Below are 60,948 nucleotides of genomic sequence, written 5' to 3' on the forward strand. Positions count from 1 at the left end.
TCACAAATGAATTCAATATTAAACTTAAATGTATTTTATGAACATATAATTATAGTAGCATATTATAATATACATAATAAATTATGGTAATTATGAGTACCCTATAATAGTGAGTATTGATGTGTTCATGGTGCATATTTTAGATGCACAGTACAATTTATGTTTTCATCGTGTTATAATTTTAGATGCATATTATAAAATAATATATTTGTGGAGTTTATGAACATTTTATTTATTGTGATTAAACGTCAGAATTAAAAATATTTTTAGATACCATCAACTCAATTAACAAAAATTATATGTTAGATAATCATACTTTAGTCTTAATAATCATGGATTTTATTCCGTGCTAAAATTATTTAGTGTAACACCAGTTACAAGTTGTACTTGCGAACGAGTATTTTCAAAGATTAATTATAGTAAAAAAAAAAATAGATAGAAGACATAAGAAGAGTACAATACGCCAACATCGATTGAATGATCTATTATTCATTTTTACTTAACCAGAACTAACATCTAGTGTTGATATTATTTTCAATGTAAATAACGAATTTAAAGCTACGGAAAATAGGAAAATTCATTATTTATAATATTTCTTTTATTATAATATAATAAAACAATAATAAATTTATGTAGGTATATTATGAAAATTAGATAATATACGCATTTCAATGTGTATATTTAATTTTTAAATAGTAAACCAAAATCTTTTTTTAATTCATATATAGTATATATATTATTTATTTATTTGTATTGTCTATAAATTATTTGAATTTATTTCATTTGATTTTAAAAAAATTTGAAATTTATTTTTAAAATTCAAAAACATATTGACACATACAGGTACAACATATTAACGTTGTATTTATATTAAGCATGATTCTGTGACCTGTGTATTATACTTATAGATATTGACAGTTTTAATTTATAAACAGAAAAATTATTTATGAGAAATTCAGGGACACTCTCTAAGTAATTATTACCAGGTTTGACCAAATATTTAAGTTTGCGTACGCCCATGGAAATGAAATAATAAAGCGAGTTAATTTAATATTTTAGTAGGCTTAGTCACCACGCTAAAGTTTCCTTTAACAGTTTTAGAAATAGTTTTTTTTTTTTTTAAACATATTATTTTCAATTTCAGTCAAAATGACTTTAAAAAGTCTTACTGTATCATTTATTTATATATTGTCGCTGTTCAATCACTACTGTACGCCTGAAACTACATTTACAAAGAGTCTTTCAATAATGAAAAAGTATGGATAATAGTAATAAATAAATAAATAAAAAAACCCGAAAAAAATCAATAAGAAAGAACCCAAAATAGGTTTATCTATGCTTAAACTTCAACACGAGCCTTCTTTAACTGTACGTACATATTTTCACTAAATAAAAATAATATATTTAATTACAATAACCTTTGAAGAATCTAAAATTTTCCATAACTACTTACATTATAGTTTCAATGAATGACTAAACACATATTAAAATGACACGAGTTAAGCAGATACAATAGTTTAATCGTAACGCTCTTTGAGTTCCGACGAATAATTGTAGTCAATATCATGTCATATTGATTTTTCGCAGCCATTATGAATCAGCACATGAATCCAACTACTCGTGATTATCTAAAAAATATCTTCAAGACTTTCAAAGGTCTTATTTTTAGCACTAAGTCAAAATTATTTATGCCGTTTTTTTTTTATTATTATTATTATGGTAACTTAAATACATAATAATGAACAAAAATGTATTGATTACGACAATGTGTCCTCGGTATCAATAGATTAGGCCAAAGTGTTTGTCTTTGAAATTTGAACGAGTCAGCTGGTAAAATTAGCAAAATTAATTATCATACAAATCAATCATAAATTGTTGGCAAGTGTAAAAATAGAACCATACAAATTAAAAAAATTAACAGAACTATATATATATATATATATAATTATATTTATATCCAGTTATAATTTATAATGAATGTTAATATGATATAATAAAATAAATAGAAAAGTTTTTTTGAAAATATAGTTTTTTTTTTAAATTTTTAAATAATTGTTTTTGGTTTATTAGTATGTGAAAAAAGTATAAAACGTATGCCCAAATAATAAACTAACAAAAAAAAAAAAAAACAACGTATATCTATTTTACAAAAATTGGTTTATTAATTATCATCATAATATTAACAGTTAAATAATCATTTACTAAATGAAATAAAATTAATAACAAATAATAAATATATTTAATATAGTATTTATGTAGTCTTAACACATTTAAAGATAATAAATGAACCAGATTGAATTTGGTAGTAGGTAATAAAATTTTTAAGACTATTAACAAAATGAGCATTTATTTACTTGACTGTAAAGTATTAATGAGAGACCGTCCTTAAAATTTCAGAAACGTTTTCAAGAAAGAGTACAAAATAAAACGAAAAAAACTTAAAGTACAACATTCAATAATTTTTTAAGTAAAAGTTCAAAACCTATGTTTAAAAAAATTTTATTTACAGACAAAATTAGGTAATAAAATAATCGAATTAATAATATTTTATTTTAATCATTTGTATAGTGTATATTGGTTCTCTCAGGCTTTATACTCTACATAGTACACTTGGTCGTATTGTAATAATTTTTTTAATGAGTTAACAATATGGTTGATGTGAAATTAAAAAAAAAAAAATCAATTAAATCAATTAATCTTATCTATTTTCATTTGAAACAATAGAATAATTTTGTGAAGACATTATAATGATTGCCGAGTAATATTAATTTTTTTTTATTATTTTTTTAAAATTGCAAAAGATTCTGTACTATTTCATACATATGGTATTTTGATCTGTGTTTTCTCCGTGGTTTTAATGGTCACCGGTTAAAATATTTCCAGTTAAAGTATCTCTGAAATATATATGTATATATATATTTACACGTACTATTATTGTTATTATTTAGTTAATTATATAATAATTAATTCGGTGTAAATTCTTGTATATATTTGTGTGTAAATATTAAAATGTTTAAAACAAGAAAAAAACAATATTACAATATCGTAGTAAACCCAATATCTACTTTTTACTCGCACGCTTAATATAAAAGGGCAAAAGGCAGAAAAACATGTTATTTCCGTTGAATAGCACATTTTACAATACACAGTAGAAACACCGTGCAAGATTTCCATAATGGGCATATTATTATTAATGAGATCACGTCATTTTTCTACACAGGTGCGTTGCATTTTTATTAATAACACTACAATACGTCATTTCGAGGACTCGTATCAATACGAGTAGAAGACTTGGTATTAATCAGAGAGTAGTCACAGTTCTAGACTGACTATTTACCTCAGTTGTAAGAATATTGTTCGTCGTGAACATCATAACAGCCACTTCGCCGCGAGTGCTTAGTCATTTCAACTTTTATAAAATTAGTGAGCTGTATCAATGTGTTCTATTGTTTTACGAATAAATAAATTCATTGTTAGTATTTGTGTTTAAAAATACAAGTGTTCGATTTATTAATTACCTAACTTTCTCATGACCATCTGAGGTTAAACAAAAACGCGCGACGTCGTTAAATAATTAACGTGATAACAATCGCAGCGTCCGTCACGGCATAATATACACATTTGGTGCAGGTGTGGTGTGATTTAATCGATTGAAAAAAAAAAAAGTTGTTTTACAATTTTAAGTAATACGAGACCCGCCGACGAATCATGTCCCAGTCAAGCAAGAGTTACCTATTCACGGATTACAGTTCAACAAGGAGCCAGGCAGCAGTAAAGGTACTTGAGTAAATATTTCTGAGAGACATAAATTATATAACATAAATTTTATACGTTCATGCGTTTACAAATTTGTACAGATCATAAAAAAAATTTTTGGTACCGGTTTTGAGTATTTATTTTAGCCTGCGGATGCTAGCGTAACTCATCTCAAGAAATATCCTTTTATTTGAAAATTAATTATACTTAATCCTTCATTTAATATTTTTTCTGATCTTCTTAAAAATTCTTTTTATCGGCGACAGTCCATTAACACTCCATTTCTTTTCCCCTCCAAATATTACGCAAGTAAAACAATTTATTTTATTTTTTATATCATAACCAGTGAGCCACGAAAATGTATTGTACCAACTATATTGAAATCGTATAATAGATTTGCCGTCTTGACATGTTAATAATAAATGATGAGTTAGGCAATTAAATTTCATTTGATTTTTTTTTTTTGTTCCTACGTTAAAGTAATTTTTTTTTAAATAAAATAATTTACAATCTACGCGGTAATTACTATGATGAACAAATTCAATAGTGAAGTATTAAAACTATCGGTTAGTGCAAAGTCTGTTATTTGGTTTTCTAGAATTTTGAAAAAAAATTACAAATACTAAAATGTCAATAATAATAATTATCAGATAATATAGAAACGTATAATAATTATTAAAATAATGAATGTAATCAATTAAGACGACGTATAGCAACTAAATACACAGAAATTATTATTGTGATCTTATGAACCTAGTTTCAATCCACGGCTTATTCTCCCCGACTTCCTCCGTCCAACCAAACCATGTTACGTTCGAAACTGTTGGATAGCAACCATTGTAAAAATAACTAATTTCCATCAAAATAAGTATTTATTGGTTTTATATTTTGTGGACTTCAATTTATAATAATAAACTAAACAAAGAAGACAATATAATATGTTTTCAATTATAATCAAAATATTTCTATACATTTTTATTAATAATTAATTATTATTTACAAGTAGTTGGTTTTTTTTTAAGGGATGACGCAGTCTCAGAGACTCCCCTGGCGAGCTGCCTTTTCCATGCAGCTCACGGACTCAACCTTTCCAGCCAGTAAACCAGCTCAAGGAACAACATTCACGGAGCAGATTTAGCATAAGTACCAAAACTTTATTAGAACGGTTTAAAAATATTAAAATAATTTTACTTGGTAGAACCACTCAAAGTTGAGTATAAATAGTATAATAACGTATACGACTTAGTAAAAATATCAGATTTGACAGTATATTATAGTAATAATAACATTGTTTTCATTTTAAAAATTCCTTTAGTATTCCAATACGAGAATTAAGTCCGTATGAATGAATACTTTTACCGGTATTCGTTGCTGATATAGTACTCTCGAACTACACTTGTACACTTAATTATTTAATGACGTGCTTCGATGTCTCGTTGTTGGTGCTTGTCATTGAAAGTAGAGTCACACAGATAGGTAAAAATAAAGCTTAAGTCAATGTATTGGTTATGAGTAGAAAACATTAAATTTAATAAAAACAAAGTAAATTTAAATATTACAAAAAGTAATTTAACTTGCACTTGAAACTTGAGGGCAGAGGTTACGCTCAGTACCCAAGAAAATACGTGCAGTAAGCTAGTTAAAGTATATTCTAATTTCTTTATTTACGTCTTACAAGTATCTCTATACTATACCCATTACCCAATCATATCCGTGTCGTGTTCCCAACAGAGACACCGGATTAGTTTACATATTTACGCAGTTTATCACAATGATTTCGTTGTCTGTAGCGTACAACCATTTGTTTCTGTAACTTAGTTTATGAAAAATGGTCACTTGTAGTCTTACATGCATGTTGTTATACTCGCATTTTACTTGAGTGTGGCTTATAATTTTATGGTAATTTCTGTATTAGTTTTGTAAAGGTCAGTTTACGTAACAATTTTTCGAAAAGACCCTTAATTAAAGTTACATATACGCAGGGGTCGTGAGCATGAGTTATTTTGTGATCTATACTGCAAGCCAGATCATAACTTTCTAATAGATTTAATATTCAGTCGTTTTTCTCAAACCTACCTAATGTTATCTTTGCAATAGTGTATTTGTTAACCTGCAGTTATAGAGAAAAATGTTTGTCATTGTTACAGTCGTAGGCCCTCATGTTCAGAAACGGATAGTGTAAGTCCAAACGGTTGAAGAAAAACATATCCATATCCCAGTTAATGTAATTAAAAATAGTGCTACTATGAAGGTTTTTAATGGTTGAACAATTACTGTCGTATATTTGCGCTAGGCAGATCATAGCTTTGGTGGATGGCCGCCCAAAAAATTTCATTATATTCTTAACCGCCCAGTTCTGTTCACGTTGAGTGATAGGGTGGACTTTACCTCTTTGTCAGTAATTAAAAAAGGCCACCCTTCCAACTTGATTACTTTAAAACGGTCAAGACTGCTCGATACTGCCCTGCAGATTAGAACATGTTTGTTTTTTTCCTAATAGTGTGAACTCAAAATCCATAATAACAAATTTGTATGAGTTGTTTCTAAAATAAAAATAAAACTTTAAGTTAGAAAGCAAAAAAAAACTATACTAAATTATTTAAAAAGATTTATTTTTTATTTTATAAAAAATAAATATTCATTAAAAATGTTATTATTGTTAATATATATTCTATATTCACGTCAGCCTTTTTTTATGGTAACGTTTTTGGACCATGATCACCTCATATGACCCTGACCAATTTAAGCCAATTTAAGTGTTGTTCTTTTATTAAAACTTTATCACCTACATGTAATGTTAACGAGTTAATGTTTTTGCCATAATGACATATTATATTGTCTTCTTTTTTATGAATTAAATTATTCCGCGCTATCCAATGTGTCTGTTGCATATTACGTTTAAAAACAAAAATGTATTTGTCGTAAATATATTGTGGTTCAATTTTTCTCGTAAGTACCACCGGAATATTCGGTTTATGACCGAAAACAAGTTCGTATGGTGTATAATTGTTTGAAGTGTATAGTGCTATTATAACAAAAAGTTGCGTAACACAGTTAATTTGTCCTATTTTTCATTATCTACGAAACTCCTAAGATCATTTTTTAACGTTCTGTGTGAACGTTATAAAAATCCGTTCGTTTGGGGATGCTAAGGAGTGGACTTAGATTTCTTTATGTTTAATATCTTATACATTTGCTTGAACACGTTAGATAAAAAATTCGTCCCATAGGTTATATCGGAACCTTTAAAAATAAACCTGATCATGGTTCTTGTTCTCTAAAAACTGGTTAAAGTCATGACTCCTTCTAATCTTATAGTTGCACATGCGTTAATATTATTTTGTAGACATATTTGTCTCATTTGATAAACGCGTTAAAAATTTGCTGTGCTATTAACGCAGCTGTATGAGTTTCTTTTAATTTATAAAAAATTATAGCGGGTGTTGAATTTTTAATCATAATGATGTTTTCTTTTTCATTAAAAGTCGGGAGGTCAAGATTGGTAAGAATAAATTACTACTTTCGTCGGCGTTATTTAAGCTCTCGTCTAAGTCAATTACTTTTGAACTAAAAATAGGTGTTTTTTCTGTGATAAGACTATTCTCAAATGTGGAATTAATTGACACATTCATACGTAGCACGTATACTCGCAATAAACAGTCGGAGTTCGCATTTTCGGACCTGCCCTATAGATTGTTGTATAATCGTATTCGGACAGTTGAAATCGTCATCGCATACGTTGCGACGAAACGTCTTTAATACCGAATAAAAAGGTCAGAGGTCGATGATCGATTTTTATGTTCAATTGTCATCCATATAGATATGGCCTAAAATACTCTATAGCCTAAATCATTGCTAATAACTCTTTTTGTATCACGATTTAATTTGTCTCAGCTTTGTTTAATGTGTGGCTTGCGTACGCGATAGGTACAACAGTAATAGGATTAATAGGAAACACGGTTTACTACACTGACAACAAAAAGAAATACATGTATATTAGACCTAAGCATGATTTTTCAGCCGTTACAAAATCTAAGGAACTCTACTCTACTTACGGTAGTATTTTAACTATTTGTAAATCTGTTCCCGAATTTCTGGTATGTCCCTTCAGGACCCTCATCCTTTACATTCTAGGAGTATGAGATTTGTGAGTTGTGTCTGAAATACTCTTGATGCAGGAACCCAGGTCCCAGTAAGTTACGAAATACGTCACGTTGAGATGGCCATCACTACAGTGTTCCACAAATTAAAACATAAAAACGAATGGTTATACGTCACCAATAACAGCTCAGTATTCGTCACATGTGAAGAAGACAAGAAATCAAAAAATCATATCCTGAAATGGGCAAGTATTAAATCGAAACTAATTAGTTTATCGGCTTTGGACTGTTATATAACACACAATTACTGTATGCTGGTATTATTATCGGGTCGACTCTAATAATATATCGGTTCAGGTATTATTAATTTTTCTGTTTTCATATCGATAGTATCTTTATTGGTTTTTAAAAATGCTATTCCTAATATGCTCGTTTCGAGTGTAGGATAATCGTCGAATTTTTCGTTAAATGTTTGATTTTTAATAACAATTTCTGAAGTGCTTATACCTTTAATATTTCGTTTTTCTTTTTCATTTACTATAATAATATGGTCTTTTTGTACCGATATTTTTATTATATTCATATTTGCACCGCTATCTATTAAAAATTTATTTTCACCTTGTACAAAATCGTCCGATCTACAATGAACATTAATTAATCGGCATTAATTAGTGTTAACATCGCGTACATTATTTTTAATAACCCCGATCGCTCGGTTCTCCGAACTTGAACTAACTGAAGGCTCCTCTTCGGTTAATCTTTTAAGTTGTCTGCATTCGCTTATGTAATGATTTTTTAGTGCATTATTTTTTTTTATATCAGTTTTCTTTGTAATATATTGTTTGTAACATATTGTTAACCTAACCTTCATTCATTAGCGTAATGACCAATTTTATCGCAACGAAAACATTTAATTATACTTTTATCTTTATTCGGCTTATCTACCATTTTATTAAATTTTCCTTTATAATTATTTTTACTTTTTTTTATCATTGTTTTTAGAGGGTTCCCCTCATAGACAAAAACTTTTCTCTTGTTCCATGTCAATTAACATCACTACGGCTTCCTCAAAACTATTTATATTGCGTACTAATAAAATTATTTGTATCGCCTGTGAAACGCTCGACATAAACACACTGAGCGCGAGCAACTGTACTGTCTGCGCGATTATTTTTGCTTCTGATGTTGTCTTACCTACTATTAAGGCGTGTGATAAGTATTTTCTATGCACTACTCGAAATCTTTTATTTATTCTTTCTGACCTTGTTTTATAGAACTCGATTGCACTTGTAAGTGCAATAGTGACCGCCGTACAGAACACTGCGATCGTTACTAGGTGTCCAGGTACTTAATTATTTAAACGACGTAGCACGTTCCTAGTTAAGCTTGAGTCAGCATTGAGAAGGATAGGTAGTATGAATTAAAACACTTGATGGTTTAAACAGGTGAGTGTAAGTTCCAACACAAGATCTAACAGGTAAAAATACATATGTTAATTTCGTATGGTACGTATGTTGTACGTAAGTTCCACACAGTAAAAAAAAAGTGCGTATGTGGCAGAAAACATTAGGTATATTATATATTTATATTATATTTTTCGTATGTTATATAATTTCTTACAAAAAAAAGTTCAAGTTTCAAAGTGAACAAAAATAATAAAATTGGTGTAATACCAAAACATTTCATAAATATATAGATATAAATAATATAAAAAAAAAATTAAATTAAATTATATAATACACTTCCAAACGTTTATATTTTTATTATTTTGTACCATCATTACCTATCTATTTATAAAATTTATATTTAATATATATTTGAACTTTTTTTACTAATTTTTTCCGCCATCTAGAAACTTACATAATACACCTGTTTCTATTGAATAGGAACTTACACGTCTCATTTTTATATTCGTGTTTGTAACGTATGTAATTGATTACCTGCTACTCTCGTGTAGGAACTTACTATTCCCTGTTTAAACACAATTAAACGGTTAATTTATTATTAATAAAATAATTAACACGATTGAAATAGCTTACTGCTATCGTATAAATTACTAAACTGGGAAGTTTACTATGCACTTGCGGCGACGTGGCTGTGACAGTCCATGACGAGCAATAGTCTTACAATATTCGGATACTATAGTCAGTCTAGAACAAGGTTGTTATATTTAAAACATGAATTTAAAACAAATGTTTTAAACGTTTTGTTAATTGTTTAAAACAAATAAAACATATGTTTAATAAAGTGTGAATTCCAAGTGAATATTGTAGTTTTTTTAAAAAAAATAAATATATATTTTTGGTTCATTGTTAGTAATAATAGATATCCTTCTGAAAAAAAGTTGAACTATTAAATAATTATATCTATTACCAATCACCATTCTTCATTTAAGTAATAAATAAAATATAATGTCATTAACTCATAACATAATACACATAGACTGTAGAAATAAGTGAAGTTTAATTTTTAATACTCAGTTTTTAATTATTTTATTTATACCTTATAAAATAACAAATAAAAAATAAAATGTATTCCACTTGTATACACTATAAATCAAAAACAAAGTTAAACTATAAAATAGTAGTCAGCCTTCAACATTTAAATTTAATTCTAAATATAATATCATAAATTCATAAATCATAATTTTTAAAAACCAGAATATATAACATTTTAACACTTTAAATTAAAAAAGAACAACTACAATTAAAATATTTAACATTAATAGTTAAGATAAAACAACTTGTTTAAACTGAATACAAAATTTAAATTAAAATCGATATATAATATATATATATAATAGACTTTAATTTATCAAAGCATATACCAATATATTATATAAATTATTTTTTTGGAGTTTGAATGTTCAAGCTTTTAAAAACTGACACCAATTTTGAGACTTTTTCTAAGTTGGTTCCGAAGTTTTGAATACACCAATCTAAAAGAAGAAAACAATCATTCTATTCCTGCTGATGATGCTACTGCAGTAAACATTTTTTGAGTTAGCATAAATAAATTAGAACTGATTCGTTTTTCTACTGATAACCACCATATAATAAGTGTCACATTTTGTTTGGTTAAATCAGTGAACATGTTATTAGATAAAGGAGCTGTCTGAGCTTAATGCTGTATTAACTCTGGTAATATATTTGGGTGATATAAATTTATATAGGTAGTCAAATACATTATCCATTTCAACCTCAGTTATCTTTTGGCCTTGGTAATGATGATCTAGTATATAACTTAGCACATGATATGGAGTAATAGCAACTTTGTACATCTTTAAAAAATTGTTTAATAGAGTTGGATCATTAACTTCAGATTCAAAATATTCTTTAAGATTAATCCAAATACTTGTGACTTCACTTATGGTACATGAATCTGATTGTATCTGATCTAATGCGATTGATATTTTCTTTAACTTAACCAAATATTCTCGAGCATCATTTTTCTTATTAATATTTTCAACTGATGCTAGAACATCATTGGAAACTGCCATTCTGTTTTCATGACATATTTGATATAGTATTGGCCAATTTTCAATGTATGATTGTATGGAATTAGCCAAGGTATTCCAACGCACATCTTGTGGGAGAACCAAAGCTTTTCCACCAGTTAATTTATGTTTAGCAGCGAAAAAATGATTGTATTTAAAGTATTTTATAATTTTTTTGATAAAAGTCTAGGTATTATTATTATTATTACAGGTATTTCAATATCTTTTGCTAATAGTATAACAAATAAGCAGAACAATCATATGTAATGATATCTAGAGCTAAATCATTTGTCACCAACATCTGCCTCATTTTTGCCATATTCTAAGCGTTATCCGTGACTAAACTTCCAACTGTACATCCAAATTTCTCACAATATTGTAAAGAACTTACAGCTAAATTAGTTAAATATTGCCAAGTGTGGCTATTGTCTTTAGTGTTAATAGTGTCAATTAAATAGACATTACCACTTAAAACATCACTAACACAAACACACACTATGGAATCATTATGGATATTTGACCAGCTATCAAGAGCTATACAGACTATTTTGCCATTTCTGGCAATCTGTTTTATTTCCGCCAGTTATTTTAAGTATACATTATTTAATAAATCATTTGCAATACTTTGCCTTCTTGGAGGATTATAGCCGGTTCTTAATAAACTGATCAATTTCTTAAATTCATGATGTTGTACAAGTAGAAAAGAAGAGTTAGTAGCATAAACAAAACGAGCAACTTGACGATTCAAATCGATCTTATCAGCTGATGAAGTCTTTACAACAAAATTACATAGTGATTCATTGCCTTTAATCGATTTGCGTTTTATTTGCACGTTACTGTTAGTTCCAGTTGAACCTACAAAATAACAAAACTATTTAAGTATCTACACATTTTTAACTGAATTTGAAATATAATAATTTATAAGACTAAGTAATATGTATTATTTTGTATTAACAACTTATAAACCTAATAGTTAAAATTATGATGTGCAACTAACATCTTCTTCAAAATTTTCAAAACAGTTTTACTGGTAACATAACAAAAAAAAATATTAAGTTATTAATATAAAAATACTTATTTGTTGCTACTGCTACGCCTTCATTAGCAGAACCACTAGGTCTTACATCAGGTACATCTAGGATATCATCAAGTGGTTCATTTACATTTTCTTGAATATTTTCTCGTTTGCACGTTTCATTTAAATGGTTTTTTATTCAAGCAACAATTGAGGCCATTTCCATGCCACAATGCTTGCATATAGTTCTTTTTGGCTTACCCAAAACAACAACTTCACCAAACTCGTGCCAAATGTTATCTTTTCTACGCTCAATTAAATAAGCCATCTCAATTATTATTTACTTAAAATTGAAAAATTAATAATTTAACACTTAACAGTTAAAATAAACAAAAGTGTAAATCAAGTTAGTTAGAGTTATATAATCGAAGTGTAAATGAGTGAAATGCTTAACATCAGTTATCATTTATCAGCTCATCACTAGAATACTACGTGTATACCATAGAACTCTATATTATTTACTCCACGATTCTATGGTTACCAAAATCAGTGTTACTATTACACCGTTACATAAAAATGATTACAGCAGTGAGGATGTGGTTGCTATTGGGATGGGAAAAAAATCAAATACCTATAAATAAAAATATACTAATTATAATTAGTAATTAAAAATTATTGGACAAAGTAATCCTTTTTTAGGTTAAAATAAAAATTAATTACCCACTACTGTTTTACTGTTATAGAGTAAAGTACTAGTGTATAATAGTATTATTTTTTACGGGACTTAAACTGTTCGCTATTATTACGTCTTCATTTAATCCACATATTTTTACCGCTACTAATTCGGCGCTAATTACTTCGTCTGCTTCTATTCGTAAAACACAATTGCTACGCGCAGTTATAATTATCGGTTCGACTTTGTTATGCGCGATCAACTCAGGTATAATTATCCTGTTTATTGAGGTCCCTATCCTCAATGATTGCTTTGTTAGTTTTTAGAAAAGCTATTCCTAATATTCCTGCTTCAGGTATTGGAAACTCATCGAAAACAATGTCAAATTTTACATTGAACGTCTTATCTTTAATAAATATTCTATCAGGATAGTTTCTACTGTTAATATAGTAGTCGCGCTTATTTCTTTAATATTACGTCTTTCGGTTTCATTAACCATTAAGTGGTTTTTAAGTGCCGACATTTTTATTATATTCATGTCCGCACCGTTATCGATTAAGAATTTGTTCTTTGGTTGAACTTTAATTGTTGGTGAGAAAGGTAGGTAGTTGTAAATTAAAACACTTGATGTTTTATTTTAAAATAAAATAGTTACTTTATTACATTTAAACAATTAAATAATAAATCAATGAAATAAACAAAGTTAAAATAGCTTACTGCTATGTATAATTATTAGTACAAGGGATTGACCTTAACCTCGCGGCGATGTGGCTGTGATGAAGTTCACGACGAGCAATAGTCTTACAATGGAGAACTACCTTCTAGAACTGTGATTACCTTCTGAATAATACTAGGTCCTCTACTCGTATTTATATGAGTTCTCAATGTCATACAAGGACTAGTATCATTAACAATATAATCAGGCTTGATTTAGAGTGGCGTGATCTTATTATATTAATCTTCCTTATTTATGGAATTATAATATGTTGTTTACGCCGAGCGCGTAAATTAAATAACATGTTTTTCTGACCTTTGGCCTGTTGCTTAAAATTCAGAAGAAGTAGATTAAAATGTGAAATTAACATGTTTTCTACACTAAATAATAATATAATACAATACAGGTGTATTGGGTTTAATACTGTTATAATTTAAAACTTTGTTGTTGTCAAACCAACACGGTCTTGGACCATGAATGCTTTTGACATTAGGTGTTTAATAGCAGTTAGGCACCATCTGACGACTGACCATCATTTATTAATTATTTAACATTTTTATTAATATTTGTTCGATGCGACGATGCAAGAGTAAAAACACCAAATCAGTAATAACTAACAACAGTAATAACTAAACAGTAAAATGTACAACACTACATGATTTATAAGTAGGTATTTTATATATTTTTAAATTAAATTGTTTTAAACTGTTTAAGACACTGTTTTAAACTGTTTAAAAATAAAACAGTTTGTTTTGTTTAAAACATAGTTTTGAACAAAAAAAACAGTTTTAAACAAAAAACACAGTATTTTTTTTCAAAAATGAAAAAATACACCAACTTTGGTCTAGAACGAGTTTTAATTCTTCGAATTCGTGCTCACACAATATATCAATCCACACAAACGGCTCGTTTTTCTATAATAAGTTTGTTAAAGGCTTAGCTACTTTCGCGAAATTATCTACAAAATGCCGATAGTAATTAAGCAGACTTAGCAATGATTTTATATCTTTCGTTTTTTTTTTAATTTTGATTACTCTTGTAATTTAGTCCGATGTGACCTCTGTTTCACTTATGATGTGTCCCGAATATAATACTTCTTTACGTAAAAACGCACATTTCCCGGGCTGTAATTTCAAGTAGACGTAATCTGTTGAAAACTTTAGTCAACTTATCACCATGATCGGTTAAACTCGATCCGTTTTAGTGATTGCTATGCAGGACACCGTGTATATTAATAATATATCTATTTATGGAAATAGTGCATGTTGTTTCCGCTGAGTACCACAAAATGTTTACTTTTGCGGAAATAACATGTTTTCTGGATTTTGCCTTTTTATTTTAAACATGATCGTTAAAGTATATTTAAATAAATGTATTCTATGTATTAAATAACAATATATGCTATATTGGGATTGCTTTAACCGTGTACAACTATTTTATAAAGATATGCACTGCTCATACCTTCTAAATCCATAAAAATAGATTTCATAACAGGTGTAAATGTCCAAAAAGCATTCGTGAAAACTCGTAATGGCCGAATTTCGTAGAAAAGGCGGTTTATGAATGTCCGCCTCATCAATTTTAATTTGATGATAACCACTGGCTAAGTCCAATGTCGAAAAATATTTCAACACTCCCAACTATTCCAAAATGTCTAATATATTAGGTTAGCAATTGCTTCGTTTTCGTTGACCTCGTTTAACTTCCGAAAATTTACAGGCACGTGTAATTTTTGTCGTTATGTTCCCCTACTTTCTTTTTACTATTACCAAATGAAAATTAAACAGTGACATGGAATTACGAATAATTATATTATCTTTCTACATATTTTTTATTTGTTCTTCGATTTCTATCTGATATGCTCACGGGAGACGATACTGTCGCATATTTATCGGTTGATACGCTGTGGGTGTATAATTGTATGCGTAACAATATCCGTTGCTGTTAAACGGTCCACCTCTAATCAAAATATGTCAGATTATAAGTTACCATATTATGCTAATTAAGTTTTGTTTTTCTTTCGCATTTTAATGCTCGGTTTTTATTCAATCGTTTAATAATTTGATTCGAACCGATTAACTTTTATTGTTTAACCACTTATTATTATGATTATTAATCATGAATACTTTATCCGTATGTTATTATATGATTCCCACTTAAAATGGCTCATGGTCAGTTTGAAGTACTCTTGTACTACACTTGTACACTTAATTATTTAATTACGTGCTTTGATGTCTTGTTGTTAGTATTTGATGTTGAGTGTAGAGTCACACAGGTATGTTAGATTAAGGTAAAATGAAATATAAGCCGATATTTGGTTATATGTTAAACAGTAAGTTTAATAAAATAAAATTAATTTAACTGTAACAATGTAATGTAATTCCACTTAAACTCCTGGGCAGAGGCGGTACGCTCGGTACCCAAGAAAATAAGTACAGTAAGTTAGTGTAAGTAATCTCTAAATTATGTGTTAAGTAGTATCCCTATATATATATATATATATATATATTTAACCATATCCGTGGCGTGATCCTAACTGAATTTGTTTACTGAATTACGTGCATAGAAGTTGTTTATGATAAAATATCCATGAATATGCATAAAAATATGACTTCCGTAATCAATCATTCTAATATTAAAATATTCATGAATACGGATTTATAATCGGTATAAGAAATCAAAAAGGACAAGGAGCACTTAAGTCATCCACCGGATGTAAATATACTACATTAAAATATACAGTATACTGGGAAACACGGTTTACTATACATGTTCCTCAATAATAAACGGTTGTTCGGATATGTCAATTATATTGTTTATAATAATCATATTGTTTTTTACTGGCCTTAAACTGTTTGTGATTAATGCATCTTTATTTAATTCGAGTTTTTTAATTGTTACTGATTTAGCGTTAATCAGTTTGTCAGCTTTAACTTGTTATACGTAATTGTTACGCGTTGGTACTATTGAGCTTATTCTGCGCAATAGTGTAGTGATCACTGTGCAGGACACTGCGACGTCAAAACTTAATTATTTAAACTATGTTGCACGACCCTTGTTGAGCTAGAGTTGGTGTTTGAGAAAGGTAGATAGTTGTAAATTAAAACGTTTAATGTTTTAATTTCAATATAGTCAATTACTTTATTAGGTTTAAACGATAAACACAAAGTAAAAATAGCTTACTACTATATTATAACTACTTAACTGGGAAGGACCGTAAACTTGCGGTAACATGGCGTAACGAAGTTCATGATGAGCAATATTATAATCTTACAGTAGGGATAACTACCTTCTACTGCTATGTCCTCTACTCGTATTTATTCGAGTCCTAATAATGACGTAGGTATAGGGACCAGTGTTATTAATAAATATGCACAACTGTCGAAAGGTGGCGTGATCCCATTAATAATATACCTATTTACGGAAATAGTGTATGTTGAGTGCGGAAAAATGTCCCATTTCTTGCCTTTATCCTTTTATTTTAAACATGAGCGTAAAAGTATATTTAATAACCGTACCTATTCTATGTATTAATTATAATGTAACACAATATATGTTATATTGGGATTACTACAACCTTAAGGCTGTGATACAATCTAATTGACTGAACATATTTGTTACATCTCCTATTATCGCTTGATAAAGGTCTATTGAATTAGTCGTCGACTCGGTTTATATTCTCTGTATCAAACGTGACGGTTAAAACGAAATCCACTGATTCCGTTGTCGCTAAGTCTGGGTTCGTTTTACTTGTACCTGTACTCCTCAAATGCATTTACTGAATATAACCCTCAATTACTTCCTACAGATTTGACAGTATAATTATATTTATTATCATGGTTTGTCCATTACTGTTTAGAAAGGTGAAAATCGCAACCCTGAATACGCTCTGCAGCTGGGAGGTTGCGCTGCTCTGTAAACTTGGTTCCTTGAGCTGCCTTACTAGCTGGAAATACTAAATCCTCTACTCGTGTTTATATAAGTTCTTGCAATGACGTATGCCTTCGTGTAATTTATAAAAATGCGCACCTATGAAAGGTGGCGTGATCTCATTAAAAATATGCCCATTATGGGAATCTTGCATGTTGTTTCCGCTGTGTACAGCAAAATGTCCTATTCATCACCAATAACATATTTTTCTGCCCTTCTCCCTATTATTTTAAGCGTACAAGTAAAAAGTATATTGTATTAATGTATTAAATGTACCAAAATCTAATATAATATAATAGATTATTGAGTTTACCACAAATTGACCAATTTATATATTATGTGAAATGTTTCTAACAACTGCAAGGCGTGCCTACGGGTAGGCTATATGATAAATCATAATAAATATTTTAGAGATGTTTTTTTAAAAGGTATTCTTTAAGAAATATTTTGACTTACAACCGTTTAAACACATATTTAACGTTTAAATATTGAGCGGAGCGATGAGTAAGAAACGCGTATTTGAACTTTTCTCTTTTTTATTTACTTTTTTGTCATTTTGGAATATGTGACTTCTGTTTAGAATAAAAGAGCGAATAAAAGTCAAATGTAGAAACTTTTTATATCAGAAATGTAATTTATTTGTTATAGTTGTAAGAATATGTTCGGTATTTGTTGTTGTTTACGTTAAATTAGGAAAAGTTATTGAAAAATGTATGAGAAAGAATGATATTCAATACATCCATATAGGATTATATATGTAATTATTATATAAACTTAAAGTTATTTTTCTGTATTTTAGAGAATAATTATAATTCTTTTATTAATGTTCAGTGATTACAATAAAATACTTAACATTATTTTTATACTTAGATATTATAATATAAAAATCTGAATATTGATAGAAAAAAAAATGAAATATTTTATAAAAATGTATACAGGTATAATATATAATTGTAAATAAAATTATGAATAATTTTATCTTTATAAAATGTTGAATAATATATTCTGTTTAATAAAAATTGTATCTTGAATAAGTGTGTTGACTATTACCTTAAACTTCTGAAAATTCACACAATTGGTGTAAAAATGTGGTATCTATACGATTGATTAATTGTACTTATTTGGTGTATGCTCTTGCAACAATGTTAGTTTATAAAGTAAAAATTCTTTATGTAGAATTCACACAAAAAATGTAGTATATCCTGTCGCAATAAATTTTATCGATGAATTGTTCATATCACAAAATAATTAAAACAAGATAAACGTTATTATAATAGCAATATTTTTTTTCGACCAAAATCAATCAACTTAACTTAAAATAAACATCGTAGTATGTGTATGGGGCTTAAGAAAAAGTAATGATAGTATTATTTATTTCTCTTATTATTTATTATACGAATTATATGATAAATATTATAAACTTAGGTATATCCATACTTTTATCAACTTTATTTATCAATATTCAAATTCCAAATACCATGATTATTTTTGTCATAACTAAAAAAAAGTTACACTTCGACCGCGTATATGTACTCGCAACACGCATACTTATTACTATTTTTTTCCTATTTATATTTCAACAATCACTAATTCACGCAGGGTTAGCGAAGCAAACGGAGTATTATTTAACACCTTGGGATTTTATCTTTTTTTTTTTTTAATTTAATGCAACTCATTTTTGTTAAATTTTTTTTTTTAAAGTATTTCCTTTATTTCATTTAACGACAAAATTGTCTATGAATAAAATTTATTATTATTATTATATATAAATTATAATTATACTGATTTTATTTTATGTCTATAAAAAGTTTTAATACAAGTCACTATACAAATTTTAAAACTTTTATAAACATTATAATATTATATAGACGTATACGTAAAATAAATACGTATAAATTGGTATATTTTAATTTTTAAATGTTAAATATAGTTAATGAAATGAATTTATAATTGTATACTTTATTACAGAGAATTAAAATAAATAAAATGTTCGTACTGTGTTGCTCTGTTTATTTATTATGCTATGTCATTTTCATATAGCTACCTACTAAATTATTAAATTATTTAACAAAAATGTATTATATAACGTAAAAAGAAAAAAAAACCGACTTTAGAGGAACACTACAATGCTGATCTGCAAATTTAGTTGTTTAAATAGTGCAATGACCCATTGATGCTATTGTATCGTAGTTGCACCTGGTGGTGGTATTGTTACAACAATAATTTATCCGAAGGGGGTCAAACACGGTGTACTGATAACTATTCGAGGTTGTGGTACATTGACATTGTAATGAATGGAATAAATTTGGGTATCCAACCACCATATGTTTAACTTAGTAAAAAAAAAAGGAAAAAAAAACATTGAGCAAACGATTATTTGTATATGGCCAATGTTATTCTAGTGCCAATCGTTAAGTACTCATAAGACTGTAAACAGTTTCCTATTTTTTTTTTAAACACTTTTTGGGGGATTAATTTATTTACTCCCTAAGTAGTAAGTTTATAATATTAATATCATATAATTTATAAATTGTTTAAATTGAAATCTTTATTTCAGAAACAACTTCAAACGGAAATTTAAATTTTTTTTGTTTTATTATTATTATTATTTTTTTTTTTTTTTAATATCGTGATTGCTATATTGTGTCATAATATTTCTGAATTAAATACTTATATAAACTGTCTTGACGTAATTATAGTACTGAAGATTATTTATTATAAAAATAAATAATATAAGTAGTAGGTATATTTGTGTCAAATACAAATTGCATTTGACCACTAATCTGATAATATTACAAAGACATTTTATCATAATTATTAAAATATTTTAAATCATAATACTTAAAGTTAGATAAAATAAAATAATGTACAACTTACTAATAACTAATGTAATTTTACTAGCATTCTTATACAAAATTTTAAATTACACAGTTTTCTGATTATTTTAATATTATTTTATTATTTTTTTTAAGTTTTAGTAAAACATGGTTGCACGTGAACTACGTACAATTTCCTTTAGATCCGATATTATATAAGTAGGTATAACATTTGAGTTGATTATAAGTTAAAAAATGCACTATGTAGGATTACTATAACTGCTATAGTTCCGCTCTATGATGTTATACTTATTCATTGGTAGGTACTTATGTAATTTACAAATTACTTATAAGTAAGATCATGTACACAATATTAAAATATTAATTTAAACACAAATCAAAATAACATAACATTTAATATAAACTTTAAGGATATAAATTTAAATTAATCATATACAATTTTAAATTATAACAGATGTAATTTATAATATTTTTATAATTGTTCACAATTATTTACAGTATCTTAAAAATTAAATTCGAGTTCGACTTGCAGTTACCTCTCAATATATTAGATAAGTTCACTAAATACGATAAGAGATATCAACAATATATAAATATCATTATTTTTTAATTTATATTTAAAATTTAAATGTATTATTTTATTTTATATTTAATCAGCATTTAAATTTATTTATTATTTAATTCAAAAGAAATCAAATTTGTATCATACCATATACTCAATGGTTTAATTAAATTCTATAGTTATTAAGGTGTTCGTTTCTCAAATAATAATCAATATAGTTTTAAATAATTACTATTGAAACAAAATTTCGTGAAAATTTGAAATCAAAATATTTAAAAAATATTTTAAAGGAAGAATTAAAGTAATCGATGAGGATAATAAAAAATTTAAATTTATAATATAATGTTCCCCTACGGTAGTTACCATTAATATAATATTAGTAGTATAATAATATATTTATATAGCACTTTTGAAAACATACAATAAACTATGTTTAAAGTCAACCATTGTCAATCGATATAGACCGAGCCTATCCTTACAAGGGATCCTATTGGAATCCTAAAGAGATCCCAATTACAAGATGTATTTAAATATTCGTTGTATACTATTAATAGGTTGTTTATCAATTTTATAGTTAAAAAAAAGATAGATTTAATTAATAAGTTTGGTGAATAGCACCTTCTTATTAACATTTAACTTCTAATTTTATATTATTACTTAATTTTGAATTATAATTAAGATAATCAAAACTAAAAAAAGAATCAAATTATTATTATTTTTTGTCATTTAATATACAATACTATAAAATTTGTTATATATATGATGTATATTAACATATATTTGATTAATACGTAAAAATAATTTTTTAGGATATTATTTGTAAGACAATTTTTAATTTTTATTTATATTTATATCTACAAAGTATATATATAACTACTATATATATTTTTAATTTATTTATTTATAAAATAACACTCTACGATGATTAAAAGTACAGATAGTTGAGAACTATTATAACGTTTACTAAATATTAATATTTGAAATACAATTAAATAATAATAATGTGAAATAAATAGTTTACAGTCAATAAATAAATAATACTCAACATTTCTAGTGAGTCAAAAAAAAAAAAAAAATTTTATTTTATTCCATGACGCCAAGACCGAAAAATTCGAATATATTTATTCAAAATTAATTGATATTTTCTAAAATAAGAACGTGTATAGAATAGGGAAGAAATACTATCATTTATAACAGGTATCTTCCAAGACACCTTTTCTAAGATCTCTAGGCAATCAATCATACCGATATATAAATAAAAATAACATCTGTTGCATCAAGTCTTTTTGCCAAAGGCACAGTTATTTATTTGTGGCTAAAGGTGTTAAATCATATAATTCTTCTATGACATTTGATGGACTATCTGCCATATCTAATTTATAAGTCATCATTCAGAAAAAATGTATTTGCAATTTTTCAAGCTTATTTGATAATTAAATTTCAGATTTTTACAAAGAATAAAAATATATTATATGCATCTATATGTAGGTACTCGCATACCAGAAAATCAATAAGATATACTGATAACTAATTGTATAAGACGATATATTTATTATTTAAATTAATTTAATAGGTGAGTATGAGTATGATAAATAAATGCAACAAATTGACGTTTGCTTAATAAAACATTTTTTTTTTTTGGTATTATTATTATTATTATCTTAGGTAATTTATTTTTACTTTAATTACTTTAAATTACATAACCATTGTATGTTAAATAAATGGGTTACATTATTTAGGTTAGTATATTTATAAATTAAAAAGAAATTGACTTTTTCGATCTAAAAATTTTTTTTAATTTTTATTTAGAGATAAAATATGCATATTATAACAGAGAAATACAATAATAAATCATTTTGTAAAAGAAGACACTCACTTATGTCATGTTACTCTTAAATATAATTTATATTGTTTAACAAGTTTTGTACATTACTTTTATGTTTATTTGATGTGACATTTTATGAAAACTATCGTATTCATAAAAATTAATGATGATACGTACCTATCTAAATATCTAATAATAATAACAATATTATTTAAAATTACATTCGATATAAAACTTTAGAAATACATAATAAATAAATAATTATGAATAATTGAGATTTGAGAAGAATATAAAAGAATATTAGTTATCAAATCAAATATTACCATAATTTATTTGTAACGCAAAAAAAAAAATTAAAAAACATTTGGTGAATCAAAACGTCTTAAAGGATTTAATGTGTAGATAAGTTACCTATACGTATAATAATGTGTACATCATATAATTTAATATTATTTTTATTTCGACTTAAAATACTAATCATTAACACCTTGTTTCGATGGTATTTAAATTATCTTCTGGCACGCGATTCTTTAATCTATTCATAACATTTATTGTATCGAAATCCATTTCGATTCAAACCACACGTATACATGCCTATTGTACTTCAACTGAAATACAGTTTGATCCCATACCGAAATCAAATTAATCTCAAATCGGTATAAGGGAATGCGATAAAATTTCAAGCACTCTCTAAATACGTTCGCATACGTCCTATTTTATACTTTATACCTACGTAATATTGCCAACGTTAACCAAACAGATCAATATGAATAATATATAGGTAATATACCAATTTAAATGACCCGAGTCACGAATACAAATATAAACTTCCAGTTTCAAGTTGGTCAACAAAAAAAAAAAAAACACGACGCGACGCGGTAACAAAAAAAAAAACGTAATATAATATTTGTATATTCAAAGTTATTAAGGGCTAAGTGGACCGTGGACTGAGGTGTTAGTATTCCGTGTTTTAAATAAGACTATACCCACATTATTACTTTGATCACAATCATAACGATATGTATGTTTTCTTGAAAAGTGTTTATTCGCTATAATGAGTATGATAATATTACAGTACACGGTGTACCGTAATTCCGTGCACTATAATATATACATGTATTATACTATATAGTAAACACAAATTCGTTGGTAAAATAATATTATTTTTATGGGTTTGCGGTTACCTATATACTTTTCCTCGTCGAACCACGCATGCATATTATAATATACAACTTAACGGCAGTTTAAACGATTTTCAAACGATTAATATGAATACAAGTAATAGTTTTTATAAATCCACATAAATCGACAATTATATACGATACGCAACAGTAAGTAAATAAATACATTGTATAATATTCACAACCATCTATTATAACGATGACGAGGAATTACTAATTAATAATTAAGGGAAACTCAGTGTATACCTACTCGTTTGATCATCACACACCACCAGAATAACCGTAAGCTGGCTAGTGGTTTCGATGTAAGTATAAGTTTTAATGTCTGTGGTTAACATGACGGAAATCGTATATGTATACCAGATACCTATACGGCAAACGCACATAATATAGTTTATTACCGTTTATTCTATAGTATAGACTCTATATTGTATGTTAAATGTTATTGCTTATAATATTTATTCATTATTGTATACGTTGTAATATATTAATATTATATACCAATGGTGTATTCTTCCGATTACAAAAGGCAAATCGTAAAGACACCACAATTGTAATATAGGTAATAAACTAATAACTAAGGGTTCGGATTTTAAAACATAATAAACAACTTATAAGCACACGATTGTTCTAAAAAAAAGCAAAAAAGAAGAACATTATTTTTTAAAAAAATCAAAAAAAAAAAACATGACCAACAATCAATACGAACTAGTTAAAGAAATGAATACAGCAAATTGATAAAATTAATTTAAATTTAAAAAAAAGAATTAACTACAATGTATTTCTCTAGATTCGCAGTAGTGAAACTGACTTTATTGTCCTATACAGAATATTTAAAATTTAACATGGAAAACGAACCTCTCTATATCCACTGAAGTGATCGATGCATACTTCATCATACGTGAGGTTTCAAATTACTACACTAAATCTTAAATTTTTAAATGGTCGTTATCGATGTTATAGGCACACTGACCGTATAAGTACTGCAGGCTATATATATAATATTATGTAAATCGACAATCTGTACGTTTAATACATTTAATAAATAAACCGATAACGAAAACAATAATAATCCAAGTCCGTATTCCGGGTTTTTACGTTTCTTATTAATTCAATATTTTGTTATTTCTACAGTAGCACAATAAACATATAAAAATTCTACAGCTGAAATCACTGAAAAAAGCAAACAAAAACATTCACATAAAAACAAAAACAAAAGTAAATTGGTTTATTTGGAATCAGAATGACGTGAAACGAATTTATGTATAAAAATTATATTTCTATCTTATATTTTAAAAAAGAAGCATATTCTTTAAAATCTAAGCCCTAGTAATAACTGATAAGTATACCATGAATATAATACAATAAAAAGTGTAGGTATTAGGTATTTAAGTATTTATAATATGACTTAGGTTTGCAAAAATGCAGTATAAAAGACTAAATTATTCACAGATAATATTAAAATGTGCACAAAAAATGAATTGATAAAAAAAAATACTTCTGATAGTTTGATTTTGATTTGCGTTCATAACATATACAAAAGTAGTGCCTATCAAATATTTTATTAGTTATATACTAGTATTAGTAGTAATATTCTTTAAATACGACCAATTCTATTATAGTTCACAAAGCAATTTATTACTATAGATGTAGCCTCAAGTGATCCATTGTGAAGCCATGGCGTTTGTACTTTTGTAGCCGTAAAAATAAGCTTGATTGCAGTAAACTAATGCTCAACATCACAGGACAACACAGAACATTTGCATTTAAATTTATAGAAGACATGGAACTGATCATTGTGCTTTTGTGTGTACAAATTAATAAACGATATTTAATCAAAAACTCTATAATAATCATTTACCTTATTTCTTATAATTATATAGTATAATATATACATATTATATTATTATAATAGGTATACAATGACAGCTAGAAACTCGTCACGTCGAACAGTGTTGAACACTCGAATTAATTTCATGAAATAAGTTATACAATTTACAATAAATAAATTATCTTTTAAACTGAAATTGTCTATTGAAAAATAGTAAAAAATCAAACTACGAGACTTTTAATAACATTGTTCGACAATTTCATTATAGAGTACCTATATGTATATTTTAATAATACGATGTGCTGTACCCAATCGATACAGTTATAACGATCGTCAATTGTGATATTTGGAATAAAGGTTTTTTTTACAATATGATCAACATTGCGTATAGACGTATACGTTTATTTAAATAGTATGTAACCGCCCGATAAATATCTATCGATTTTTTACTATTTAAAAATATCAACGTATGAAAATGAATGTCGTTGCAACGTAAACAATAAAATTTAAAATGAATAAATTATTATTAATGTCACAGTGACAACTATCACATTTTATCGGTACCTATCACTCAATGGTACAAATACGAGTAGGTAGAAGATGCTTGAGGAGATTAAGCCCATATAATCTCTATAATCTCTAAACTCCCTCCGTCAAAAATAAAACTAGAACACAATATAGTACACCTATTTGTAAGTAGGTATGCTACAATATATTATTTAGAATGATTTACTACTGGTATACAGGGACACTCATACCTTTTGTTTCTTCAATAATACACTTAATCAAAATCTGTTTCTTGGAATAGAATTTTTAATACAACAAAACACCGTATTTTCTAAACTGTTTAGATTTTTATACTCCTTAAGGAGTCCTCTATTAAAATACAAATTTTTATTTAAATGGAATTCCATTTTTCAACTGTAATTTATTAATAATTAGTATTGATATTTTTTTTGAAAATTATCTTATCAAAATCAAAATTCATAACAATAGTTTTCGAGTTATTTAATTTTTGGTTCTTACGATAATAAGTCCGCGATAATATGGATTTGAAAGATATGTGAGCTAAAATTACTTGAACATTTAATAATATTAATGTTTTTTGTCTATTAACATTTGAAATTTGTAAAAATTGTACAAAGTATAATACGTAAACACTAGATCCAATATAACATAAAATCTATTTTATATTTTTACAAAACCATTTTTAAAGATTTTCATCCTTAACATTAGAATTTAAATTTTTGAAAAAGTACTCGTCAGCATTTTGAATTACAAGTACATCATCACATTTAAATAAATTATCTACTAAATAATTTACAGTGAAAAGGGCTTTTGGAAATCAGAATATTATATCGTCAGAGAACACTTATAAAGTAGTACAAAATATCGCAAGAATTTAAAAATATTATAGTAGGAACCAACGCGTATATTTAAATATTTAGAAAAACAAAATTTACAATTAATACTCTTAAAATCGTGTTTTATTATTATTTTTTATTTTTGTAATTGTAAGAGATCTAAAATATCATTTTAAGACAAATAGAAATACATTATTCGGTTTACGTCACTAGTTTCACGCCAGTCTGTATACGTTTTTAGACGTTTTGGACGCCTATAAATTACGCGGGCACGAGTAAGTATATAATATAGCACAAAAGATCCACGAGGGTCGGGTCAAGTGCAGCCGCAGCGGCGGCGGCGGCGGCGGCGGCACAAGAAAATCACAGCCGGTGTATCATATTATTATTATTGTATCGACAATCCGTTTCACCGGCCGCGGATTATATTACTGCAGCTACGCCGAAACGATCTCGTATTATATTATTTTCGCTATCAATAACAATATCATCGTTTATCCCGTCAATCGATCGGATTGATTTATCGTTTTTTTTTCTCTCGCCCCTATAGATCTCTCTCCCGTTTTCGATTTTTTTTTTTTTCTGTTTACCGATGGATATTCTTACGGTATCATAATAATATTATCATCTCGTATTTTTACACGCGTCGTGTCGACGATGTCGACGATGCAATCACATCACATAGGTGCAACATTCGCGCAGACCGATAACGCGGCGAGAGGATCCGTCGCCGCCGCCGACGCCGCCGTGCATATTATTACGGGACGAGCGCGATATTATTACGGTCGTTATAACGGCGGTCGGCGAGTTGGTAAAATCGAAAAATCGATCGAACACACACACAAACCGCCGCCGCACCCTCCCCAGGACGGCGGGCGCACGCGCGCACCGCCCGCACGCGTTACACGGTTCGCGTAACGAACGGCGGCGGCGGCGGCGGCGGCGTTATAATATCGGCCGGCCGACAAACTTCGATTTCATATAATACAATATCGCGACGGCGGCGCGTAAGCGTATACGGTTTTTTGCCGCACGTAACGTTATTATTATTATTATTATTATTTTATGTAAAACGGCTTGTGCGCGTGCGCGCGCCACCGTGGGGACGCGACCAGACTCGCCACTGCACCGGCACACGCGCGCACGCACGAACACGCACAGCACGACACAATATCCGCGTGTGTACAATATTATTGCGGACAACCCTCCGCGCGACGAGTATTATAATATTGCGTGCGACATGGCGGTGTGTGTGTGACGGTCGCCCCGCGTGTCCAGCTGCACACACGACGATAGGGTGAACGCCCCTCGCCCGCCGCCCGTCGAGTGTGAGGTGCGGCGCGCGCGCACCGTGTTGCCCCCGCTGCGGCGTCGGCGGGAGGGTTTCGTCGGCCCGCGCGCCCCGGCATACCCCCGCCCACGATCCGCGGCGACTATCCGCCGCCGCCGCCGACGACTCGGTTTTTCGTCGGCGCTCAATTACCCACCGAAACGGATCAATATATTGCTCGGCGCGTCGTGCCGCCGGCTAACTCCGGCCCAAGCCGCCCGGCGCGCTTTGGCCGCGCCGGCCGAGAGAGCCGGAGCAGAGCGACATGACATCGTATTATAATATATGTATATATATATATATAATAATATAATGATATGTGTAGGGGACGTGACGCCGCGTGCTGCAGGGGCCGTCGTCGGGGTGGTGGTGGCGACGGTGGCGGGAGGGTGGCAAAACGGCTTGGGGTGGGGGTGGAAATAATAACAAGCCCCCGGAAAACAGTACGCGTGGTGTGTGCGTAATGAAAAAAATAAAAAATAATAAAAATAATAACTCGACGCGCATTATTATAATATATACGGAACGAGAGACGTCGTTGTCCGCGTGTCGCTTCCGCCGCGTGCACTGCAGCAGTACGCACGCGAATAATACGATATCGCGTGTAAATCCCAAATACGATATCACGCGGCGCTTCAATAGCGATCCATCGGCCGATCGAAGCGGTCTGCGACAGCGCACACACGTCCGCCGCTGCAGTGTGTCACGGTCGAACCGCGCTCGATACCCGCTAACCGTAGTAGTAGTAGTTACTTGTATGATATAGGGTACGTTTCGATAAAAACTCGTAGTCTTTTCCAAATAATATTATTTTATATAAATATCCGTACATCTATTATTAAATAAATATAGTAATATCGTGTGTCGGACGCGAGTCGTTTCAGCGGTGTTGTCGGTGTCGCGCACCTACGCGAGCTTTACGGGCACCGGAAAAGTGTGTATACGGTGAACGCGTGGGGTGACGACGAGACATGCACCCGTCGCCGTTGCCGGGTAGTCGCGGCGCCCGTCCCGTGCCGTCAATACCGTTGCGGAATCGTTAATTGTTATCGGATCCAGTCGGAATCGTGTTTTCGCGTCTATCGATCGGTCTTAATGAATTTCGCCAATGGATTTCCAGTAGTAGCGGAACGCGGCAGTGGTCGCCGCCGATTTCGCGCGCAACCCACACGACGCCGGTAAGGCGCGCGCGCACGCCACCGCCGACGACGACGCCACCAACGCCGCCACCGACGACCACGACGACGCGCATCTGACGAGCGCGAAACCACCGTCACACGCCGCGTAGGAAGCAGCGCGCGCGAAATGTTTTCGGACACCGCCGCCGCACCGATGTCGTTGTTGTTCCTCCGGCACCGGCGGACCGCCGAATAGTGCGTGTGCGCCCGCACATACCGACACAACCGGTCGGACACACAGTCTTCTGATAATCGTAAATTTTTTTTTTTCGCGCCGCGTACACGTGGTGACCTTATACCGTGGTACTCGTCGTATGCGTACACATTGCGCACGGGACGACGGTCACTGAGAGTGACAGAGAGTGGTTCTTACGGAGCGTTTGTGCCCTCGCGCGGCGCGTGACGACAGTACGAGACACGCGGAGCCGGCGAGCGTTCTTCGCCGGATGGAAAACGTTCACAACATGGCGCCAGAGTCGCCGCTCAACGAAGTAGTGGTCGAGTCAATCGATTCGCCACAAGACGTGAGGGCGCACGTCGACGCCGGTCGGCAGTCCGCGTGCCCCGTCGCCGAGCCGCCACCGACACGCGAACTGTGCATCACGCGAGTGCCGCGATCGCAGCCCGCCAGCAGGATCGTTTGCCATGCACGTTGTTCGCGGCCCGTCCAGCACGACGAGGACTCGGACGACGACCTGGACGACGACGACTTGGACGAAGAAAACGACGACGACCACAACGACCACAACGAACACAACGAACACAACAACCACCACCACCAACAGCAGCAACAGCAGCAACACCACCACCACCACCAGCAACAGCAGCAGCAGAACAACCGTGGCCACCAACACCAGCAGCAGCACCACCAGAACCAGCAGCACCACCAAGCCCACCATCACCAACAACACCACCAAAACCAACACCACCCGCACCAACAGCAGCAGCAACACCATCACCAAAACGCCGACCGATCGCCCATCGAGAGTAACGGTGGAGGCAGTCGCCGTGGCGTGGGCGGTACGGTCGTGGTCAGAGGTGGCTGCGGTGGCGGCGGCGGAGGCGGAGGAGGAAGCGGCGGCGTCATCGTCGAAGACGGTAAACCGCCCGAGAGCACCATCACCGTGATCGTTCACCATCCGGACGAAGACCGGGCCAACCGATCGTCCAGACTCAACCCCAGACATTCCGTCAGCGTGGCCGGTATGATCGAGTCACAAGACTACCATCGCGGCGCCGGTTCCGGGACCGGCAACAACAGCGTGCTCCAGCTGCACCACCAGCAGCAGCAGCAGCAGCAACAGCAACAGCAACAGCCACAGCAGCAACAGCAACAGCAACAGCAACAGCCCGAACCCACATACCAGACTCTGACGTCGGTCAACGGCAGAATGTCGCCGCCCGGTTACAGCCCCAACTCGTCGTACGCCACGCTCACGCCGCTACAACCGCTGCCGCCCATATCGACCATGTCCGACAAGTTCGTGTACGGTCACTCGAACAACGTGTCCGGTTCGTTCACGGTCATGCAGAACAACATCGGCGGTATGGGCATGGTGGTCAACAGCCCGTACACGTACGACAAGATGGGCATGCATTCGCCCAACCACTATTCGCCCACGCACATGCACCACATGCCGCCCCAACAGGGCTCGCCGATATCGCCGCAGAGCGCGTCGTACAGTCAAAACGGCGGCGGAGGCGGTGGAGGCGGCGGAGGCATCTGCAACTCGCCGCAGAAGAGCATGTCGTCGCCCAACAGCTGCTACGACTCGCCGTACACGCAGATCGGACCCGGCGGCGGCGGCCGGTCGGGCAACCCGATGCACAGCCCCGACCTGAGCCAAAACTCGGGGTCGCTGCACTCGCCGCCCATGTCCAGTTACGGCGGCACCACCACGCTGTCCAACGTCAACGGGCTGACCACCATCACGCCGCACCCTGGCCGGGGCGGTGGCGTGGTCGTGTCTCCTCGGCACTCGCCGTCCCTGGTCATACACCCCATCATACAGCCCCAGGAGGTGGTGGTCACCACGTCCTCGCCCTCGCCGCCCGACCACTCGCAGAGGATGCAGATGATGCACCAGCAGCAGCAGCAACTGCAACAGCAGCAGCAGCAGCAGACCACGTTGATCAAGACGCAATCGATCACCACCACCACCACGGTGCTGGTGCAGAACGCGTCGTCGGCGTCCGGGTCGAACGGCAGCGGTTCCGACATGGAGGAAATCAACACCAAAGAGCTGGCGCAGCGTATCAGCGCCGAGCTGAAACGGTACAGCATACCGCAAGCGATATTCGCGCAACGGGTACTGTGCCGATCGCAGGGCACGCTGTCCGACCTGCTCCGCAACCCCAAGCCCTGGTCCAAGCTGAAATCCGGTCGGGAGACGTTCCGCCGCATGTGGAAGTGGCTCCAGGAACCCGAATTCCAGAGGATGTCGGCCCTCCGCTTGGCAGGTACGCACGGTATATACACACACGATAAATAATATTATTATTACGATTATTACTAATTATAATAATATATAAGTAGTATAATGTTGAAATGATTAACAGCCGATCGAACACGCATAATTATTATTGACGTTGTTATTTTATATTATTATTGTATTATACGCACGCCGCCGCAGCTGCCGCACGCACACAACACGTGGTTATCGATTTATTATTATTCTTCTGCCGCCACGCTCGTGTGTTTGCGTTTGTGTGTGTGTGTGTAGCGTTTGAAAACGCTTTTTTCACGAATATTGCGATCATTATTGGTTTCATTTCGGCCCGATTCAGCCCCGCTCGACGATCCGAAACGTAATGATATTTTATATTTTTCCATATTTCCATGGCGACGTGCGTATACGTCGTTGTCGAATTCGAGTTTTAGCGACCTATTCGCATATAACAATACTTATGTATATTATACTATCGCTTTGCACGCCAAATAGGTACGCTCTTTTACCCCCATCCCCTCCCCTTTACAGCAGCCCCCCTACCCCACTTAACAACCACTTTGGTCAACCATCACCGCCACCATCTGGTAGTGCACCGCGAGAGTGCTCGACGATTGCTTTCCGCGTCGGCACCGAGGACGGCGAGCACCAGCTGCCGCTTCGGCCCAAAGCGGACGTAATATTCTAACGACACTTTCCAGCGGTGACCGTTTAACCCGTTTCGGTTGCGACCAGTGGAGGTTCGAATATTTTCGCCACTTAGTGGTGCGACGACTTGCCAGTGGAGGCTACCTAATACAGTATACGTTCGTAACGTTTTGTTTCCTGCAGTCCCGGGTGGACTGCAATACCTATATAATTATGCAACCGTAAGGTGTAATCTATAAAACATAACGAGTCGTATCGCTTTTTTTATTTTTCGTATAAAAAATTCGAAAAACGTACACATCATAAAAGTTTATAATAAAAATGAAAATCACAACAACAATAATAATTAATAATAATAATAACAAAAAAATAAACGGTATTTATGTATTGTTGTAAATAAAAAATTCAATCCGTAATGCCGACTTGGGTCTGCTTTACGCGTATTTACGCATCCGCCTTTGGTAACTTACATCACTACATTATACGCACGCTAGTGAATTGAATTGCGACCGTTGTTATATTACCAATTGTACTCGTATCCATTTTCCCTCCCCCGTGCAGCCGGTGGATCGAAAGTTTTCCAACGTACCGTTCCGTATGATTTGTTCTCTTTAAACTTATTATGTAGGTACCTACCCGTTTTGATTTGTACATTTTTTCAATTCATTTTTCGAGGACAATTTCAATCATTTTTTTCGTGGACCTTGAGCTTCAGAAACTCCCCTCGCTGTTTGACGCGTGCGTCCCCAACCCGGATAGGTACCCATATGGCCAAATACATGACGTGTGACCATATGGCATATTGAAGTGCCCGCGGTCGTTCGGAAAACGCATATAGTTTTTCGGTGCCGCACCGTCGACGAAACCCGAAAAAAAAATATACGCGACACAGTAGGTATTATATAGGTATAGCTATTACGGCGACGACGATGCCGCCGACGGCGTCCGGAAGTCTTACGGGCGACACAAAATGTACATCGATACTGCGACGTACGGATGTATACGACAATACGTGACCGGAAGATATTTAAACGCAATAATATATAAATATAATATCATCGTATATAGCTGTCGTGGTTCCCGTATATCCGTTACACCGCGCCGGGGCGTCTCTCGCTCCGTCCCATTCCCTCGCACGCACTCTCGCACGCTGTTTATCCGTACACCGACATTGCTCGCGTTTCGTGCTCTATCCGTTAAGACAGGTGCTCTGTAAAGGATATTATTAATAATAATAATATTATTATTATTATAATTTCACCGTGTACACCGTGCAATGTGCTGCACGCCCGCGTCATCGTCATAATAATAATAATAATAATATGATATTATGCATAGACGGGTCACATTTCACGGCGAACGAATGGAGGTACCATCACGAGCGACACGTCGTTATAAAATTTATTATTGTTATATTGCCGTTATCGAGGTCGGTCGTCATCGTCGTCGTCGTCGTCTGGTTTTCGGAATTTCTAATTTATTTTCAAACGTATATTTTCCGTGTGACTAACGATCACGCAGAGTGCATTTTTATTTTATCATAATATTATATGCGCGTAATATCAGTGTGAAACCCTCAGACCGTTTAGGTATTATATTATTATCAATGCGTGTATTTATGTACGTACATTGCTGTTTCGCGGCAAATTCGTCGAGGACTGTACCATCATAAACGCTGGATCGTAATGCGCAATCAAATTTTATACGAAATTTAAATTTTACTATTATTTTATAAAACTATAAAATATTTTTTTATAAAGTTAGATACAGTGGATTGGATAAAAAAAATATCGCCGAGGAGATATAATTTACAAACATAAAATATAGATAACTTAGAATATTTACATATTTCCCGATTTATAATATTTTAGATTTGTTTTACCCGTCGTTGGTGGGATCAAATCTCTTGTTCGTCGTAAATAGTGATTAACTTATACAGCAGTTTCAAAAAAAAAAAAACTAACTTCATATGTCTTTCGCGAGATAACAATGATCACGAATTCCGACTATTATTTATTATTTATAAGGGCCACTGAATGTAGGCATTAATAATGTTTTACCCTATAAATGTAATCAATTCGGTATAAAATATCCGTGAATAATCGTCTTATTTTATACGTAGAAATGTATTTGTACATTTCCATAAATAATAAACTCATAATGTGTATAAAAACTATATAATAATTAGAAATCATTAGCATGCCTAAAAAAATAATGAATTTGTTTATCTTATCAAATGTTAAATGCTTGTATTATATTATGTTTATCACGATTCATTTACCTACCTATTTACCTATACACAATAATATAATAGTTTAATACCAATTGAATATAAACTTGCTCGGATTATGGAAATTGAATCATAGTCCGATCCGATGATTTATTTAATTTCATAATTTACTTAACCCGTCATTATTATTATGATTATTATTTATTATTATTACTATTAGTGTTTTTATTATTAGCAACGTATGTTAATCCAGATTTGTAAAATAATTTTTCTCCTTAAAATCTTTCACGCCTTTTAATTCAATATCATTATACACGTATAAGTGCATTTCACATGCTATGTGAATCCAAGGCATTTACAAAATTCACTTATACGCGTATAAATATAGTAAGAAATAATTCAGTGTTTCATTTTTTATCCTCGAAAATTAAAAAGTAAAAAAAAAACAGGACAATAATATATTATGTTGAGAAAATATTGACAACTACGAGTGAAATAGTTACACCAACTATTAAGAATGTTTCAGTTTCTTATAAATATATTAAGTATCATATTTTATTATAGGTACTTGTCAATATTAAATCAACTACAAAAACGTATGCTGTCATACATTTATTTTTGTAATTTAATACACTTTAAAAAAAATAATCGTCGATGTGACACCATATTCAATATAATACAATACCAATTTCAATGCGAGATCGTAAAATGTATAAAAAAAAAATTCAAAAACTTTAGAAAAATTATATATATTTTTTACATCGTAACTATAATAATTACTACAAATAAATTAAACCATGAACGAAAAAGTTCATCTTATTTAATGGCCTTAGTATCCTGTTATATAAAACTTGCCCCTATTCAATTTTTTTTTACCAGCTACCTAATAATGTATAAATTTTAAATCTATAAATAAAATATCATAAGATATAACTTAATTTAATTTAAATAAAAAAATCATATTAATTATACGCCAACTGATAAAAACAACAAATATCAAACTCGTATTTTTTACACTGATCATAAAATGTACAAATTACCTTTAATTCTCAATATTTTAATTTAGAACTTCATTTTATTCAATACCTACTCTGCTTATTTGTTTTGGCTTTCTTATTTTATTTTGTAATATAACATTTATTGTTTTTACTCGCTTTTAAAATGTCTTACACTATCGCTTAAATAGTATTATATTCATATATGTATTAACATAATTTGTTTATTTGAAAAGAAAATAGCTTATAGTTTTAAACTTTCAGATGATTCTTCTTCTAACCTTGGTCAAGACTTAGAAGGTAAGTTACTTTTGATTTTATTATTATTAGTTTATAGACATATTATTTAATTATACATCCAAGTACCATTAAATATATAAAAATCAATGAATGCAAAAAATAAATAAATAAGTAATTGGAATGCAACAGTTCACGTAAAATTTCATATATTATTAAGACCAATAAAAAATATTTTAAAATGATTTATTTTAATTTGTTATAAATTTTACTCAGTTTTGTTTGATACAAACAATTATGAAGTATTTAATTAAATAATTTTCAATAAAATTTCTAATTATGTCTGACTGAAAGTTATTTTATTAGGACGCGAATACGAGCTTAACTCGTGTTTATAATATTTATGTGTTCTATAATTTCATAATTCTTGAAGGTTTTCATTTTTTCAATAGTTATCATCTTAATAAAATTATACATAAGTCATGCATAACATATAAATAAGTATTCTATACAAATGTTGCCAAATTGTGTGTGATGAAAATAGTGAGGATCGCTTAAATATTATAATCCAACCATTCGTGTCGCTTTACATTGTGAAGAACCTGTTTAAATAATTATCCAAGTTACGATTAAGTTAAATAATTATTTTTAACACACCCACATATATACATATATATTAAATACGTATGCAATTTAATAATAATGTCTCTCTCTCTGAAAACACATTTAAATGTATTATCGTAGGTATACGTATACTCATGCATTTTAAAAAGCGTGTTTGAATTAGAATTAAATTCGCGTTTGAGCGATTGACACTAATTATTATTCATAATTACTAAATTCTTAAAATATAGAGGTATTTTACATAGATATTTTTAAAATCAATTAAGTGATGAAGACATTTATGTTCTTGAACCTCGCAAACGCATAAGAATAATAATATAGAATAGATGCTCATCGATAAGATACGTTTTAGAGCTGTGCATTGTGTTATTATACCGTAAATATTCCGTTCAATTTCCCCACGATAACGCTAATGTCCGGATCGTTTTGCATAAAACTTAATAAAATAAGAAGAATAAAAATGCGCATTAGAAAAATAGTGAACCTAAACACCGCGAGGAGAAAAACGAACGGGGACAGTGACCTGCGTCAGTATTATCAAAGTCGCCGTTGGCAACACCACAAACGCTCGAACATCAAGAGCATCACCCCCGTAGTTATGAAAAGGGACTGTTAAAAATGACGTCATCGCTTTTTAGAAGGGAGTGAAGTGAATGATAATACCAAACGCCCAAATACGCATAGGGGAACTCTACGTACAGTGAGCGTAAACTTATCGAAAAGGGTTTTTTTTTTATTATTATTATTATTCGTCATTTTAAAATTCTAATAACGTTAATACTTATATTATGATTTTCAAACGCAATATTTAATTTAGAAGAAAAACACACTGAAATATTGACACGGAGCTTATCAATTGATATTTTATTACCTACTAATAAATAGCGAAACTTTTTAATGTCACATTACAATGGCACAACGTTTATGAATATTTGTATAGAATTTAGTCGAAAAAATAAAACGGCAACTGAATGTTGACATTTCCAACGTGGGTTATATAGGTTTTGCCGCATAATATTTTTATATATTCCTCTTTATTTATTTTTTCTTATTTTTTGTATTATCATACATTATTTATACATTATTAAATTATAATTTAAAACAGTTTTGTGCATTCAACCAAATTATAATGTAAAAGTTATAAATCGACGAGTAAGATTATAATATTATATCGTTAAACAAAACTCCAAAATGTTTTTTTTTATATAACTTCTGTTCAACGCCTCAACTTACTACAATATGCTTTTAGTAATAATTTAGAACTATTTAATTATTTAAGTCTACTTCAGGACTGATATAAGTTACTTTAGCGCCATTATTTTTATTTTGTTGTCAAATGTATAAATTATCCAATGTATAGTTTCACGATAAATAATAATAAATATTTATTTTCCTATATTATTATACTTTTATAGATGTCACGAATAATTTCGTTGGCTTAAATTTTGATTGCTCGGATAATTTAAAAAGTACAAAAATGTGTTTTATAATAATTATATTGCTATTATGTTTTAATCAGATTATTATTAGTATATAAAATGTGATTAAGTATTAATTCTGTGTCCTATACTAACCTATTCTTAAACTATTCTAACCTAACCTAGGGGTATTAGGTTAATACGTTGACCATTCTCGTACATACCATTTGATAATTATAATTACCTAATGCTATTATATTATTTTTTTTTTTTTATATACAGATTATATGCTTTATATACATTATGTGAGCTTATTATATGGGCAATAAGCCTACTAAGCAGCAACGATATATTCGTCAAAAGCCAAGCATAATATTTTTCAGGACATATATATTTTATATAGTTTCCAATCTATTATGCTACCCATTTCGAATGCCTTATGATAAATTTAAATGTCCAGTAAATGATAGAATTGTTAATAAATAACTTTCTTAAATTTAAAGCATTAAATATAAACTGTATATCTAATTATTTTATTACCTTAATACTTAACTTCTCATTTTGTTGTTTTCTGCACATTATTTCAATTATGGTTTTGACAATGCTATTATTGAAATACTTTTTGTTTTAACAAAATCATAATATTGTTTTAGTTTTAAATTGAATAAGTTTTCTAATTATTAATTATAAATATTATTTCTATAATTAGTGAACCACGTGATATATTAATACGTATCTAAATTATTGACTTTCAAAGTTTGCATTTGTTTTCAATGATAAAGCAAAATCATACTGTTTGGCGAAGAGATTATAATAATAATATGGAAACCTCTCATTCTGTAATTATTATTCATTTGAATGGAATGAAGTTTTCAACGTCATTTCATTACAAACAAACTGCTATTGCGAGAAATAATAATAACTTTTTGACTCTTGTTTAAATTAGAGTTCCGTGTAAATACTATTTGCGATGCTTTTTCAGAGCAAAATATATATAATATCGTATTCATTGTAAGTTGGTCACAAACGAATACTAAAGAATTCAAAAACCTCCAACAAATATCGATTTTAGTAAGACGTTTACACTGTCTAGTAGCTATAAATAGGTTTAAATTTTTAATTTTGTAAACTTTTCGAGAAGTCAATTTTCAAAAGTCGTTGTTTTATTGATTAAATTATTAAAAAATTGTGTTGAAACAAACAGTGAGTAGTGTACTTTGTCCTACTAAACTGAATTCCTTCGATGTTTCAACACAACTCGCTGGCTGTTTCGTCTACATTACCTAATCTACATTTTCTTGAAATTTCAGGTAGAAATGTTTCTGTACCTGACAGGATTGTATTATCTGTCAAAAACATTTTAATCCATGTTCATCGTACAATGTATAAACTTATGAGTGTTTCAATTGTTGTATAATTTCTATAGGTACGTCCTAAAAACTCATTTGTTTCGTTTTTTTTCTTATTATCTTCTACGGAATGTTCTGAAAATAATGAGTTTTATAATAGTTGGCGAAGGCACTATTTTTCAAAACGTATCAACATCCTAAACACCGTTGCATAATTTATTATGTATTGAATTATATGAAATATTTCACTAGAGTGTTTCAAGACGTTACAGTTTAATACATATAATACACCGCTTTAATTTTATTTTAATGTGAAAATGTAAACTAAATATTACTCTACCTTAAAATACTGAGTTCGGTTTAATATATTATATAATATGATGAATAGCAAATAAAGATAAAATATTACAACATTTTTAGTACAGAGTTAGTTGTTTTACATTATTTTTAGATAATGTAATTTAACAGGTTGTTTATAATATATAAATGGTAATTTTACAACACCATATATTTTTAATGTCGACAAAATTACGTTATAATTGGTAAGACAGTTTATTTACCATACTTATTACCTTTTTAATTTCAATCCGATGTTTTAATTCAATAAGCTTATGAAAATAATTAATTAAAAATTATAAATAAAATATCAAAAGCGTATTATCTACAGGAATATTTTAATTTCTAATTTCTTATTTGAAATCAATAGTAGGATATTAAATTTAAATACACAAATATTTTAATAACCGCACACAAAACTATTTAGAATTATTTTATAAATTTTTAAAAATGTAAAAAAAATGTTAAAAGGGTATTTTTTAATATAGATAATTGGACTACTGCAAGTTAATTTATGTTTCTTACTATACAGACATTTTTTGTTTTTGTTTTGTTGCAAGGACCAATCGCATAATATTAATCGTGTAAAAAATTCTTTAAACTCACTTTGTACATTACATAAAACTAATAAAGCGTCGTCAGTGCAGCAGTAACTCATACAAAATACGTTTACTTAATGCTAACACAACGAGAACGACCGACTACATATTATGTTTACACAAGACAACTTTCCTATATATACAATACGCTGCATTATCTTAAGAGAACGTCTTACACACATAGTATTTTGTTATTTCTGCTTATATTAATATATTATCATAAAATATACACTCGTTGTGTCAAAATTTACTATTCGTAAGATCGACTTTGGACCCCATGTCAATATCGAGACGGTGTAAACAATGAAAGGCGAGACGACGTGTTAACGTCCGCTGCAGTGCAACGCTTAGCGTTGTTTTTCAATGTTTTGATTTTACAATAACACACCCACACACATTCAAAATAATTATTACTCGAGAAATAGGTCGTCGGAGAACGCTCGATGCTCTGTTTTAATAGTACGACATCCGTTCGCGATGTAGCAATAATGATGATACTAATAATAATTAATTTTATAATTGTTATCCTTATCGTACGACCGGTCGATATTCACGCTGATATTGACCCAGAGACTGATTCCGAGGCCGCGTCCATGACGGACGGAGACAATGAATCGATAAATCAATGTTAGACGTCCTCTGTTCGTCTCCCGAAAACAGTGGGCAACGCTCTCGGCGAAAAGGGACGTCTACAACAGTTCTATACCGGATTTGCAGGTTTCGTCCCTCGCGCGGTTCACCGTGGAGCGTCCAGAAGTGTTATAATATATTCGTATTACATTGTAAATCGCGGCGTTGTGTCTGCACGGTGCGTTTTACAAAGGAATGAGTATATAATATATTATGCGTATTATATTTCACATCAGTTGAAAATCGAAAATGATCTGTTTTAATGAGATATTAATCCTCGATCGGTGTGAAAGTGGATCGGCGCGTGATTGCAAAAAGAGACAGCGCGGTAGCAATATTTACATTTTCAGAATTTCCCGAAAATTGAATACAAGAACGAACTAGGTCGTTGATGTTATTGTATATATATATATTGATGTAATTTAAGTGAATAAAAAAATAATACTTCACGTTTTAGTTTAAAAACGACTTTTTATTGTATAATATATTTTCGTATAAAACAAATGTTGGGTAAAATGTACTTTATTAAAAATAAAAGTCAATACCACGATAATTGTTACGACTTTGAGTGCCAATAGCTGTGTGAATTTCGTAATCGCTATCTTTTTAAAACAACAATATAATCACTTTTGTTTTTTATAGTCAATTTTTTTGTATTCAATTTTCCTTCCAAATTAACAGTTCACGTTTAGACGGATAATAGCGTGTATTCGCCAAACATGTTCATTAGAATTTAAAAATTTTCAGTTTATTAGTTTTTAAAGTTTATCTTTTTTATAGTTTCAATTATTTAAATATTTCAATCAAAATTGTAATAAGTAATTTTTGAATCATTAAAATAAATTTACTTTAGGGTAACAGTCCTTAAAAATGGATTTACAAAAATATAAAATATGTATGTTATTTATTGTATTTATTATACTTACTAATTTTTACAAATTATAAATCGTTGATGGATTAATATTGATTAACATTTTTAAATCATTATAGCTCCCAAATCTTTAAGAATTCATTACTATGGACCTGTTATTCTCAATATCTACTCAAATTTAAATAACTCGAAAACTAATCGTTCGAGTTATGATTTAGAAACAACAACATTTTCAAAAAAAAAATCATCTGGTTATAACGATTTATAGGAAAAAAAATTTGTTTATTTTCATTTAAAAATAAAAAGTTGGTGGTACTCTGCACATATTTTAAACAATTTAAAAAATCCAAGTATTTGGAAATTTGAAAGTATGACCATTAAGTGTATTTAAAAGTTATCAGGATTTGAATATAATATTAATTATTAAAGAAAAAGTGTAGTTAAGAATATTTGGCCAATTATTGCTCTGTACACTGGGTATGTGGTTGATATGTACATATTATTATAGTATATTATTATCGTACACATATCCGGCTTGTTTAAAACCTGTTCAAATATTTCCGCGTAATGAATATTAATTATACTGTGCGTCTAAAACAATTAGCCAACTAATAATTCAGGATTCTCGGCCAATAAAACAGCTAAGCGTCACAATGTTTATAATACGAACGCGACTATTACGTCGGTGTTGTATTGTAGTATAACGGCATAATATTAATGGTACTATGAGTATTACACGATTAAACATTTAATTTTAATTCTAAAGTAATATTTATTTATTTACATTTTTATTTGGCTTCATCTACACTCGCACTTTAGATTTTTATGATTTTTAAAAGTCCTCGCTCTATATATTACGAGTATACAAAAAAATATTGTTTATAAATTTCTCCGCAACATGTTTACATACAGGGTACAATATTGTCGTATAGATACGGGTGATTTTAGATTATTTTAAATTACAATTTCTCAATCGTTACTATAAACTTTTAATATAAGTACGTGTAGTTTTGTTCATAAAGTTAGTTGGAAATTTGTTTCAATCTCTTGTCTTAGACGTTTGTATTTCAAACAATGTACGTTTAATGTTTACGTCAATAGAGCCTGTTAAAGATATAATACACTTATATTTGGTTGGGGGAGGTTGTTGAACACGAGTAGGTGCTTTATGTTTTCTCCTCCCTCCAGTTTTTTTTTATTATTATTATTTATTTAATTACATCATTACTAACAGTGTAGTGCTGATTACCTACTGTTATTATTCTACTTGAATTCCTACATGAACATTTCGCGATTCTCCACGCAAGGTACATTGTTCACAGTAATGAAATTTCAAATAACGAAAACAACGACTAACCATTATATGGCTTACGCGAAAGAAACTTCAAAACCTACTGCAGCCGCTTATTTACCCTTCTATACGCTCTAGCATCGATAGGGCTTCTCGCGTATGTTTGCCGCACTTTCATGATGGGTGAACGCTACTGATACGAATACTCAGAGTTAGGCACGTGTGAGACCCCTCAAATCATAATTAATTACAACTTATCAATTTGATACAACAGTCATAGTACACAATATATTATACTATATATGTGTGACCATGGTGGCGAATAGTGATTTCTCGTGTTCATGTTAAAGTTTGAATGAAAACACGTCATGTCTCATTTAGTTGCAAGCTGTAAACCAAACTGTTTTCTCGGTTGGTTAAAAATGATCATAAACTAAATTAATTTACTTTTTTGACTTCAAATCATGAGTAATTAAAAATTAAATGTTACATATTTGATTTCGTTACCTTTGGTTAGCACTAATTGGCCAAATTATTTAAATGCGCCTGTAGGTTAACAATAACAATTATCGTGACTGCTATGGTCGGCTACAAAGATATAACTGAACGTCGATTGATTAGATAAGTAGAAAATATAGAGAAAAGAAACACTGATTACTACTCGAGGAACACCAGTTATTACTTTAGCTACATGCGAAAGATCTAATTCAAAACGAACTGTATAAATGTGACCAGTAAGATAGGATTCATTGATAACTAAATAATACGAAGAAGACCAATTTGATTAAGTAGATTGTATTTTTAAAAAATACCTTGAAGCCGCGAAGGATGGAACATTTTTGAACTTTCTAGAAAGATAACAGTACAATATTTTTTACTTTCAAAAGCTGTCTTTATTTTATCAATGATATGTATTTTGTGTTTGGTCGAGAATACAATATGAAAACTAAACTGTATTTCTGATAGGAGTTGAAAATGTTCGATAATTATATTTAATGATAACCTTGAAGATTGAATACTGAATATAAATTGTAAATTAAAAATTAAAATATTCGTTGTTTACAAATCGTCGGTAGCTTTAGAGAAAATTGTCCAAGAAACGGTGTAATTTCTAACTGTATATTTCAATATTTGTATATTACGTATACAATAAATTATAAAAGTTATGAGAAAGAAAATCCATTTTCAAAAGTTAATATGCTAAAATATTTCCTAACAGTATTATATTTGATTAAAAACTATTGATATTCAGTTGTATAACTGTTATCATAACAAAGTAAATATTCTAAGAAACATTCACAATGAACATTTTATGTATAAATAATAACGATGGAATTAATTAATGTTTCATGACGGTTTTAATACTATTATCTATATTATACACCATTTACAAATATTTTAAACAGCTCAATTTATTACATAAATTACTTAAAAAGAGAAATACTAAAATGTTGGTGAAATTTTTATGAAAATCTGTTTTAAAACAATAAATATTAACATTAAATATTTTTTTTCTTTCAAAAACAATCAAAATACGTTTTGTAATATAATTTAATTTAAACGGTTTATTAAGTAAATACAAATTGCATATTTTTTTATAAAGAAAATAATCTTTCATTACATTATTATTTTTAAATTTACAAAACTGTTTGTCGAAAAATATTTAAAATTTGAAATATTCTTTTATAATAATTCAAAAATGTATCTAAAATTATATACATTTGTGTAACTTTGTCGTTATCTTCGATTGTTTTGAGCTTACGCTCAATTGTGTATACATATTGAAAATTCGGTAGTGTTTAATTTATACTATTTCATCTATCGCTTATTGTTTAAAATATAAGATTCTATAAATGTACAATTAATACCTAAATATTTGTTTTTTAAATGTTAATATGCATACTATTATTCATAGACTTATAGTATTTTAAAATTTTAAGTAACGTTCTGTAATAAAATAGGACTACAATATTTCTATTTACACTTAGCTTTAAAATAAAGATGAGGAAATGGCATCAATACACAATGTTTAAACAAAAGTATGAAAACTCAACTTTTCTTATTATTTGTGTGTCTATCTGTACAGTATTTATTTTAAAATGTTCCTAGATCCTATTAATTTCGGTCAAGAAGTCTTCTACTTCAAGGCAAGTAGCACTTACTTCGGTTTTAATTTAAAATTAAATTAAATTGTACACATTAATAATTTAATATACGACAATAATTATTTAACTATATAAATAATACATTCACATTCATTTTACAAAGCATACTCATTCTACTACAATTTATATTTTATTTTCATCATTATTTATACCTTGGAATTTCAACTCTTTCATTTTTACTGTACACAGTGTACACTCATAAATAGTCCCTACATACTAAAATTCGTGTACGAATAGGTAGGTAGATTGCTAGATAGGTACTCATACGGAGTATATCGTTATATCTCATAATAAATTAAATATTATTATTCATGAATGTGAACATTTTCCTGACATATTTTTATTTTATGTAGTGATTATCTTGGTTCCTGTTGAGTCCCATATTGTCAAATTATATTGATATAATATATAGTTGCACCTACTAAATATGCTACATTTTAGATAGTTAACGTATTTGCTAAACTTCCATAGTCATTATTTTTATTGCTTCTAGATCATTTATGGATAGTAGAATTGAAAAATAAATACAATAATCTATTTTATTTTTTATTTTAAGAGGACACCAGGCATTAAATAGAAAGTTTAAATTGTTTATAAATATTCGAATGCATTTATAATGTATTATTTTCATACCTACAGTTAGACATTATGAGTGTAAAGTAGCAAGAGTCAACAAATATTATATTCGAGAAACCAAATGTGAATTGTATACATCATTGGGAGAAATTGTCTCGTTAATGGTTTTATTGTTTCAATAACAACTTAATTTAACACATTAACGAAGTGTACGAAATCAACCCTACGTTTATCTATGATCGACACGCGATAATTAAATTATTATAAATATGTTATTATATTAATTAGAACCCCACAAATAATAATAATTAATAGGTATACCATTATATTATTATAAAACATTTTATCTTCCTATCAATAAATATTTTTTATTAATAAATAATTATTTTTTTTCAATTTAATCTAACTATTTAATAAATTCATTATAATAACCTTCATTTAAAATTTGCGATATTTAATAGGTACTTTAGTTTGAAGAAACAAATGTATATTTTAAATACTCTAAAGTTAATTATCTTTTAGTGAATTTTAAAATAAATATCTTAAATCAGTGAAAACTTTACTACCTATATGTATAAACATATATACTTTACAATTTAGATAAGTCGATTTCAACAAAATCTGTTAAAAAAATAATAACCGTTGACGTTTTTACGATCTATTTATTTTATTATTTATTATACCTACTCATATTAAACAGTTTTCTAAATTTTGACATTGTCGAATTAAATAAACAATAATAATGTACTCATTATCGTTTATAGAATTTTCAATAAAAAAAAAAAATGCTATACCTTAACCCAATCAAAGCATGAAAAATTAATACTATTGATATTTTTGATATTTATAATACGTTAAGCTAAAATTATGAGAAATTTAAAATGTGATTATGAGTCGTAAATCATTTTCTATTGTTAATATAATATAATCGTGAATGTTAGGTATATTATATTCGTTACATGGACATAGTATCATATATATTATATTGTATTCGCTACCATTATGATTGGTAGTCCCTTTGATGTTAAACGGATTATAAGTCATTAAGTGTTCATTAAGTACGTACTTTATTACATTTTGTGTGTTTATATGTATAGGTAGATACGTAACGTTTAAATAAAAAAAATTGATTACAAAAAAATGCTTAATAGATTTTACAAGATTAAAAAAAAAGTTGAAATTGAAATAAAATTATAAAAACACAGTATTAATATCATATTAATTATGTATCCAGATTTTAAAGCAAGGATAACAAAAAATTTTACGACAAAACTATTAATGTCACAATCATGGTATTTCCTAAAATGTAGGTCTAGTTTTGTCTGTCCGTACAGATAACTTCCGTTACATTTCTTATTTAATTTGACTAGTTACACTCGAGATTAAAATCTATTTAAATATATCACGTTAGTATGTCAAAACCGATAAAACCTAAATAATTCAATATGACAACCATTTTACTATTAAAACTATGGTATTAAATGTAAAAAAAAAGAAGCAATTATTGATAAACTTCAAACTCAAGACGAGCGGAATGATGCTGAAAGTACAGTGATTGGATAGAAAAGAAAAAAGAAGACCCTCATACGTCATAGTCGTGTGTGACTTACAGTTTGATATACCACTCGGTTCCGACGAGTATAAATCTGAAAAATAAATGAAGACCTGTTCTCGCAAAATATGGAGTGTAATTGAACAAAACAGTGAAAAACTATAAGTTTTGACCGGTTAAAATTTTACAAGATGTCTATTCGATACGATTAATTAAATTACATTAGCGTCGTGAATTCTAAATAATATTTCCTTAACTCAGGACAGTTAGTAGAGAGGAATAAATGTATACTTTATAGACTTTATAGTTACATCGTATAATTAAACATTATTTATGGATGAGAATGTTTTTCAGACAAATTATTATTTTTTTTTTATTTAATATTGTAATTGTTTTGATTCTCGCTATGTCGCTTGTTTTCAAATTACATACCTATATATTATCATATATTATGTTATAAAAATTCGCTAAATTTTTATTTTTCATTATTTTTGTTGCTTCTAGATCTGTTGTGGATAGTAGAATTAAAAGTAAGATAAGACTTCAAACTTTATAATATTTAGATCATTCATTTTACATGATCATCTAGAGAGTTATATGCAGATGAGTAGTGATTGTAAATGAAAATGTTTTGAATTATATTTGTTTATTTAAATGCAATACGTAAATGCGTTATGTAATTCCCCCGCGATCGTTAAAAATACAATTAGGTATTTGTTAGATTCTTTATATTATTTGTAACGTTTTGCAACGAATAAAAGTGTATAATAATAAAAAAAAAACATATAACTAGGTACTTACATTATCCTAACACAACTTGACTAGGTTATTGTATTGCACGATTCTACGCATATAATCCGGCGCTTGGGCCTAAGTCAAAATTTACAATATCCACAAACGATTATGGCGAAAGTCAGATTGGTAGCAAGAAGGTCGCGGTGCGAAAGAATAATAAGCACAGACCCTACTTGAGCAGCAATATCACGTATGTATAGGACAAATACGAGTGCAATGTTTATCGTCGCGTCAGCGGTGTTATACGACATTATAACGTCTACAACACACAAACACACCACTTATGAAATGATGGTGTACGTCATTTTTTGTTCATAATTTAAATGATCGGAATCCAACAAAACATTGTTTCGTACGAAATTTTCTAGTGTCGCCTATTAATATTAATGAAGCCTGCACAACAGAATAGTACGTACAGAGATTATCAACAGATAGCATTTTGAAAAATGATAATCTTTTTGAATTATTTTTAAAATATTATCGTCATTAAATAGTGTTTTAACTGTTTTTGGAATATTTCGAGACATGATGTTTTATAAATGCTGTATAGAAAAGCGACATTGAAATGGAAACGATTTGTCGGCTATGATCTATGCGTATACCTAATCGTTAGTGTAAATTGAGCGTTTGAGGAGACTAATACCCCAGTCATAACTCCGCCAAATCACCAAAATCAAGTCTTCGTTTTCTAAATAGATAATATTAAACATAATAAATATTATTTAGAAATTTTTTATTGTGACACGGTATTTCTAATTTTTTATGAAAACATAGTCGATGAAAATTGTTGTTTCTAGGAGAAAATGTAGTAATTAGAAAACAATATAACCAGACCATGTAATATTTTAGTTATAATATGCATTTTTATTAGCTGTATCTTACTACGTTTGCTCAATATACATATGTATAATATACGTTACAATAGATATTTAATTTAAATTGTGTAAATAATTCAAATAATAATTTGTAATAATTGTATGTCAATAACTATAATAGAATATATAAGTGGCTATATCCCACGTTTTTATATTAGTGCTGGGAACTATTGTAATATTTCGGTCTTTACACGAAAAATAAATGAAAAATGATGACTTCGAGTAGTTATATATTACAACTTATCACATAGGACAATTATCATAAAAATATCATTAAATGTATGTAAATCTGATGGTTCTAATAATTATATTTCAATGATTTTCTCTGTATCTGACATATAATAAATTAAACACGCAAAAAGTCACCAATCGAAAACATCAATAGATTTTGAACCGCTTTCCCTCATAAAAAAACAACCTGCACTAAGAGTAATAGAATGAAATTGTAGTAACTTTACGTTGAAAAATAACCGCAAAAAAAATTTAATTTTTTACATGAATATTTTGTATTTATACGAATTCGTTATTGTTTGCATAAACGTGATCTACAGTTAACAGTCAGATGCATTTCATGCCATTAAGAGAGGTTTTTAAAAAATGTAGCCCTTAATACGTGTCAAAAAGTAATACATTAAAGTATTGTTAAGAGGACGTCGTACCTACGTATCATTCTAAAATGTAAAGTTTCAAAAAGATCATAACTTACTTAAAAATAATAATATCGATAAAAGTCTACGGTGAAGTTATAGATAATTATAATTTTACCTATATATTTTATAGTAGATCAGTTCACTACAATAATATCAAAACTAACAGCACAATAATTTTGCAACTGGTGAACGAAAATTTGATATGTCGTACGTGTGTGTAAGACGGAAATACCACATGCGAATATGACGTCCTCTTAAATACACATAGAATCTTTTATTCGATGTTTTTTTTTCCAACGCTGTGTTTTTAATAATTTTTCAGTAATTTTTCGCAAAATATCATATTTTAGGCGTTTTTTATAGCGACTTAATAATAATTATTAACTTATATCATTGAAGTTTCTACGTGCTTATAACTATTATATTATAATTATTATTATTTTACACAAACAATAATGTAAGTAACTATACAGAATAATTTGAAATTCTGAAATTAACATGAACGCATAGTTACACAACTATGTGGAAACGCGAAATGTTGCAGGATATTGTGTTTTGACAATCGACAGTATCTACAGTCCAAATTTTATCTCTCGCAGACGCCTCCACCGTAGGTTACTATTATCGATTTAATTTTTCGTCGATGTATAGCTTACTCGGAAACTATAAAATACGAAATAGTTTATCGCCGTATACGTTTTTATGGCTTTTTTTTTAACGGCAATTCTATTTCAATTACACATTGCAGTATAATAATATTATAAACTACATTATTAATTTATTGTTGAATCGATAGGTACCATCGCCATATTGTGTTATATTAAACCCACAAATATCAATTAGTTGCGTTCAAACATTAGACAATTATTAAGTGTTCAAACACAAAATTTTAATGTTCAACAGCAAAGTTTATATAATAATGATAAAATTATATACGCACTAAAATAATACTAGTATGCTTATTACCTGCGTTTCACTATTTGTCCGTACTTTATACTGTCTTAGTCATAAAAAATCTCAATCGATATTACTTGCGCTTTTAGTGTTGGTATTATATCCAATAGGGCACTAAAAAGAATACACGAGAATGTACGTTTATTTTTGCGCTGGGAATCGATTTAGTTTCGTTTTCAATTGACAATAAAATGTGGGAATGTTTGGGGAATAAAACTCGGGAAATGGATCTCAAAGTTCAATTTACTAATATACTTATTCACGCTTTTAAAACACACAAATACATTATAGGTTATTGGTATATTGTTGTAACAAACGCTGTAGAGTTTGTTGGAGAATTGCCAATCACCGAAGTGCAACAAATCCATTTTTCTATCTAGCCGAATAAAAAATGATCAATATCGTCGTCAACTATTATGTTATTCGTTCGTCTTCAGTAGTTTGGTGAACAATAATTTATGATATTGTGGTGATGCGATCCGTTGTAAAAATGTATTTTTTTTCATTTCTCTTAAAAGTTGTGAAAACCGAAAAGTCTATTAGTTATCCGCTTCTGATCAATAATAATTTCATCATGACACCAATGTATAAGTACCTAACTAAATATTATAGACTAGAACTTTTCTAGAATAGCATGGACGGGATTAGATCGTATTATCTCGAACGTAATTTTTATTTAAAAGAAATGTACTGCCAGGTCAACGATTGGTTCTAATAATCTGATATAATTCTCGTAATGATACACAGTACTATTTTAAAGGTTTTTATTTTCATCGTAATTAAAATTAACAATCATTGATTTTTGTTTTATATTTTTATGGCGTAACGATGGTACCTCATTGTTTTCAAAAAAATAAAAAGAAAGTTGTTAATTTTGTAAACTAGATGACGTTTTATTTATTTTTCAGGTATGTTATTGGCGGAAAATGGACTGCAAAATGTTGCAACACCAAACGTCGGAAATTACATCAACAATATGGGTTAGTACTATTATTATATTATTTACATAAGTATACACTAGTGTCTCAGATCTTAAAATGTTTTAATCATTTTTTTTTTTTTTTTTTACATTATAATATACGTTTCAATGTTTTGACTCTTGTTTAGCGACTAATGTAGGGACCTATTTTTCAAGAAAAAATACAATTAAAAGCAGAATTAATTCATTCAAATATGTAAAATAGTTTCTAAAAATAATAAAATCACGAATTATAAGCACGGAAAGACATTTTTAAAAAGCGAGGGTTGTGTTTCGGCGTTTGATCTTATTCAAATATTTTTTTTTTTTTAATTCGTTAATCACGTTTACTTTTGATTCCACAACTGCAAAAGTAACAACATCGAATAAATTGTGTATTGAAAGAAGAACAAATAAAATGTTTGGAAAAAATATTTATTTATTTATTTTTAACATATAATGAATCAAAATCTATTCACCAATATTATATACCCAAAATAATATGAAAATTATACTTGATTTTTTTCTTACCCTCTATACTCGTATTAATAATTCATATTCATTCGAGAACTATTAGATACTAATTTTTAAAAAGGTACCATCTGATATTGATTTACCTACATCCTAAATTTGTTTTATTTGTTGTACTAAAAAAACCAATTATTTGCTTTTCATGAAATATAAATAGGTACCACTTATAAAAAAATTATTTTTTTCTTTACGAACGCACCATTATACATGTATTTTGATGTTCCAATGATTACAGTTATTTATATTTACTGAATACTTATTATCTATTTATTAACCTTCTGACATAATTTGTTTAATTCTTCGTACTTTAATCCCAATAATATAGTATATTATCTTATTATTAACCTTTTTAATCTGAGATTTATTCATGTATCAAAATAATAATCCGTAATCAAAACTGAAATAAAATCATGTTTAATTTTCAAATAAAAATGAATAACATTTCGTAAGTTAAAATCATAATTTAAAACCTGAAATTTATTATTTTAACTGGAAATTCAAACTATAATTCACATTTTCGAACTCACGATAATACCATAAAAATAAGTATCAAGTGTGCTATATTATGTTCATTTAATCGTCATTAATTTAGATAGCTGGTTATAGTTAAAAATAGATCAATAACTTTGTTCTAACATTATATAAATAGAGTAGGTACAAAAATAACGATTATCTGTATTCAAGACTTTTCATTTTAAATATTTTTAATAAACACATTTTTTACAGAGTAAAATTATGAATTTTCTAACAGTATTTTTAGTCTTCAAAGTTTGTTTATTTTTTCGCGAGAATCATAAATATTAGGAAAACAATATTTATTTTACCCTGTTCAAAATAAAAAAAAACATGTCATTATAATAGAATATTAAATGCGAAAAAAATATAAACAAAGCGACCACGTGCGTCAAAAATTAATTTCCTTATTAATATAATGTTCGTGGATGTAAATGTCTACCTATTCTTCACACATTTTAAAAGTGTTTCACTAAAAACCACTAATAATTTTCTCTGTAACTCTATTATGTCAAAACCAATAGTTTATTCCAAAGTTAAACGATAAAGTCTATATTCTATAATATTGTCTAACGCAAAGTTATTTTTATTGATATCCGCATAATACAATAAAATGAATGTCAATTGTCATCTATCTCGAAGAACGTTAATGCTTACTTATATGAATTGAAAGGATGTTTTTTGTGCCATTACAAATTTCAATAACCATCATAATTAAATCACTCGGTATCCCTGTATATTATATTTATTGTAATCATTTCCTAGTATATTTGGATTCAATCAAAATGTTTAGTCGTGTTTATCGGGATTATCCCTATTCTGGTTTACCATGATTTCAAAAATAACCCTAATTTAAATTACATTATCTGCGTAGGTAGTTAATTTATACCTACATAAACCTACATTGTAATGAAACAATAAGCTCGTATGAACATACATATTATAATTGTTCTCGTTTATTGACTCGATATTGTACAATGAAAATCAAATTTTGATATAGTTAAAATAAATAGTTTGATAAAAATAATTATATATTTGTTTTATCACTAAAAATACATACATATAACTTTTTTGTTTTTTTTTTCACAGTAGCTCAAATTCCACAGCAAAATCGTAAGTCATCATTTAAAATAACCAGTAAAATTATAGATATAAAAATATTTATAAAGAAATCATGTGCCTACTACAACTATAGAGTCTATAAATACAATGAAAATGTTTTACAAAACTTGTCGGTATTAAAGCAGGTGTATTTAAACTTAAATCCATGATGAACCATTTCCATAAAAAGGTTTCTAAGTGGAAGAGCTCAGTTTACTTAATACAATTTGAGATTTTTGTTAAAACGTGTGCATTTCTCGTGAACATTATTTTTTTTATTTTTTATTTTTTTAACTATCTCAAATATCACCTAAGTATTAAGGAATTTAAACAACGACCTTTCTTGTTTAACCCCTGTTTCAGTTTTTAATCCACAAGCTTTAATTAAAACAGTTGAGTTAAGCTTTAATAAAAAAAATATAAAAATAATTATAATATAACACTATGATAAATAAGATTTTTTTATTACAATATTTTACTAAAAATGTCAGTATTTTTTATTGTTGGTTTAGTCATACTTATCTTTAATATAACATTTTTGAGAGTAATTTTTTTATTTTTATTAATGCTTTACAAATTTAATATTTTTAAGAATAATAATTATCGAATATATACCATGGAATAATCATTAGCTTAATATATTTTTCTGAATTAAATATTTTGATATTTTGTTGCCCAAAATAGCCAATTTATAAAAAACCAAATGTATAGATAAATATAATTATATATATATATATTATATATATATATATACATTATACAGGATACATGTATTTATATTTTTATTTACATATTATAAAACTTAATAGGTAATAATATTATCCAGGGCATCTCATAGGCGTTTATTGATATTTTAATTTTTAAGTGAGTTATAGTTACGTAAAATATTTAAGCTTTAAAATGCTCGTAACTCACTCAAAAATTAAAATATCAATAAATGCTTATAAGATTACTTAGATAATATTCTTATCCTTTAAGTTTTATAATAGATAAAATTACTCTATTACGAAAACTAACAGCATAAAATTGATTCCGCTGAACGAAAAGTGTTATGTTGTATGTATGTATACAAGACGGAGACAACACGTGCAGGCGTGGCATTCTAAATGAGTCACAAAGACATTATCTTAATAAACAATATTATTAATTACTATAAAATACCAAGTTTATTTAAATCTCTAGAGTGCATCAAGTTCTATATACTTTTCACTAATTTGGCTTTCTTGCATTAATTATCCACGGGCCGTATTAATATTATATTAGATGTTTTAATTTTAAAACTTAATTCCCCGAAATGAGAAGCTTATAACTCGTGCTGTTTATTCTTTAGAACTATTTTCATTTTAAAACTTATTTCTACAATTATTCTTTATCAAAACATCAATTTTCTATAAAATTATAAAAGTTTAAAAATTTATTTTTTTTAATAATTCCATTTCACCAGGACTGTGTGTTCGACTATGTTTAATTTTATTTATACTATTGTAAAATTTTAGTAATACTATGGATGTCTTTTAATATAATTCATGAAAAAAATACGTAAAATTATTAATAAACGAATAATTTATCAATGTGTGTTTATCATATGTACATAAGTATTATACACGGTTTAATCTCAGTTGATAGGTTCTAACATTTTTAATTAATGTAATTTTATTTTTTAGCTCCTTGTAAACGAAAAGAAGAATCTCAACCTATTGTTCCTGATCATTCAACTGCACCCAAAAAACCACGTTTGGTCTTTACCGATCTTCAACGACGAACACTGCAAGCTATTTTTAAGGTATACATCACTATAACAATATCAATTAGTTATTTTTTAAACAATATCAAGGAACGTTTAAAATAATACTTAAAAAGTGTACGTCGACTAGGTATCTATTTAAAACATTATGAAATGAATTACGTTATGTAACTCAAATTTTAATAATAAACGAAAATTTTAAATTGCGTCAAAAGTGGTAAAAAAATTGGAAAACATAAACTTAATCATTTAAATTAAATGTTCAAAAAAAAATTTTAAAGATATAAAAATTAAAAAAAAAAAACAAGTGATCACCATTATTGAGTATTTTGTACTTAACATAAACAAATTAAATTGGTTTTTATGTTATTATGTATCTAAATTATACATTACATTTAGTGTATATTAAACTACTAAATAAATAAATCATATTTTCTTTTCAAATAAACAAAAACTGTAATGTAACAAACGGATTATTAAAAAAAAAATGTATACATATAACAAAATTAAAAAGTATTCATAAACCTTAGCCTATACGAATAAAAATTTAAGTTTTTAAATTTTAATTCTATAGGAAACGAAAAGGCCGTCAAAAGAAATGCAAGTGACTATAGCCAGGCAATTGGGCCTGGAACCAACTACGGTCGGCAATTTCTTCATGAATGCCAGAAGACGTTCGATGGATAAGTGGAAGGATGAAGATCCAAAAGTAATGGCGGCATCGAACCACCACCAAGACGACATTGTAGTCAGCATGCAAACAGGGACACATATGGGTAACCACCAGTCTGAAGTGTTGTGACCAATAATAAATTAGGATAAATATAGATATTTATTCCAAAATGTTAGAGTACAATATCGAAATGTGATTTATTTTCTGGTCAGTTATACTATAAAAGTTAATAGGTATATATTTTTTTCTGTTTTTACGTAAAAATATTATCTCGACATATATATTATGGTAAGGCAACATAACATATTTCCCGATAATTTTATCCCTATTGATTTTTAATCAAACCAAACCATAACCGCGTGTATCCGCTCCCCGTCCTATAATTATGATGATTAAAAACAATCAGGAATTGTGTAAAAATCGAAAATCGATTGACTTCTATTTATATTCATTATTTGATTATACCAATAAATATATTTATTTATTTTCGTGAATATCTATACCGATACTACGTTATTATAAAATAGTTCATACCTATGGTTAAATTCGTTTTATATAACTACAGTATAGTATAATTACGCTTTAAATATTATTTTAATACATATTGTATTTCTTTTGTTGAAAACCACTTCACTGATGTTTTACAATATTTACCTAATGATCTCTTCGTGTATGTAGTCATATTGAAGTATATAATATTATTAAGGCCCAACCACAAGCTTAAATGATTGTTCAATCGAATCAATTATCTAGTCAAAAACCGCTCAATTTAAAAAAAAAAATTGAAAAAAAAACATATTTAAGTATAAACAATTCTTTTGAAGTATATATTTTTATCGCAACTTTGTGCTTTCACAAACTTTACCAAAATTTATTCCGTCATAATATTTTGTATACCTAACACAAAAACGACAGTAATAAAAGACATAATAAAATATGGACTTAGTTCATTAAAACAAAATAGTTTATAACGAGCTTAAATATTTTTATCTGAATATTAATATTTTTTCATGAAACTGATTACCAAGTGGAAATTCCTAAAGGAATCGCATTGTTTACGTCCGAGTTTCTAATAGAACTTATATTTTAGTGATACCTTAAGCATTCCATAGTATTATATCTAGTCAAAATAGTTAGTGCAATCGACTTAATGTCAAATTTAATAATTGGTGATTTTTTTTTTATTATTATTCTATTTAATTTTAGTTATTAATTTATTATTTTTTATTTTCGACCCGAGTTTTTTGTTTCGTGGTTTATCGAAGAACAATGAAGTGGCTTAATTAATTTTTATGATGTTTGAAGTCCAAAAAAAATATCAAACAAAATAACAACAATTAAATTTAGAGGAATTCGGTTGCTCAGAGATTGATTTGAAATTTTAACTTAAGATCTCTTATAAAAAAAATCAATTACTAACCCGAATCACATGAAACTATTGTTTTCGTCAACAATTGTTTTTTAATTTGTTTTTCTTCTTCTCAACTTTTAAAACCTATAATAAAATATAATAATCAAAACTGTGTTAAATATTTAAACATTTCATTCATTCATTCATTCAAAATAATATTATCTTTTACCTGCGGTCGATAGTATCCCAATTATGACTAAAGAGTATTTTTTAATAATTAATTGTTTTATTCCCAAAGAAAAATTCAAAACATCATTTAAAATTAAGCTTTTTCTGCACAGATTCTTTGTCTGTTAAATTTTTTATTTTTCACATGTACATTATAAGAACCCATTAGTATGTAGTATAATTTAATGCAAGTTTAGTGCGTATGTGTGGTTGCCTAGCCAGTAAATTATTTTTAATAAAACGAGAATATATTATTATTATATAATTTGTATCATAGATTTTTCTATTATGCATCTAATTTATTTGTAAAAAAAAATAATAAATACACATGCACATTAACACGTTAAAAAATTATTACAATCAAACATGATTAGTTGTAAAATATTGTATATATAATTTATATTTTATAACCTTAAGGTTATATTCTAATATGATTGTATTTTTTGGGCAATTTTCTGTGCGAATATATAAGTATCTATTTAGATTCAAACACATTTTTTTTTTTAATAATTGGCAATTTAATTAACTGTTACTTTATATGTATTTTTAGTTGTTTAGTATTATTATTATTATTATATTATTATTATTATTATTATTATTATTGAACAAATTTATGTGTTACCTACTATAATTTATATACCTAGTCATTTTTTTTTTTAGTTTGTAAACAATTTAAAAGAAAATATTGTATACTAAAATGTATTTTTTAAAAAACCGTTTCTAGTCTTGGAATGCTACCAATGTATTAATACTAAATACTAATCTAGTCATGTAAAAGACATTGTATGTTTTATACTTAATTTCATTTTTAGTGATATTATATATTATATTATGTATTAATAAATTGTTAACAATTTTCACAAACCAAATTTTTGATAGACCAATAGACCATAAATATTATTTAGTTAATAACTATTGAAAATGAAAAAATAATTAACTTAAAATATGTCATCATCGAAATATTTTATTTCATGATTATAAAAAAAATGTGAAAATTTCTTTTTATTATCTAAAGAAATGTCTAAAAAAAAATAATGTATTAGATATTTCTGAAAGTAATTTAACATTTTATCAGTACTTTAATAATAAAGCATTACTGTAAATTCATCGGAAAAATTATTTTTGTTTAATATACTAAATTCAACGTACATAAAAAGAAAAACTCTTTATAAGTAATAGCAAAAAATTTTAGGTACCTACACGTTCAAAATTTCTTTTTTTTACGGTGTATTGTTAATTATACATATATAAATATATATGCATTTGTTTATTTCATATGTAATACCACTATGTTGTGCAAACACATTCAATATAAAATAACATATTATCCAACACGTTTTAGCGTTGTACAAGTATGTCATAACAACAAATCAATAACATAATAATATGTAAAATATTACAATTATTATCCCACGGCGTCTTAGATAGGCTTTTTAGCTACACCGCTGTCGTGAACCCATTTTCAGATATTTTATAATAATATGACGTATGAAGCGTGGGTTTTCTTAACTACATCAAAGTACGTTACAGCTTCACCAGCGTGGTTAAGAATAAATAAGCAACTGAAATTTGTTTTAAGATGATGCAGTGTCTAGTGTGGATAAAGTATTTAAGTTTATAATGAACAACTAGTTTGATTTATTGATTTATTACAATACGCATTGTTTAAAAAAATAATTTATGTGTGAAAAATTGTTGCATCCGAAAACCGCACACGTTTGATTTCTACCTGAAAAGGGTTGATAGACAAAAATCGCACACTTTATCGGTCATTGTATAAATATTCCAAACGTATAGTGGTTAAAACAAACAAACCACACACTATTTTTAGTGCTAACTAACGGATAAGATAACTTAAGATTAAAGGTGTACTGCAATAATCATGAGAACAAGTTTTAAGACTTAAGTCACCACTCGTTATTAATCGATCTTGCACCTCATCAGTGTACACCTATATGATATAGTGGTTAGAACATAAGTGATTTTTTGGTATTTTTATTCAAATATTTTTAATTAGGAATAATGGATTTCAAAATCATCGACAGTAATAAAGAGAGCAACTGTTTTGTACTTAAACATTTTAAGTAGAATAAATTTAGAGTAAATTTTTTTGGTTTGACTAAATTATAAAGTATACATAAATAATAGGTAATAGGTATACATTATAAAGAATGCGATTTTTGTTCATACACCTTTTTGGGGTCGAGATCAAAAGTATATGGTTTTTGGATACAACAATTTTAAAAATTATGTGGTTTTAATAGGTTAAATGAGTGCGGTTTTAACCTACCAAAGGTGTGCGGTTTTGTCCTGTATTTTATCGCAAGTGTGCGGTTTTAGAAGTCAAGTAAATGTATTTTAATGTAATCAGTGGAAGGTAATAAAACATATTTTGTTAAATCAGTTATAATTTAATATTTATGATTGTTTTTTAAATAAATTATGTTTAAAATGTTAATTGATCTACTATAGGGTTAAAGTTTACGGAGATTTAAGAAATTGAATAAGGGAAATAAGTTAAAATTTAAAAAAAAAATGCGAGGCTAAATAATCATTAGTTAACCTTGTTTGATGGACCTAACAATTCCATGGTTCATATTTACATGTATGAACCTACACTTATTTGGTGTAGGATTGGTGAGATCAATAATAATTTTTTTCATCATTTTTAGCTAAAGACATCCTTTCCCTCTTGGACATACATGAACAGTGTTAAAAAACGGTCATTAGACTAATATTGGAACTGATAAATGATAATATTATGATATTATATTACATTATAAATATACAGCAGTGCTATCCGTTCCATGTATA

General features: G+C 29.4%; 1 protein-coding gene across 6 annotated transcripts; it reads left to right on the forward strand.

Annotated features, from left to right (window-relative positions):
• Nucleotides 1-29,148: 29,148 nt before the first annotated feature.
• LOC114130197 (one cut domain family member 2-like) lies at nt 29,149-60,591 on the forward strand. 6 transcript variants are annotated; one of them, XM_027995116.2, is made up of 6 exons: nt 29,149-32,262; nt 36,378-36,413; nt 51,944-52,015; nt 54,127-54,150; nt 55,803-55,921; nt 56,457-60,591. In XM_027995116.2, exons 1-6 carry the CDS (start codon nt 30,240-30,242, stop codon nt 56,682-56,684), a joined length of 2,502 nt encoding a protein of 833 aa, XP_027850917.1. In that variant the 5' UTR covers nt 29,149-30,239; the 3' UTR covers nt 56,685-60,591. The 6 variants fall into 6 exon arrangements, with proteins under 6 accessions (XP_027850917.1, XP_027850925.1, XP_027850942.1 ...); XM_027995124.2 differs by having other exon boundaries at nt 29,149-32,253; XM_027995141.2 differs by lacking the exon at nt 36,378-36,413 and having other exon boundaries at nt 29,149-32,253.
• Nucleotides 60,592-60,948: the final 357 nt, after the last annotated feature.

The sequence above is a fragment of the Aphis gossypii genome, chromosome X (genome assembly GCF_020184175.1).
Source record: "Aphis gossypii isolate Hap1 chromosome X, ASM2018417v2, whole genome shotgun sequence".
Lineage (NCBI taxonomy): Eukaryota > Metazoa > Arthropoda > Insecta > Hemiptera > Aphididae > Aphis > Aphis gossypii.

What these genes read in the sequence shown, in the direction of transcription:
- LOC114130197 (XM_027995116.2), top strand. Translation starts at nt 30,240, where the DNA reads ATGGAAAACGTTCACAACATGGCGCCAGAGTCGCCGCTCAACGAAGTA. An exon ending in CCGCTTGGCAGGTACGCACG is followed by an intron (nt 32,263 to 36,377) that starts GTATATACACAC and finishes TTAAACTTTCAG; the next exon opens with ATGATTCTTCTTCTAACCTT. An exon ending in TCAAATTCCACAGCAAAATC is followed by an intron (nt 54,151 to 55,802) that starts GTAAGTCATCAT and finishes TTTATTTTTTAG; the next exon opens with CTCCTTGTAAACGAAAAGAA.